Raw genomic sequence first — 72089 nt, forward strand, 5'->3', positions numbered from 1 at the left:
AGTCAGGGTTTGCATAATCTGCGACTAGTTTGTGAACTACTCAAACACATTCAGAATGAAAAACGCTTTCCCATCTCTACTACCCAGTTACCGTATTTTTCGCTCTATAAGACGCACCAGACCACAAGACGCACCTAGTTTTTGGAGGAGGAAAACAAGAAAAAAAATATTCTGAATCTCAGAAGCCAGAACAGCAAGAGGGATTGCTGCACAGTGAAAGCAGCAACCCCTCTTCTGTTCTGGCTTCTGGGATAGCTGTGCAGCCTGCATTCGCTCTATAGGATGCACACACATTTCCCCTTACTTTTTAGGAGGGAAAAAGTGAGTCTTATAGAGCAAAAAATATGGTAATTCAAAAATAAGGTTGGGAGGAAGGTCTAAGGGCCTTTCCAGAAACTGTATTTTCCTTGGACGGATTGCATAGCTGCCACTGAACCATTAAGATGACATCACCCCGCAAGTTTACTCAGGCTGCTAACTCAGAGCTAAACTAGTTCCTATCAGAAGCAGAAAGCTGCTGTTGCGCCATATATGTTCTCTCTATGTTCCCTCCCTTAGACATAAACACTGTGTGAAGTAATGTCATTGCCCCACCACCAACGATGCAAAGGGAACATAGGAAGCTGACTTAAACCAGCTCAAACGATGCCCATCTATTCCAGCTCTGTCAACTCTGGCAGTTATTGTCCAGGGTCTGAACCACTGTTTCCCATCGGCTGCTACTTTTAACTCAAGATGCTAGGCTAGAGACTGAACCTGTGCTATTACAGAATAGCTATAGCTCACAAGCTCAGCAATGTTTCCTGTCTTGACAGGTGGTTATGGGATGATGATGAAAGGGAAGCAAGTGAGCTGTAGAGCAGGGCTTCCTAAACTTGGGTCTCCAGCTGTTTTTGGACTACAATTCCCACCATCCCTGGCCAATGGGTGTTGTAGTCCAAAACATCTGGAGACTTAAGTTTGGGAAACACTGCTCTAGTGTAGTGGCCACACATCTTTTCCCCTAAGTCTTCTCCAAAGAGACAAAATAGGGGTAAAACAAGGACAGTGGTTTAGCCAGGGATGAAGGATCAGGAAATACAAGAAGCCAGCTCACCTTTTTCATGCGGATGGCATTGCAGGACGGAGAAGGCTTCATTGGGGCCCTGATGAGGGAATTCAAACTGGCTGTGCCAGGGTGGATTAGATTTAAAACAAATCAATTTAAATCACTAGTCAGTAAGACTTAAATCACTAGTCAGTAAGACTTGATTTAAATCTTTTTTTTTTTTTACAGAAAGACTCATTCTTGCTGGTATAATCTTAATATTTACAACCAGATGAAGGTTTCATTTTTGGAATAATAAATTTTCAGAGTAGTTTTTACAGTTATATAAAAAATAGCTGATTTGATTATACAATTAGAAATACATTGACAGATAATTATGAAATTATTGCAATGCTTAAGAAGTTAACTGTTTGTATTTGCACAACTTTTCTGCTGTACTTTATTGGAAGGAGAAAAATAATCATTTCCTTAATAATAATGTAAACAATTTATTTAAATAAAACAATAACATTATAGCAGATCTATCTGATGTGGTTAAACGTGTTGTTGTTTTTTTTAAAAAAAACACCCCAACAACCTTAAACTGAGTTTTAGCACACATGAAAAACTTAAAACAAATCCTTATTTCCTGATGAATAGCCTTTGGACTATACCGTAACCAAAATAGAAAACTATCTTTATTTTTCCTCCAAAAGCATTTTATTTTAAAAATCTGATTTATATGTTTTTAAAATCCGATTTAAATTTTAAAAATCCAATTTTTTATTTTAAAAATCATTATTTTTATCCACCCTGGGCTGTGCCCTTCCTGATTGGCCTATCAGGAACCATATCCTGGCCTGCTCCCTGCTTTGGCAAATGGGGGTGCAGGCCGGGGCTTGGGCTGTGCCAGGGGCGGAGCTGACGGTGGACTTCCCTCAGATTCACCCCTTGCCTATTTAAGCAGCCAGCACCTGGAGCCCAGCCTGTCAAGCATTTGCTCGGTTGGCGGCTGGGCATTGGGGTAATCCTTTGTTTTGGACGGAGGGAAGGTTGTAGTCTCCTCCTACCCCTCCAAATGCTGGGGTATCCCGTTAAAGGGATCCTGGGGGAGTGGCCATGTCCGCATGCCCAGGGGGGCCAGGGCCAAAGGCACTCCCGCAGACTGCGGTCCCTGCGGGGGTCTCCCTATTGGGTCTTAGGAACCCCCACCTGGATTGACCACGCGTCACTTCCCGCGGGCGGGAGTGCCCCATGCCCAAGCCAAACCTCTTTCATCTGTATTCAATAAAGTTGCGGCCTGTTTTGACCCAAAACCAGTCTCATTGGGTCTCTTGTTACAGTGGTACCTCTGGTTGCAAATGGGATCCGTTCCGGAGGCCCATTCACAACATGAAAAGAACACAACCCACAGTGGCGCGTCTGCGCATGCGCGGGTTGCGATTCTCCGCTTCTGCGCATGCGCGTGACATCATTTTGTGCGCCTGTGCATGCGTGACCCTTTCCTGTACTTCCGGGTCGCCACGGGACGTAACCTGAAAGAACGTAACCTGAAGTGGATGTACCATGAGGTATGACTGTATTTGGGTTGGGCTATGGAAAGTCCAATGCCTGGTCCTGCAAGGGGCAGTTGGAGCCTATGCTGTTATGGATTGGGTAGGAGTGTATTGATGAAGAAGCAGGAGCCAGCCAATCAACAGCATGCACTACCATTTTTTGTTGCTAACTTGCATACCTATCTTGGCTTTTTATCCATTTGCAAGGCATTTTGAACAGAGGGAAGCAAGGTAAAAAATATTTCTAATCTACCCATCACTGTAAAGTAACCCTTGCCCTCCCCACACCAATGTGAATGGTTCTGAAATGATAAGCTCTTTTGTCCTTCTTTTCCCCATAGATCTGCCAAGCTGGTGCCTTCCACATGTCAATGGACTACAATTCCTATCTTTCCTGACCATTTGCTATGCTGATTGGATTGGGGCTGATGGAAGTTGTAGTTCAACCATGTATGGAGGGCACCATATTGCCTAACCTTGTCTTATGCTCACCATAACCTGATGCCATCTACAATCTTGTAAAACATGAGGCTCTCCTCTAAAATATTCATCCTCCTCTGTTATGTAGGGAGAAAAGAATTCCATTATATGGTGCTATCAGTAAAATGAGAAAACATAATGATCTCTATAGAAAAATTATCTTTGTTTGGAAAGCCCCAAAGTTTGAACAATCGAGGGCAGTTTCCTACATGATATAGCAGCAAGTTTTTACAGAGAACTGCAATTAATTCTGGATCTCTGAAGAGTGCATTGTGTTTGCAAATATGAATGCACTGCATTCATATTTTAAATTTGTACAGTGGTGCCCCGCAAGACGAATGCCTCGCAAGACAAAAAACTCGCTAGACGAAAGGTTTTTCCGTTCGCGATTTGCCTCGCAAGACGAATTTCCCCTATGGGCTTGCTTCGCAAGACGAAAACGTCTCACGACTTTTTTTCTTTGACTAAAAACAAAGACATGTTTTGTTTATAAAGTTAATTTATTTTCCCTTAAATTTTCGAATTGCTCTTTACAGTATGTGTGACTTTAAAGAGCAGTTAATAAACTGTTGTTGTACCAAATTTGGCTTTGTTTGGACTTTTTTTGACCATAGGAACGCATTAATTGATTTTCAATGCATTCCTATGGGATTTCGTGCTTCGCAAGACGAAAAATTCGTTAGACGACAAAAATTGCGGAACGAATTAATTTCGTCTTGCGGGGCACCACTGTATATGGATCTGAAAACAAATACTCTAGTTCTCAGGCTCTTTCCTGCTTTCCAGTCTCTGAATCTTCACTGATCTAAGTGCTCTGCAAATGCAACACAAAATATAGTGGAATTACTTCTGCACATTATGTTTCCTGGCATTCAAACTTTTCTCTTAATGTGAACAGTTTTGATCGTTGGCAAATGCCTCTGTCTGGGGCCCTTCAAAGCAGGGAAGGTCACCCTGCCTTTTAAAAATTGCTGTCAACCTCTGCCTGCCACAAACACACACTTCATCACACTTACCACTAACAGACAATGTTTCATGTGTGAATGTGAATAGGGGCAAAGCGTTTGCATCCATCATGTTAGCTGCTACTGCTATTTTTCTTTTTATTTATGTATTTACCCAGAAGATGCCTTCAGTGTTTCCCACCCTCATTGTTGCATCTTCCATATAAAAATAAGGGGGGTGGGGGAATTAGCACCCAGTAGAAATGGGAAGTATGAGTGCCCCTACTGCCAGGAGGACAAAGATGGTGAAAGGGGGGGTCTTATCTCCCTCTCTCCCCTTTTGAACTAAAAACAAAATTAGCTAAGAAGACCAAAAGCACTCTTGAACTAGTTTGTGAATAAATTATAGTGAGCTAGCTGCTTTTAAGGATACTTTGTCTCCCTTTTCATTTTTGAAACAAATCAAATCAAATATCTTTAATACGGTCAATGGTCAACAAGCAATTTATAAATAAAATAAAATTGGCAATATGAGTACTATTGTACTACAGATAACAGTGGAGATATGGCCAAATCACAAAATTGGTACTTATGTTTATGACCAGGTTTCAACTTTTAAGGTTTTGAAAATTCAATTCAAATGTCATTACTGTTTATTATCGTTCCTTCGATGTTTGCAATTTGAACTCCGTTGCTGTCATCATTGCTCGTCTTATTCTTGTTGCAATGTAACAGTACTTCGCCACAGGCCTGTTGATTTCGGGGTCTTTGACAATTTTAGATAAGATGCAAATATACTAAATGAAGAAGAAGAAGAAGAAGAAGAAGAAGAAGAAGAAGAAGAAGAAGAAGAAAATGCTTGATGGATTTTGACTGTGTTCAGAAGGCTTGTAGACTGTATACACTAGGATGTTTAGGACTCAGGTACAACTGCTGAACCTCATTATTTTTGCTACTGCCAGGAGGTATAACGTTGCTACATTTTAGTCTTGAAATGTTGTGTGCTGTTACATTTTGAATATATTGCTGCTTATTACTGCTGTTACTATGAAATTATTCACGGTAGATTTTGTGATGTATCGGTCTCAGTGTTGTAAGCCACTTGAGCCGAATTTTTGTGTGTGTGGAAAAGGTAGCATATAAATAAAGTGATGCTGGTATTCACTGATGGAAAGAATTGCATTCTAGATGATTTACGAATTAATTCATCCTAGATAGGCAGAGGGGTGTGCTTTGCGTAGTGAAATACATTGGCTTGCTGGCTTGCTTGAGTTGGCAAGAACATAATGCCTTCTCGTGTCCCCCCCCCCCCACCTGAGATCTGGATTGCATGGATTCATCCATAAGGATTGGTGGTCAGGTGACCCTTCCTTGAGCCATGCAACAGGACAGGCCTAGAAGACGGCTATTTTATGAAGCAGTACGTCAGCTTGGTAACAACATGAGGCTCAAAGAGTGTTCTATTTTAAGACGTCTCTACCAGCTACAGATTGGCATCTGTCACAGTCACAAAAATGGTATGCAGTTCGACATGCAATTCGGATATATCAGTAAGTCGGTGGCTATTCCTGATATATCTGTGACACTGGCTTTAGATTTCCCATCAAGAGTGAACAAAGTTCCCCAGCCCAGAATTGTTTCTCCTCTCTTAAAAACATAAAAAGAGCCCTGCTGGATCGAGCCAGCATCGTGTTCTCATGATAGCCAACCAGATCCCCCCCCCCCCATTTTTAAAGTATATCTTTATTGATTTAAAATAAATACATTTATGGGGAAACTGACAAGCAAGCAAGCAAACAAACAAATAATGAAGTCAAACAAACAACCACAATATAAGAAACAACAAAATTAGTATGACTATATATAAAATACAGTGAGATTAATTGGAAGTCATTTTTAATTTCTTTCTTTATAAGTTTTATAATTGATTTCAGTATTGGGAGTATAAATGATGTTAGATAGCCAACCAGATCCCTATGGGAAGCCCCAAAGCATGACCTGAGTGCAACACCACCCTCCCCACTTGCCGTTTCCAGCATAGAATCATAGCATTGTAGAGTTGAAAGGGGTCACAAGGATCCCCTAGTCCAGCCCCCTGAAATGAAGGAATCTTTTTGCCCAGCCTGGGTCTCGAACCCATAACCCTGAGATTAAGAGTCTTGTGCTTTATTGTGCTTGCTGCCTCAGACAGTGGAAGTAGAACATAGCCATTGTGGCTTCACGAATATGTCTAATCTTCTTTTAAAGCGAATATTTCTTCACGAATATGTCTAATCTTCTTTTAAAGCCATCCATGTTGGTGGTCATTACTATGTCTTATAGGAGTGAATTGTTCAACTGTGAAACTTTGTGAAAAACTGCTTTGTTTTGTTTGTCCCGAATTTCGAGTATGATGGGAGAAGGAGAGAAACCTTTCCCTATCTGTTTTCTCTACACAGTGCATAGTTTTATATACCACTTCCACGTCCCCTCTTTCTTCCCTTTTCTCTAAACAAAAAGTCCCACATGTTGCAGCTATGGATTGTGGGCGGGGGGGGGGGGGAGAGATTTGATTCAGTTCACAACTAAAGGTCAGTCTACCCAATTCACACCTTCTGAAACAAATGCAAACCAAAACAACCATCGTTCAAAATTAGTAGTTTTCCAAATTCTGCAATACAGTTCTCCAGCCAATATGTACCAAAACATACTAAGGTAAAGTGTGCATAGAATGCATATATGTTAGTGAAAATCATGTGCAGAAATGCATTTTACTATGGGAAATGTAAATATTAGGGAAAATAAGCTGTGCAAAAATGTGTATATTGGGCAAAAATGCATACAATACCTTAGGAGGCACTTACACTGAAATCCTGGTTCATTTTTGTAAGGACTTTAAAAGAATCATACTGCTGTGGTAGTGTGGAGAACTGAACTTTTAAGATAGGAGAAACAAGAAACTGAGAGAAACTAAAAATAACAGAGTTGCCCATTCCTATTTGCAACCTTTCCTGATAGGTGAGTTGCTCCAGCCTGTTAATCATTTTGGTTGCCCCTTTTCTGAATTTTCTCTTGGCTTGTAGTTTTCTAATTTGCCTTTGTTTTGCTCTTTCCCCCCATCTATAATTGGAACTCTGCTTCCTCTTTCTACGCCAACTCCTTTTTCTGTTCTGGTGCTCCTCCTGCTTGCAACAGCCAATCTCTTATCTTTCAGACTTCCTCTCCCTTTTCATGTTCTTCCTCAAAATTATTGTCTTGATAAGGTGTTTTGTGAACCATCCTACCATCATTCTTCCTGCTCCTCCACAGTCATCATACTCAATCCTCAGAACTCACAATTCCCTGGCCCCTCCTTCTCCCATCTTTCTGATAATGCCATTTCCTTTTTAGAAATGGTCCCTGCAAAATTCCAAAGCTGCTGTCTAAATTTCTTGAGCTGAAAGTGGGAAGCAAATGGAAAAAAGCAGCACTGGAGTTCAGAGAAGGGGTTACAGTTTGAAACTGGAGATATATAGCTGCTTTGTACAAGGAAACTTCCCGCTTCTTACTACAGTATATTGTTAACAACAGCCATAGTAATGGTGGTGGAAGCATATACATAAAGGCTCCTGACTCCTTTGGAGGATGCAACAAGAATGGGATAGGACTTTCAGTCTTACTCTACTAACTCTACTAACTCAATGTGTTCCAGAAGCTGGCTGCTGTTGAATGAAACTTGTGTGGTTTTCTTCTCTTCTGTCCTTTTAGAAGCAAGCTATTGCCTAACGTGGGAGTCTGAAACTGATGATGTACTTCCTCTCTGTTTCAACCACAAAGGATATTTCAGACAAATTTTGATTTTGAAACGCAATGATAAGGAAACAGCTTGGGTTCAGCGGATTAAATCTAGACTTATTGTTATGCTTAGAATGACTAATTTATAGCGCAATCCTAGGCATGTCTGTGGAACTTTCTCTCTAGTGAGTGGGCTTAGGGTTTCAGTCTTAAGTTCCATTGATTTCAGTGGGTCTGCGCTAAGCATGACCAAGGAAGCGATTCTAACTCCCATTCTTGAAGGAAAAAACACTTCTCCATCCACTCGCCTGCTGCTCATGGCAGCCATGGCAAAAAAAGACAAGATGGCAGTAGGGTCAAACCCTATCTGGAAGCAATCACTGCACCAGTGGGCCTTCTGCCTGCATGTCTGGCAGCCAGCAGGAGATTGGCTAAGCTGGATGAAAGGACACCTAATCCACATACACCCCTCACAGCATGATGTATGGGGGAACTGAACCAGACAAGCCATTGACCAAAGCCAGCAGGCTTGTCTTAAGTTCACCAGGTTTATCTACCATCCTATCCCATTTGCCACATCTTTTGAAGAAGGAGTTCCAGAAAAGCATCTCACCCATATTAATCACTAAGCTTAAATGTGCCATTGCAACACCATGAGTTTTGCTACAGCAAACAATCCACTTTTTCTTTGTCGGAGGCTCTGCGCTGGAAAGGGTTCCCTTACAGAGGACATAATGAGGGATTTGCATGTGTGGTGTGGGGTTTCCTGCTTTAAAAACTACCCACCAACTCACCTTTCTGTCTGCCCCCTTCAAGACTTTTTACAGTGCTATATGAGGTTTCTCCTTTAATTGATTTGTGGGATTTCTCTTAATTTCTGGAATGGCACAGGTACTTTCTTTTGCTCTTTGCTCTCTTGCTACAACAGAGAGGGTTGTGTTACTACAGCCATCAAGAGAATGTGTTTGTGTGGGTATATATAAAATACATATGTGTGTGTGTATGGGCATGGCCAGGATTTTTATTAGGGAGGGCCAGGCTTTCTGTGTGTGGGGGGGGGGGGAGAACCTCAGATTTGTATTTGTATTGTTATGCTCATGTATGTGTCTATGTGTGTAAAATCAGGGAAAGGTTGGGCGCGGAGACATGACGCTGTGACGGACAGAAAGAAAAAACAAAAGTGCTTCCTTCCATAGGCTTTTGACCCCAAGTGCCCAGAAAAATCTGCCCAAATCTTTCCACAAGTATTTTTATTTATCTACTTGATTCAGGGGCGCGGCTGACCCCTCCCGACCCCGGGCTACTCCCATGAGTATGTGTGTGTGTGTCTACACACATACACACGTGTGCATGTACGTGTTTGTGTACAGATATATTAAAATGTGTGTGCATGTGTGTAAAATCTGGGAAAGGTGGGGCGGTGGAGACCTGGCACTGGGACGGACGGAAAGGACAAAAAAAAACCACAAGCCCAAAGCCCTTCCTGCTTGTCCTTCCCCTCCCGCGCGCGCCCCTCTCTCCTCCCCACGCCAGCGGGGCTGAATGCCGCCCAGTCCGGCTGCGGATGACATCACCGCCCCCTTTCCCGCCCACGGTGACTCACCCTCACTCACTCACTCTCTGTGGCCTTTCCCCGCCCCTCCCTGTGACGTGCCGGAGGGCGGGGCTTGCCTTGAAGCGGGCGGCGATGACGCCAGCATCGCCTGGGGAAGAGAAACTTAAACGGAGAGAGGGGTGAAAGGAAAGAAAGGGAGGGGAGGGGGCGTGGCTTCGGAGGCTGACAGCATCGGGGCGGGGCGAAGGGCGCGAGGCAAGTCCGTTTGGCTCAGCGGGGAGGCAGTCAGTTGCGCGCGGGAGCGAGCGGGCTGCAGCAGGAGCAGGAGTGTAGCAGTAGCGCTAAGCGGGAGGCGGCGGCGGCGGCGGGGCGAGAGCGAGCGAGCCCGAAGGGAGGGGGAGAGAGGAAGGGAGAAGCGGCCGCCGTCAGGGGAGGAAGCGGCCTGGCAGGCGAAGAAGCAGCAGCAGGAGGAGGAGCGGGGGAAAGGAGCGAGGCAGAGGGGGAAGGAGGCGGGTGGGCGTCCGCCTGAGGGGCTACGTGAGGGCAGCCGGCGAGTGGGAGGGGCCTCCTCGCTGCCGATTCTTCCGCTGCTCGTGTTGAGGAGGACCGACTCCCTCTCCTCCTTCCTCCTCCTCCTCCTCCCGCGTGTGGCCCACGGCGGGGATGGCGGTGCTGGATCTGGCCCTGGAGGGACTCGCCATCTTCGGGCTCATCCTCTTCCTGGTGCTGTGGCTCATGCACTTCATGTCCATCATCTACACGTAAGTGAGGCCTCCCTCCCCTGTGTGAGGGTCTCTCCTCCGTTTCCACAAAAGGTGGGAAGGAAGGAAGTGGGGAATTTGGGGTGGTGCCAAAATATTAAGGGTTGGGGGGGTCGCCCAGGTAAGTCCCGCCCTGCATAATCGATCACAAGGCCACACACCATTTGAATGGCAATGGTCATCCCCTTGTGTGTGTGGGGGGGAGGGCTCTCTGGCTCCTTCAAATATTTTATTTGGGGGGTGGGCGAAGGTGGAAATGTGCCCCCAGGCTCCTATGGAGGGGATTGAGGTTTCTAGATCTCGGTGTGCTTGCCCTCCCCCCTTCAGAAACCTCCATGCATTCTTCCTCCCTCTCTGGTTACATAGCTGAGGCACCTGCTTCGCCCTGCCCTGCCCAGCCCATAATACTGATAAAGGCATGAATGTTGCCCTGTAACCGCAGGCGTGTCCCCTTGCCTTGCCAGTCTATCGTGTTTTTGGCCATCGCCGAAAGTCACCCGCTCCTTTCATGTGGGTCCTGGGGTGCAGGGTGAATGAAATATCGGGGGGAGGTAAGCTCCGCCTGCATAACTGATGTGGCGCATGCACACCTTTTGAACGACAACACCCATCAACAATTTTATTGGGAGGTGGGCCAAAAAGACCTTGGGGCCCTAGGAGTTGGGTCCTATGGCTGTCCCCCTAAAGTGCCACATACCTCAAGCCGGCTTTCTCCTCCCACCTTCACACGCATGCTTTGCACACACCAATGAACCTCGCTTGTGTTCAGTGTATCTGTAGTCGCGCTGTCCCTTTGGATTAACATAGCCTGTGCTAAGCAAGAGGAACAAGTGGAGTGCCAGCTACAGAGTTGATGCTGATAGTCATAATCATAGTCCCTTTCAATTCGTCTTGTTTGCCAGCTCAGCTCATTCCTATATCACAATGTACAGTTATTTGAACCTGTTCCTTATGGCGTCTGTCCAGATGGCCACCTACACAGTTGCCTTTATTGCAGTGTAGGTGGTCTATGCATGTGAATTTCATAACGAACATTTTTATGATACTGTGTTTTTTTGTTGTTCACCTGTCTTACCTATTTAGAGGCAATGGCTATGGAGCAACCATGGCAGACTTTGATGATCAGTGCTCAACTGCAAGCCTACCTCTTAACTCCCATTTCAAAATACTTATGCTGTTCAGTGGAATTTTGTGTTGTCATTGTATCGGTAGCCTGTCTTTCCTCCTAGATCCTCAAGGCAGTGCCTGTATTCATCCCCCCTTTCAGTAAAGGCTATAGCTGACAACTTGTTTCTGGTTTCCTTGTTAGTACTAATATTGCAGGCATGTGTGTGTTTTTCACTAATCATTATAGTCATATAATGCTCTTAATGTTCACTGCAACCTTGCATGGATTCATTGTGCATACATACATTTAAGGGTATTCTGTGAAGACAGGTGTTCATTGTCCTTCTATGCTTACTTCAGCTTGTACAAGCAAAGTGTGAAATAGAACAAATGATTTCAAAGTAGGACATGTTCTGCTTCTCAGTGAGGAGCCAAAAAGATGTGACAGTGCAATGTTATACACTGTACATTACATTGGCTTATCACCGAAGAGATTGCTACTCATAGCTATGTTGCAGTGGAGGTGTAAGCAAATGTTGGAATATTGATATATTATGGAATTAATCTCATATTGAGAGAAAAAGTGGCTAGAATATTTTACGAGGTAAAATATGTTTTGTTCTTGAGAAACTGATTTGGTGGTGTGTTTGAGGAAGAAAATAGTATATAGGAAAAAGATTGAGAGATTACTATTTGTTAGTGTTGATTCTTACTTGAATGAAGCACTGGATTTCTCACGCCTGCCACTAATTACTACAGATGGATTCCTGACTTACACATGATGTATTGAATTGAATCCAGTGTCACTAAAGTTCTCTTGTTTGACCTTTTTGGGGATTCTATTGAAAAATTATATGGCTGTATGTGTGTGTTTACAGGACTGAAGTAGTAATGATTTGATAATAAAGCAATAATTAGTTTGGAACTGTAAGCCTATTTATGAGCCTTAATACTGTGATTGTGACAGATCTCTCTGGTTTTCCCAGGAAGCCTCCGGATGTAAATGCAATACACCACACTCCTCTGTACTCTGTCATAAACTTTAGCGTAAGGAGTGTCATCCTTCTTGTGCAACAGAATTCTGCCTGTGCAATAAAATTTCTTCTTCTGCAGCCTCCTGTGCCTCCCAAATTTGTTTTGCAGGGTTAGGGAGGCCGCCAGAGGTGATGGGGGGGGGAGGGAGGGATGTCTTGTTGCAGCCTATGGTGTGTTGTTGGCTATTGCCTTAAAAGTGCTGCCAAAGCTTTCTCTATTTTTTCCCTTTTGGTTTGCTAAAAACTGCTGTGAAAGGCAATAGGACTTAAGCTGCAAAATTACAACAGGGTGCCATTAAACAGATCTGCTAATTATGAACTTTTTTTTGGTGTGGTGTTTATAGGAAGGAAATATTCCTTTTCATTTGGTGTGTATGGCACACTAATAAAAGTTAATGCACTGTGAACAAAAATATCCATCATCATCAAACATCTTGGATGACGCCAATTATCGTGCAGTGTATATATGAGTACAGCTGCAGAAAGCAGTTGAGGAATTGCCATACAAGCAACTATGCCAGTGAATTTGTTACTCCCTCTTTAGCATGCTTGAAATTTCCTTGAGCAGCATGCATATAGCAACCTATGCATGGTGGTTATATGAGGGCAGGTAGCTGCTAGCATACTAGGTTTGTGTAATGCACAAAAATAAACTTGTGCATGAAAATGCATATGTCCCTGTATGTCTGAGTATTAGTACTGACCTTTTACTGTTAAATGATTTGCTTTCAAGGATTATTAGTTCTAAAGTCCTGTCAGTGACTTCTTCAGCAGTTTATCAATCAGTTTTAAAGTTAAAAACAAATCTGCTACTGCTCCTGAATTTTCTTTAAGTCTACAAGGAAGAAACATATGCACAATGTTTCCAGTAATAATGGTTGTTGCAATAATACAGCCAAGTACTGTAGCAAAAACTGTATCTTATTTGAACACCTTTAAGATAATTTGTAGCATAGCACTCTCATACTATAATAGCTAATGGTTCTATTATAAAATGGATAAATTTGTTGTTCAGGTGTAGGGCAATGGCCTAAAATGGGTATGTAATGCTCAGGGAATAAAAATATTGCCTTCTAATACTTGTTTTAAATGCTTTTCACATATTAAGTTATATAGTGGTTCTGTTCGAAATTGTGACTCTTTCTATACTGTATGTATTTAGATGTATTATCTACCCTTTTGATCCTGCATTTTCTAAATATCACCCCATTTTGGAATTCTTTTAATTTGATATTAATAGTGCATGGATTGTGTTGTCATTAAACAGCATACCGGTAATCGGGAGACCATGCTTGCAGACATCATAAACACAGCCCTTTAAGCTGCATTTAAAACCACCATCATACAGTTTTGTGCACTTTAAGCTACAGGATGTGTGCAAGTAAAAATAGGGTTGTCTTTATACAGAATTCCTTCCACGTAACACTATGATTCACTGATAATGGATTGGGGAAGTGCTTGGATTAAAACAAAATATGGGACAGGGATACTAAAAAGACAATTGAATACTAGAACACTCATCTGTAGTCCCTCTGTAGGAATGGATACACTCCTTTGCTCTGGGTCTCTACATGCATGCTGATCAGAACCACTTGCAGTACTGATCTGTTTGGGATATGAGGAGCATCCCACTTATCCCCCTTCATTGATGTCAGAGCTGACTATACATTGGGGTGATAGTAGCTCTAGTTCCAAATGAGCACACCCCACCTTTAAAAAATAATAGTGAAAAGTGGCTAGTAGTGATTACCGTCTACAGCAGAATAGTGTTAAGGGAAGGTGGTTTACTTAATCCTTTCTCTTAAGGCCATTTAAATGCTCAGTATTATCCCTCAGTTGCTTTTCCCTGTAGGAGAAAGATAACAGATCTTAGTGTATTTTGCCCTGTGGGGACTGGAGATAAGCAGCTTGAAAGGCATGCAATTTGTGCAGGGAAAAAATCACCTGGAGAGAAAGAGCCCCTAGCCCAAAGGTACTCTGTTCAGGATTGTATTCTCCTGCACCAGCTTCTCATTTAAGAAAAGTGGAGGGTTTATGCTTCACTATATGTATTTGGACAAAAAGCATTTGGATTGCTCTTGCAGTTTTCTTTTACAGTTAATATTTCTCTAGCATTATGAGGTAATTACTGATGGCAAATAAGTGGATGCTGATATAAATCTAGGGGGAAATCCGAATAAAAATGGTAACTCTCCTAGCATTAATAATGCTTGAGAATAGTTTTTAAGGAAGAATAGATTTTTTAAAAACCCAGAATGGTACTTATATTAATTTATCAGACTCAAAAGGCTGTTAATACAGACAGAAGATGCTTCTGAATAGTAAAGCTCTTGAAACATTAAATGAATGTCTAATGTATTGTAAGAAAGGAAAATGTGCTTCCCTACATAAAATACGTTGACTTCTGTAATATACTGCAACATCACATCTGAGCATAACATCTTGCTAAGGTGGGACTTGTGAACAGCCCTCTGATTTTTTTCTATAGCAAATACCCCCCCCCCCCATAAAGGTATTTATGTTCAGTCTAGAGTCTTAAAAGGGGGGATGGGAGTGGAGTGAATGGAAGTGAATGAATAACGTAGCAGAGTTTGGCTGCCTACCTTGCAGTGCTGGGGGTGCCTTACTGCTATCCTTTGAGCCGATCTGTTCCTCTGTAGCAGCATGTGTTGCTGCTAATAAAAGTTACATTTATTGCACACATACTATGCAAGGAGCTTTATTTGGTGCAGAGGAAGTAGAAGGTGGATAGAGTCTCAGAATAGCATCCAAAGGGCTGAGAGGAGCAGTCCTGCCCATCACCCTAAAAAGTATTGCTGAACAGTTTTGGCCACCAGTGATAAACTCTCCTTGAGCTGAATTCTTTCTTGTGTTGAGTAAGCAGTATTGTAGGCTTGCAAATAAGTGCCTAGTCCTCTGATCAGCATTAGAAATTAGCCAGGTGTGCTTTGTGACTAGTGTGGGTCCAGTTGCGACCATATGGAGATCTCTGGATGCCAGGTTGGTAACTGACATCTCCATCTGGCTGGCCTCTCCAGCTTTCTTAAGCAGGTAAGCAGAAGAGCTTATTTATTGCATTTATAGCCCACCTTTTTCTCCAATGAGTACATGGTTCACCCCTCCCCCTCTTCAGTTAATCCCTACAACAACTCTGTGAGATTGAGGCTGATCTTCCAGGTCCTAGCCTGACACGCTAACCACTCTCCCACAATGGCTTCCTAGGGTACTTCTGCTATGGGGCAGCTATATAAATTAAGCAGGTAAATAAATATCGAGAACGCAAAATGTCCCTTGGAGAAGGATCTGAAATACTTTTCTTGAAGCTTGAATTTGTTTTATTCTGGATTGCTTTATTTGGTGTTTTAATGTGTTGTAAACCAATTTGAGATTTTTTTCTTTAGAATATAAAGCAGTATAGAAACGAAATGAATAACAATAAAAATAAAAGGTGCCTAGACATTTCATTGTGACAACCACAAACTCTGTTTAGGGTGCCATTTGGTGATTAGCTTATATATCTAGTTTCTAATACTGCTTCTGAGGCTTCTGATAATTTTCTCTAGGTGGCCAAGTGGGATAGCTCTTGTGCAGTCCCAGCCCCCCTTGTAGAAATAAGGGAACTGCCTGGAAGATAGTCTTAGTCCTATTTAACACAGATATATCTTCTGGATTAGGTAGATGAGAATGTTTCCCTTCTTGCAAGTGTGAGAGAAATAACTAAGTGAGTTTTCTTTAGAGTCTCTCCTGAAGATTGCATAAAGGGCTTGCTCCCTCTGTCTATTCTGGGCTGTGGAAGATGGGGATGTTCTTACATGGTTCCTCCAGAATGGAGCTCCATTTTAAGTAGAATTCTGCATACAATATGCCAACTGGCAGGACTGTCTTCCTTTTCCATCCCTGCAATAGGAACAGAAAGAGGATGCAATTTCTGCCAGACCCACTTGTTCACCCAGTCAGACAGACACAGAGGAGCTGGCTGCTTTATTTCTTTCTGCCTCTCACCTCCTGCTAGAGTGAAAGAGACAAAAAGGCCTGGATGGCTATATTTTGCTTTCTGTCTCTTTCCCTGGTAGTAAGAATAGAAGGTTGTACACTCTCTCTATAGCAGGATTATGCACTTCTGGCATTTCCATTCCTTCCTGACTTCCCGTGTCTTATAGGATGCTGTGGCATAAGAGCGCAGCATATTTTCAGGTTTTATTGTACAGTTTCTATTTCCTTCTGAGACGGGATTATGGTTCTAGTTATTTCTGTTTTTCTGCTGCTCAGCTAATGGAAGTTTTGGAGTTTATTTACACCCATAAAAGAGCATCAGGGAAAGGTTGAACACTCTTGCTCAGCACTATTGCTCCAGTCAAATTCATACTCTTGTGGCTGCTTTCAAAGTTGTTTCTAAATGCAAAATTAGATAGCTGATTTTGCTCCCACAGATTGAGCAGTTTGGCTTTTAGTTCTCTCCTAGTGTATTTTGGTGTTTTCCTTTTAATGTCATTGTATAGTTTTTACTGTCTGCAAATCTATCCAAGATTAGGTGTTTTTTTAATTTTTTAAAAAGATAATCTTAGATATTTTACTTCATTTTCTAACTTTTACTCTGCAAGTCTGGCAAGCATACATTTAATTAATTCAACAAGTTATTGGCAAGGATACTGAATACCATTGAATCCTTAATATTCTCACATTCATCTTTCCCAGTTTGTTGTGTATTACATTCTGTACTTCCATCTTCACGTAATTTTGGTCAGCTCTGTAATTTCTCAAGCTTGCTTATGAGAATGATATCTGGAACTGCAATAAAAAAAACTTGCTGGGATCTATGCACATTGTAGGAACTGAATTGCATAATGGACCAATTATTTTTCCAAGTAAGGTAAATGGGCTAGTCTGCCAGATGAAATGGTATTGATCACAAATATTCAGTTTCATCCAGTGTTTGAATATTAATATTTCCCTGGTATCTTCTAAGTAAAATAAAATTACTAAGTCTGTAATTTTTGGCTTTTCTCTTTTTAAAACCCTTTTCCTGAGACCCTTTAAGGTACCATATATACATAATTGTGATTCCAATTTAAATGAATTCAGATTTTCCAGATGCAAATGTCCTTATCATTTCATGATCATCTGCTTCTCTCTTAGTGTTCTTTTGTAAAGGATGAACCAAAGTAGGTGAGAGTCCACTGTTCATTCTTTTCAGCATTTCAGCTCCCTACAGTTCACCTAACCATCCAGTATATTCTCTAGTCTCTTCCTTTGTTTCTAGCATATTTCTAAACACTTTAAACACATATTTTTAAACACTATTTTTAAACTTTGGCCTTTGGGTAGTGTAATACTTTTGGGGAAGGTATTTTCCCACTAGATAAATCCCATTATTGTACCATTCTTTCCACATTCTGTAACATTTCCCCCCTCTTAAGATAATTAAAAAGATTCCAGTCCTAACTGCATTAGTTTTATGCTGTAATTTTCCATGTGGATATAATTTAGCATGTGCAGCTTCAAATATAGATTTATTCAAAACCTAGCAGACCTTTTGGAAACAACTTGTACAATAACAGTATAATTTATATAGTGCTTTCAGACGTTCAGAATAGCTTCACAAGCATTACTAAAATCCCATAAGATACATTACTGTTACTATCCCCCATGCTGCAAATCTGGAGAGGAGGTTGAAAATAGTGGCTTGCCTAAGCTCCCTAGTGATTTCACTAGGGACTTCCTCATTTGCATGCACCAGCTCTATGGAAAATTATTATAATGAAGATGAGCTTGTTTTCTACAGAAATCCGCTGCTTAGGAAGTTTTTTAAAATGGAATTTGGCTTGCATATTTCACACACATGTACCCTAAGTATGATCTACTTACCAGAATATAAAGAAGCAGCATAGGGGCTTTAGAACAATATTTTGGAGTTTGCAAACCTCTGTAATACCATCCTAGGCCATCGGTGTTATGCAAGTGTAAAAATTTCAGGGGGCTCATTTTGGCTGACAGTGTGTTGAGATTCCAGATTCTATTATTCTACCACTTCTCATGTTTTATATCTATGCCATTCCTTTTATATCTTATATATGCACCAAAGTTGCATGAAATAGCTGTTGTCTTTAAATACCAGCTGGAGAGTTGCATTAGATCACATCAAAGGCTAACATGACCCCATAGGCACTTCTTCCCTTTTTGGAATGCTGTGTCCTCAGGCTGTAAAACAAATTGTTTCTGAAACACTCCTGGGTTCTTTTGAACCTGACTCTCTTTTCCGATATAGGTGCGGTTAAGAAAAGTGCACCTGTGTACACTTGTGTCTGTTTTGCTATTTATAAATATCTGGCAGCTTTGAGTACACAGTGAGGATCCTTGGGAAAACAGCATTGGTTAAGGGAGAAATTGCCCTTGGACGAAATTCACCTTTGATCAATGCTATCCACCTCACCTGTTGGTTAAAGGGGCACGCCCTGCTGTAGTTTACAGATTATGATGGACTGATCCCCTATGGCAAAACTTTATCTCCAATAATGCTCTTAACCTTTGAAGGGGATTGGTCCTTTACAGTTTAGAAAGCTTTGGGGAGCATTCGACAGGTGTCTTAAAAGATAATCCCTTTTCAGCTAAGCCTAAAATGTTTGCTTCCCTTTGTCCTCACTCCCAGTCCAGGCTGACTGTAGGGAGGAAAAAATGCCAGTTTTCTGAAAAATGCAAAGTTTGTGCTTTACTATTGAATCACAGCCCTTCCCCTATGATTTAATGGGCCTTACCTCTGAATAGAATTAAACATTGATTTTGGTGTCCTCCCTTTAATGTTTTGTATGGAATTACATTTGAATGGGGTGGTTGTTGCTGTTCTAATTATATTGTAACTTTATAAACTGTAACCTGCCCTGGGATTTTTCTAGTGAGGGGAGTGGCCAAGAAATATTGTTACTACTAATAAGCATTTGATTACACCCTTAGTTCCTCATGCAAAGGTTCTTAGTCAAGCTACAGAGCAGGGGTGGGGAGTTTGTGGTCCTCCAGATGTTATTGAATGATAACTCTTATCATCCCTGACAATTGGTCACAGTGGCTTAGACTGATGGGAAATGGGGTTAATATAATCTGGAAGGCTATAGATTTCCCACCCCTATATAGAACATTTTTTGGTTCCACCTCTCCTTGCTACTCAAGAGGTTACTTATGGGAATGGGTCATTTCCCACTGACTCTTCCAGCTGACCCTTAGGTAAAGTTAGTTGGAAACAGGGTTTTTTTTTTAAATTAAAAAAACCTTTCAAAATATAGGTCTTTTTTGTATGTATTGTCATCCAGACAGGGTTTGTTTTAAGTTTGTGTGGGTGAAAAGATGTGATAGTCACCTCCTTTGTACACTTTGCAACATCATCTTAGTACACAGGATTTCAGTTTAGTCATGCAAAGCCAAAGTTGCTAGCAAGAAAAATAAGCTGGACTAAAATTGTTTATATCTCTGTAGTGGGTGAAATATGGTGCAAGTGAGATGAGATCATAAATGCCTTCTCCATCTGCTCAGTGCATCTTGTTAAATCATTAACAGTAACATAATAAAAAGCAATCACAAACATAATGCTTAGAATTAAACATCATGAACCATACAAATCTTGGAAAAGCTGGCAGCTAAGTCTTGCACATCTTTCAATGAGAAAAGTGCATCCCTGCACTTTATCTTGGAGCCCATCTCAGATCCAAAGCCTATCGCAGAAAAGACCCTGATATTGTTTGCTAAAATAATTTTAATTGTGGGCTAACCTGCTTATCATAAAAGTGTGCACACACTCACAAAGTCACTTGACTTTGGACTGTGGTTATCACAATATGCAGAATGATGGCAAGTACTTGAGTGTCTCATTAAGCTGTTCTGAATATACCATAATAGGGTATAGGGTGGTGACTTGAACATTCCTTTATTTGTGAGTCTTTCAGTGCAATCCAAACCCAAGATCTGCCAGAATGAGCGAGTTTGTATTTGGGTCTTGGGCTTGCCTGGCTAAACTGGGGCTAAGATAGCATAAATCCCTCAATTTAGCTCATCCAATGGAACTGAGCACTGGCAGAACATGGCCTTAATTCCTGAAAGGGCATTCTATGGGTAGGTCCAGGAACGACTTGCACCTGTTTTTAAACCCTTTCAGCTCTGTGACGTGACTTAGCAATGCAGTGGAACTTAGCCAACACCAATGGTGGTATATTTCAAATTCCTCCTGAACAGAGTTTGGAACAGCAGTAACTAAGTGCTGCTTTCTGTAGTTAGGTTTGGTCTGTTGGTCACTCACCCCCAATGCAATGGCATGCACAGTAGGGACACAAGGGAAGAATTGCTCTATTAACTTTGGTGTTGAGGAGTTCTTCTGCATGCATCACATAATGGAAAATTGTCTTCTTCAGAACATGGCTGAACTGCTGATGTTTGGAAATTTAGATGATGCTTAAAATGCAGAATCTTGAGGTTACAAACCATGAATGGTTTTCATATAGGTTTTACTCAGAGGAGACCTGTTGGAATTAGTGGACACAGCTTGGCCATGTACATTCATTTTAGTGAATCTGCTCGAAGTAAACTTGGTGGAAATACTGCCCTCTTTGCATGGATAATATGTTTGTGCAAACAATGTGCCAAGCCTTAGAGAAATATGAGATGTTCTGTTGTTAGAACAGCCTGTCTAAACAAAACTTCGTTAGTAGCTATGCTTCTATTAGTGTTTTGTGTGGAACTGCTGCACCTCATGTTTATTAGGCATCCACATTACATCATCCAAGTATTAGCCAGTCTTCCTGTGCTTTCTCTCAGTTTCTTCCATCATTTCTCAAAATGATGTACAAATCTGACTTATTTGGAGAATTGGAACAGTAATGCAAACTCCATAGGTGTAAGTGATTTTTATTGCTATTTTCTGCTTCACCATAAGGTGTGCTTTCCATTTATATAATGTATCAGGAAGGTGAACCTCTAGCACCTTAACATGCCTGCACTCTAAACTTTGTGATGGGCCATTTGAGCACCATATTTATTTTCAATCTAAAAATAATTTCTTTATGGTCAGCTGACCACGAATAAAATAAAGTTGTAATGCGGCAGCGGGGGTGTGTGTCAAAAGGCAAAATCAAAAGGGAATATTTGATTATCCAAGTGAAGAGTCCTCCAGTACAGTATAAGAAAAGATAAACAGATTCTTCAGTATAAACTGCATTTAAAAAGATGTACACATAACTGACACACAACAAAGTGGCAGTTAAATTTCAGGCTGGCAGTTGGAAAGAATGGTAGATAGAGTCAGATAAAATGATTATTTTTCATAACTGATATTGTGAATGATGACAGTGAACTTGCGTCAAGAACAAAGAAAGTGGATTCTAAAGCAGCATATCTACTTTTGGGGCACCCTGTATTTAGGAGTAGATAGTCAGTTTAAATAAGGCACTCCATTCATAGAATTAATACATGGCAAACCTAGTAATGAGGGAGTTTTAGTTAATTCTAAAACTCCTTTCTGGCATTAATCTGTCACCTGGCCCTTGGAAAAGTGTGTTAATGTGTGTTTGAGATTGGCAAAAGGGACAAATGCTTCATTTCTTGTCACCAATATTTTAGCAACTTTTTTTTTCTTAATTAAACACTTCTGATCTACAATTCCACTCCAAAACATATTGAGCACATTGAATAAATGACCAGCCACTTAATGCTGACTTAAATGGACACGGATGTGGCTACTCTTTTCCTCTTGGATAGCCTTGTGGAAAGAGACACTCCTGGCAGGGATGTTGCTACAAAGGGTGCATGAAAGAGGGTTGATATTCCAACCACTGTATGGAAGGTTTTTAAATGCTGGGCTTGCTGGGTTTTGTGATTTGTGACGGAAGCTTTATGAAACTTAATTCTTTTCTTTTAGAGCATACAAATCCTTTAAGGCAGAAATATGTGGGAGGACTGCTAAAAATGTTTGTAACCTAAGCTTATTTGTGAACCTACTTGCAAGTCTACTAATTAAGCTCCATCAACTCTCTGCATCCCAAATTGCTGGAAGAGTTTTGCCTCAAATTTACTTATTTAAAGGCATTTCTAAACCACTTATTTAAAAATCTGTAAGTGGTATTCAAAAATAACGTAATATAAAATATCATAAAAATCATAAAACATTATCAGAAAGACCATAAAATACTTTTAAAAACAGACCATCTCATGAATCTGGCACAGAATTACCTTCTTTTGACCATGAGGGGGGAAATGGTACTCATATCTCAGTTTCAGATTCTGTTTTCCACATTTCAGCTGTTCTAAAAACCAAAATACATTAATAAATGTGTACATTATTGTGATAAAGCCATTTTTTTAGATGAGTTTCTATAAGCAGCTGGAAAATATTATTGGAAAGCTGACTTGGCTGTCAGCTTCAGGGAGAGTGTGTAAAAGGGGTGGGGGTAAATTAATGGTTGGGTTTGCGGGTCCTTTCATAGTTAACCTTCTGCTACATTATAAGGAAACCTCAACAGTTATTTTGCAGTATAAACTCTACAGACATCTAATTTATGGCAACTCCCCAAATGTTTTTGTGCTCTGTTCTAGAAAGTTACCAGCCTCTGTGCATGCAACTTAAAAACACAGGACTTACAAACATCTCCTTTTTTTAGTGTGAGCCTGTTTAAAGTACAGTGTAGATCTGGATTAATAACTCATGATTAATATAATCACTAGGATGATTTTGTACCAAACTAGATGCGACATAAAATGCCTCTTGGCATTTTATGTGCATTTTTAAAAAACAACAACCTGTCAGCTGGAGATGGCTGATAATTAATTATCAGAGCAGGTATGGAGAGGAAATTTAACACTTTTCTTCAATGCTTAAAGACTTGAGGGAAAACCCTTTTCTGAAACCAGTAGAAATTATTTTTGGGGAAATTTGTCACTGTATAGAGAGGAAATATCTGTTTCTGTAAAAAACTCAGAGGAGGGATTCAACATGGGAGCACGCTAATTGGTTTAAAATTCTTACCTCCTTGGACAACAACTGTGATCTGCAAAACACAGTTCTTATTTCTGCAAACACTTCCCGTTTCAGCTGTTGGGAATGAAGAGCAATGGTCCCATAGCACTGATTCACTCTATAGCTTGGTGGGCACTGAAAAAAGGGAGACCTCGACTGGTCCTGTGCATCCATTCTGCCCTTTGGGGTCCTAGTCAGATAAGTGGAGTCAGGTGTGTGTGCTGTACATAAACTTGTAGAATTGTTGGATGTGGTGTTTCCCTTGCGTCCTAACCTGCTATTTAGAGCACACCAGCATGCAGAAAGCTATTTTTGCAATCTCTACTACAAAAACTTAACTGTAATTAGCCTTACATCAAACTGTAAATGAACAGCAAAATACGAATGTTTAAATAACCAGTGTTCCTAACCAGCATTTTTCTTTTTTTAGGCACTTACACCTAAACAAGAAAGCGACAGACAAACAGCCATATAGCAAGCTTCCTGGTGTTTCACTTCTGAAGCCTTTAAAGGGTGTTGATCCAAACCTTATCAACAACTTGGAAACCTTCTTTGAATTGGATTATCCCAAAGTATGTATCAACAGTCTTCTTTTTTTAAAAGCTATCCTCTTGGTCTTCTCTCTTGCCTAATGGAATATTAATATGCATAATACTTCAAAGCAGCCTTCTCCAACCTGGTGCCCTCCAATGGTGGTTGGTCTCCAGCTCGCAACCAGTGTGGCCAATGGGCTGGGCTGGTGCAAACTGTAGTCTAGCAACATCTAGAGGGCACCACACTAGGTAGGGATGGCTGCTTCAGAGATTGTGTGTGTCTGTGTGTCCTGTAACCCTTGTGGATTACTGTCAGAAGTCTTGCATCTGTAACAATAACCAAAATAGGTTGTAGCACGCATCTAATTCCATACCGATAAATGGACTGAACAATTTGTTTTCTATGCCCCCGCTGGGTAACAGGCCTTTGGGGTCAGAGTGCATAACAAGTTTACACTTGTTCCTGCATGGTTTGTTGGACTTGAGCTACTTTCATTTCAGTATTCTCCTCCAGTACAGAATACTGTGTTTCTTAGAAAGATCTTTTGCAGAAGCACTAGGAATAGAGTTTTTGCTAGCTCAGCTCCAGTTCATTTCAGTGGGTCTGGCAAAAGTGATCAGTGAATTTTAATGACTTTATGCACCAGTAATCCATGTTTTACTTTTATTTGTGCTTGATAAGATAGCTAATGTTGTAGATGAATAAATTCCATATAAGTACAGTATTATGTAAGCTCACAGATGTTGACAGCGTCTTCCCAGAACTTGTGATGTGAGTACGGGGTCAGTTGTTTCCCTTACTACATAAAACTTGTTCAGACCTGCCTACTATATGCTTTGAACTGTAATTTGCTGGCCAAGTGCTCTTACTCACATCTGTCTTAGCGGATACTGACCTATATGAACTGAAGGAATTCCCCTGGATGAGCTAAGCACTGTAGCATATAAAGTTACAATGTGCTACCCGGAATCTTGGCAATATCTGACAATCCCTCAATTCATTTTCTGGGATACAGTTTCTTGTAATTTTTTTTTTTTGTTTTGTTTTCTCTAGTGCTTAAAATTGCGGTAGCAGTGATTGGCTTGTTTCCTAAGAGAAGGGGAAAAGCCCTAATATCAGGAAGAGCTAATTTGAATAAGTGCAGTATGAGAAGAGCCATACTTTATTTCTTTTTAGATATTGTATTATATTTGGCCCAGATTCTAAACTTTTATTTACTGCAGCTTTGTATAACATCACAAGTTTCATAGAATTGTAGATAATCCCAAGGGTCATCTACTCCAGCCCCCTGCAATGTAAGAAAATCAACATTCTTAGAACAACATTCTTCAGGGTTGTTGTTTTTTAAATGGAAATATTTATATAATGCCCTCTAGGTAAAAAAACATTTAAAAGAACACTAAAAGCAATGGAGAACAATAATTAAAACGATTGGCTACTCAAAACAGCTATATTTGCCTGTTAGCATAAAGTCTTCTAACGATGCTTGAAAGTCAAATGCACGGTTTCTCCTAAATCTGGAAAAGTGTTCCACAGTATGGGACTGTTGACTTTAAATTCCTGTCTTCTGGCTGAGGCTAATTGGGCCTTTGTAACATTGGGAAGGGGGGGGGGGCGGTGGGACTAACAGCCCTCCTCCAAATAATCTCAGTGATTGAGCTAAGATAGAAGGGCCCAAGCAGTCTTTAAGGTATTTTAGACCTAAGTTCAAATCCAAGTGATGGTGACATTTATTGTAATGGTAGAATTTTAGAAAGGTGTGTCAGTTAAACATTATTGTCTGCTATCAAAATTGCTGATTCAGAATGTTAAGATCAACCTTCCCCATCCCCATTCACATTTATGCAAAATCAATACTTAAGAATAATTTGCAGTATATACTTTATGTAGAATATATCTAGCCTCGTTAGCTTACCCATCTTAGGTATGATTATTATTTTTTCAGAAGCTTTTTGGCTAAGCAGAAACTGTATAGTGACATTTATGTTAAAATCTTACTCACCTCAGCTCTCTTCTGGGAAAGTAGTTGAATTACCGGTATATCCTGAGTAAAATTAAGTCTGCACTATTACTCTATGTCTCTTGATTATTTTTCCTAATTGGAACAAAAGATACAGTCACATCCTGAAATGAATGAATGCATTTCATTGGTTTCTGGAGGGCAAGGGGAAAGGGCTTGATGGCTGAATTTGTGAAACCATCAAATGAAATATTATCAAGAAGAAAAGGGAAGCACTGGCACATTCTGTTTTATAGAATGGATGTTTTCTATCAACTTATCTGAATGCTGCTGCTCTAGGATTTCTGTGGCATAGGACTCATGGAAAACAGATTTATTTATTTTTATTCAACTAGGGAAACTGTTGGGCAAATTATGGCAGCAGCACACGTAGAACTCCTGTCAGAAATGTAAACCTTCTGTGAAGTTCCATTTCTGTTTATAGAAAAGCTCGTGTCTAAGGTTTTCTAGAGGAAACAAATGTTATCTTCTCATGGGGAAAGCTTAAGAATATTGCTTTTACAAACAAGATAGTGTAATATCTAATATCTTACATCTTACACCCTTCTCCTTTTTTATTTTTGTCATTAAACATTAAACTGTTTTCTCATATATGTGTGTGTGTGTGTGTATCTCAATTTGCACTGTATCTCTTTTCACAGTTTGAAGTGCTTCTTTGTGTACAAGATCATGATGATCCTGCCATCGATGTGTGTAAAAAGCTCCTTGGCAAATATCCCAATGTTGATGCGAGGCTATTTATAGGTGAGTGAGGAAAGAGTTCTGTCATGCTGTTGCCTTTGAATAGATTGGACCAGTTGGCACAGAACCCAAAAGATTTTTTTAAAAAAGCTTAATATGTTAATATGCAAGTACTGTTGGTCAAGAAGTATGTAAAGCATTCTTGCTGCAGAGTTGAAGATCAGTAAATCAAATTCAAACAGCGCTGAAAATAACTTTTCTGTGCAGGTGACTCCTTCCATATAAATCTAGAATTAAAAGATTCCTACCATTTTGAAATGTATCTCTGTCATACACTGTTCCAAATGGAAATAGCTTGAATGCCCTATTTATCCATCCATTCTTGTATGTGTATACTGTCCTTCCTTCAATATATCCCAGGACATTTCACAGTGAGATTTAACAATAAAGTACAATTATATAATTAAAATAGTACAAAACAATTTTTAAGAGAAATTGAGTTTTCAGGAAAGCATCCATGTAGCAGTAACAATTCTGGATCTCCATTGACAATGGCTGCTTTCTTCACATTTTAAATTTTCTTTAAGTTTTGTATCAGCAAGTTCTCTGTTGTAAAGGGAAAGGGAGGGAACCTGATCTGCAGTTTCTCTTCTCTAACCACTCCTTTTGTAAAATGTCTTGCAAGTATATGTGGAAATCAGCTGTGGAAATGCAGCAAAGGTGTTTGCAAACATGTTTGCTATAAAGGATGATATTATTCTCAGCTTTCCAACAAAATACACTTATAGTGGCAAAATAGAGAAGTTGACCGTGCCCCTTATTGCTTATTGTAGTATCAGCTGAGCTGTTTAGTAAATAGAAGATGATGGGCTTGATTTGTACAGCAGCACCATTTAAGAGATGTGGATGCACTTCGCAAGATGCTATCTTATCTTATGTTTTTGTGCTGCTTGCTGCAGGCATCCATAGACGTCTGCAGATTATGCAGAAACATCTATCACTGATTCCCAATCCCAGTCTTACTCAACCCATCTTTACGCTGATGTTAGGAATCGGCCGACTATTGTCTCCTCAGCTAGATCAAAATGTAACATTAAGGTTGAGAACCTGGTCAGATAGTAGAGCGATGAGCTGAGAAGTATCCTTTCATCTCCATTTTTGTTTGCAGAGTAATATCACTGGTGCAACTGGGGAATTTTAAACCAGGACTTAATGGCTTTGTTGGGTGGTGGTGGTTATTATTAATTAGTTTGGTTGTGAAGCGGAATTTTAACATTTCTGTTCTCACCCTGTCCCCCACATCATATATTAGAGGAAAGAGAGAAATGTAAAACAGTTTGCTAACCCTGTAAAAGAGAAAGAAAAAGTTTCACATTTTAAATCATAGCACCGTCTTGATTACAGAATAATAATAATAATAATAATAATACCCCTCCCACCTGGGCGGCTCCCAACAGAATTAAAAGCACAATAAACCATCAAACATGTAAAACTTCGCTAAACAGGGCTGCCTCCAGATGTCTTCTAAAAGTCAGATACTTGTTTATTTCCTTGACATCTGATAGGAGGGCATTCCACAGGGCAGGCGCCACTACCGAGAAGGCCCTTTGCTTGATTCCCTGGAACTTGCTCCTGGTGCCCTGATGCCAGTGCTTTATTTCGGGGGGGGGATGCAGGGGTATGCATACCCCTAAACATTTTTGTGAAACTAAGTTGGGCCTCATTGAGGGGCAGTAGGAAAATGAGAGCACCTCTAAACATTTATTTTTAGAAAAAACGCCCTGCCTGGTGCTAAATATGCTTACCTGAGAATAAGCACCATTTTGTTGCAGAAAAGGGTGGTATGTTTTAAAGCAAAAAGAATGAAACGAGCACCTGTAATTCTGTACATAGTTGACCAGCTGCCTCTGACTATGCAAGAACAAAAGGATGCTGTAGTCCTGGTGGGCCCTAGTGTCAGCTGAGCTGCTGATGCAGCGCCTGTTTGCTGCTGTCCCCACATGCCAAACTCCAGGTGGTAGTTTAGGAGAGCTCCCAACCTCAGCAGTAGTTTTCAGCCCTCACCTCACTACTGAGCAGTATATTCTGAAAACATATGCATGATTTGTGCAAATAACTAAAATTTTGTATTTTTCAGGTGGGAAGAAGGTTGGAATAAACCCAAAGATCAACAATTTAATGCCAGCATATGAAGTTGCCAAGTATGATCTCATATGGATCTGTGATAGTGGTATAAGAGGTAAGTGTGTACCATCAGCATGAGTAGGTTATTAAAAAATGTTTCCTCATTACGTGCTCTTAAAGATATTGCTGCTGTTTGAACACTATCCATGTGCATAGCACTTGACAGAGTAAAGTAAGACAGGTAAAAAAGACAGGAGAATTTAGATTTCAGATTTCAGAGTAACTAGTCAATAGTAGGGCATAGACAGAAAGGGGTAGGGAAAAGCAAGAATAGCGTGGTTCTAACGTGAACAAGCGAAGTTGTGTTAAGATTAGAGTATTTTGTCTTTAGGGATGCGGGTGGCAGTGTGGTCTAAACCACAGAGCCTAGGGCTTGCCGATTGGAAGGTCGGCAGTTCGAATCCCCGCGACGGGGTGAGCTCCCGTTGTTTGGTCCCAGCTCCTGCCCACTTAGCAGTTCAAAAGCATGTCAAGTGCAAGTAGATAAATAGTACCGCTCTGGCAGGAAGGTAAACGGCGTTTCCGTGCACTGCTCTGGTTCGCCAGAAGAGTCGTCCGCAACTGGTATTATAAGGAATGGCATGTAAATGGAAAATAAGTTCTCTCAATTTACAGCACGGATTAGTTCTGCTGCCAGCTTTGCTTTATGTATTACACTTGGATGAAGCTTGAGTAATAAACCTGTATTTTCTTGAATCAGCATTAGAGTAGAACATCTTGCACCTTTTGCTTGCTGTATCTAGTGTAGCGGGTGCATCTTGTGAAATGTTTTTTATGGCCCAGTGTTTTGCTGTAGCTACTGGGATACTGAAATCCACCTCAGAAATAAACAGCAAGCTTCCTCCTTTCTTACTATTGCTGTTTCAATCAAGATTTCATTATGGTAGGTGTCAGCAGGCTGGCCAGAGCTTTGGAAGACACATTACTTAACCAACTAACTATCTGACAAAGTCTTCTAGATCCAACACTTCCAGGCCTGAGCAACACTTTAAGCAGTTGAATTTGAATTTTAGAGTTTGCCTCTTACTCTTAAAATTGAAGCGTCTGTAATGGTTGTCTTTATCTTCTACTGCAGTGGGGGACAGACCTCCAGCCCACATGCCTCCTCATTTGCCCTGCACCTGATGTCATATTGGATTTGAGGTGTGGGCAGATAGAGACATGGAAACATGGGCTAAAGCGGTGCTGATCAGTGATTGGCAGTGCTTACAAAAAGCAGAGCAGGGCTTTGTAAGTTCCACAGATCAGTTCATCATCAGTGCTTGCCTTAAAGTCCATTTGCAACTGTAATTTGGATTCAAACCATGCCTGCAAACAGAGGAAAATGTCTGTCTGCAGATGCAGTTTGAATCCAAACTGTGCCTGAGGATGGACTTCAAAGAGGGCCTTTAAGTGTGCACTGTCAGTCAGCTGATTGGTGCTGACAGCATACCTGTGAAGCAGCATGCTGTCAGCACTGATCAGTAGTTGATGCCAAGAGTGATCCCTTTTGAAGCTGTTGCCTGACTTATTATGTCAGGTGATTGACAGGTGGGTGGGGGGAGGTAAGGATCCAGGCCCCAACCCTGATTCTAGTATTCCCCCCCACCCTGTGATTTCAACCTAATACTCATATTCAGAATATTGTCACCAACTATAAACAAAGAGTAAAGGATTTCTTGGAATTATCACTCTTTCCTGTTACTATTTTGCAAACAATATGTAATAATCTACTGCTGTTTGAAAACTTGGATATTATTGAGAAGACCAATATTTCACCAATAAGGATTGTATCTAGTGGTGTTGCTCAATGGATGGTAAATCTTCCATCAGCAGAATGGGAGGGAAGCCAATTTAAGCAATTCCCTTCTCCCCTGAGCTCCCCACCCCCATAAATCTTCTGCAGAGGGTTGGATGCCCTTCAGAGCAAATTTAGGGATGGGGAGTAGCTGAAAATGGCTTCCTTTACCATTCTGTGGACAGAAGCTTTCTGCCAGTTAAGAGACACAATTGGGATGTAAATCCATAAGCTTTTAAAAACATTAATCCATGGATGTAAACCACAGTCACATTTCATTTTTAGTAACGCCAGATACACTAACTGATATGGCCAATCAAATGACTGAAAAAGTTGGACTGGTCCATGGCCTGCCCTATGTTGCAGATAGACAGGGCTTTGCTGCCACTCTAGAACAGGTGAGTTTCTTTTTGTCCTCTTCATTTCTTTCCAAATTGTTCCACTCCTCCTATTTTATATACTTAATTTCCATGAGTTAGTCACATTTTCAAGCTCAAAAAGTATAGAAGAAGCACTGCTATTTGAGTAGGAAAAATGTGCATGACTAATAACAGGTTTTTGGTCTTTCACTTCTATTGCAATCCAAATTCCAACAAATTCCAGATTACTTGTTATCGTTGAAGAATAAACACATTGAAATGTTTTATTGCTTACAATTCCATATAGAAAAGGATAATAGCAGCAGCCCTTTCATCTGGGCTTTCAAATGACATTTAAGTGAGAAATCCATTAGAATTTGTCTTTTTTCTCTTGTCCACATGTCTTTTGTTTAGTTCTTCTGCGCCATGTATTTTTGTGTAAGCAATATATGGGGTGAGAGACCATTAGTCTACACTCTTGAATTCTGATCTACTGGTAGTTAGTACAACAAAGCCTGTAACATTTCCTTTAGGTGAATTGTTATATTTGCGGACATGACTGAGATTTTGCTCAGGGGCAAATACACTAGATTTAATTTATGTGCAGTGGCATGCAGCAGTAAAGGAACAAAAGTTTCTTTAGCGGCTGCTGGTCTAATCACAGGGCATTTGTTGCTTGCTTGATTTGATGTTTCATTGCTTTTTGTGTTGCTGTTCTAACTTTTATGTCTTAACACTTTTTGCCATGGAAAGCCTGTTTCAGACCTGACACTTTATGTCAAACAATGTATTGTTTAGTGTAATTTCAGATGAATGTTACTAAGTGAAAAGAAACATTTTGAGGCATTTCTTTCCTTGTCTACATCCAACTCTTATCTGTCATACCTCTTTTCCTCATCTTATCCCTTGTCATCCTTCTCCATTTTTTCTACTAGAAAACTCTTGTTCTAGAAATTTTGCTCAGGCTACTGTAGCAGGTGCTACAGCTTCTATCCTGTCTGAATAATGTTGACCTTCATAGATCTATACCTGCGATTTTAGCATGTGATAGATCTTTGATGCTCTAGCTTTATGGATCATAGAAGGAAATTTCCTGAGTAAGGAAAGTTGCATTTGGGATTCCTGCAGTGCTTGCAGCAGATGTTACTATAGCTATAAATGGTTGCATAAGGGTAAGATGTTTCTTTTCAGAACAAAACTTTACAAACAGTTGCAGAATTTCAAGATGACTAATTATGCATCTGTCTCTGATTAGAATTCATAATGATTGGTAAGCAAAGAATGCAAGTCTTACTGCCATGATAGGAGAGAACCATAGATGATTACTTAGCCCTGCCTTTTTCTTTTAACAGGTATATTTTGGCACTTCCCATCCAAGGACATATATTTCTGCCCATATAACTGGTTTCAAATGTGTAACAGGAATGTCTTGCTTGATGAGAAAAGATGTCTTGGACCAGGCTGGAGGACTCATAGCTTTTGCGCAGTACATTGCTGAGGATTACTTTATGGCCAAAGCGATAGCTGACAGGTAAGATGATATTCAGATAAAGTTCTCCTTGGAGTACATTATTTCAAGCTGACTGCATCCTTTGCTTAAATTTCTTTGCATACGTAGTCAAGCCCAGCCATAACCCACAGCCTTCATGTTATTGGTTCATGCCTATTGGATTGTATCCATTCTCAAGAGTAGACCCATTAAAATGAATAGCTGTGATTAACTTGGCCATTGATTTCAGCAGGTCTACTGTTGAATATGATTTGTTTGAATACAACCCAGTGACTTCTGAAGCCTAAGTAGTACAATGGAGCACAGTTACCAGTGTTAAAGGGAGTGAATGAGTAATAATTGACTCACATCAATATAATGCTAAACTGATTAAACTAATCTGTAAGCTATTTAAATAAAGATTCTGTGTTCGGTGAAGCTAGTGAACCATTCTTCTAAACCTATTTATAAGAAAGAGTTCACCCTCTGGCCATCTGTCCTGGATGCTTTAGCTGAGTTTCCTGCATTGCAGGCGGTTGGACTAGACAACCCTTGGGTCTCTTCCAACTCTACAATTCTATAATTCTATGAACTTCTTGACTAGTGTAGCAAATGGTCTGGTTGGTTCATATAAAAATAATTTAAACATATCAACAGTTTCAAAACCAGCAGCAATTAAGACCTTCAAGACAAACAAGCAAATGCGTTTTTAAAGCCCATTTAAACAGTTGTATAGAAGAGGTCACATAATTTGGCAGGGAGGGAGTTCTGTAACCAAGGAACAAGAGCTGAAAAGACTTTCTCTCTTCTGCCTGCCAGCTTAAATTGATGTTGCTGTCAGCCCTATAATCGGAGCCTCCAAAGCTAATATTGACCTATGGGCTAGTTTACATAGGTGAAGGTACTCTTTCTTCTAACTTAGTTCAAAATATATAGTCGTACCTTGGATCCCAAACACTCTGGAACTTGGACGTTTTGGCTCCTGAACGCTGCAAACCTGGAAGTGATTGTTCTGGTTCGCTAATGTTCTTTTGGAAACCAAACATCCAACGGGGCTTCCAGGGCTTCTGATTGGCTGTAGGAGCTTCCTGCAGCCAATCAGAAGCCGCACTTTGGTTTCTGAACGTTTTGGAAGTTGAATGGACTTCTGGAATGGATTCTGTTTGATTTCCACGGTATGACTGTATGTCTTTAAAGTAGAGGTGGGAAACCTCTGGCCTGCAGGCCTTATTTGGCCCACCAGGCCATGTGCAAAGTGCCCATGTGAAAGGCGCTACAATCAGATGATTGGTTTTGCAGAATGCTTTGAAACTAGTTTCACAACATTCAACAATCAGCTGAAATAAAAAAATTCCTTCCAGTAGCACCTTAAAGACCAACTAAGTTAGTTCTTGGTATGAGCTTTCGTGTGCATGCACAGTTCTTCAGATGCACATGTATCTGAAGAAGTGTGCATGCACACGAAAGCTCATAGCAAGAACTAACTTAGTTGGTCTTTAAGGTGCTACTGGAAGGAATTTTTTTATTTTGACTATGGCAGACCAACACGGCTACCTACCTGTAACTGGAACAATCAGCTGAATAGCACATCTTGATAAAGACTTCCACAATGGAGTCTTGCAGAGCACTTTGCTGGGTCTTGCGAAACCTACTGCAATCAGCTAATTATTGGGTCTTGCGGAGACGATTGCAAACTTGCAGAGTGCTTTGAAAAGCAGTTTGTGAGGCTGTGCATTTACCAACACTGTTTGATTTCAAAATAGTCAGGTGACTGGCAAGTGAGTGGCTTCACCCACCTATCAAGTTTGGCCCACAGGGTGGGGGAGGAGAATCATCTGGTTCCCTGGCCAAACCCAATTCCATCACCAGCACTTTGAACTGAGCTCACCAGAAAACTCTTGGGTGTATCTGCTTACAACTTTGTAGATTAAATCTGCTTTGGAGAGGCTGCTACACTTGCAAACTATATCTGCTTCTGTGAAAAGAAAAGTTATAGTTGTTTTATAAATTCTCCATTATAGTGAATGGGAAGGAGAACAAATTCATCTTTAACAGATCTAATTCTGTCCCAAATAATAAGTTGAATTGAAAAGACAGATAGCAACTGCAAAACAAATTGGACAGCTTCCCCAAACTAGAGATACAAGTAGAATCTTCTGATCTTTGCATACCCCTAGTAGTAGAGTAATAAGCTACATTCAGAAGCACTGTTAACAGCTGTAATAAACATTTAAGAGACGTATTCAGTAAACGAATTTAGTGTTTGTCCTTGACAAGTGTACAGAAGTAAAATGGTCACAAGAACTGTTGCCTGTTATCTTGGTTACATTCTTGGTGTGCATTTATTTTCAGGGGCTGGAAATTTGGAATGGCCACACAAGTTGCAATGCAGAACTCTGGTTCCTATTCAATTTCCCAGTTTCAATCCAGAATGATCAGGTAAAAATTTGAACTTTTTATTATTTCGTTTTCTGGTATCTTCAATTGTAGATCATAGTTTTGATCCAATCTGCAACAGTGCTAAATACCAGTTTACTATTTCACACAAAGTTTTATGCAGGAATTAGCATTAAAAGCAATATAGAACAAGAGATTGCTTGAAACATTAACGCAAAGTAATTACAAACTTGGCCCTGCAGCAACTGTTGCAGCATGGAGTGCTTCACTTCGAGGTTGTAGCCCCTTCCTTGTCCCCGCCCCACATTCCTGCTTCTCCTCCTAAACAAGGTAGCATTCTGTGCTCCCTGAGCAATCTCAGTCATCGTTGAGTCATCATTTTTAAAATCCATTTTGGATGTGTGTTTATGTGGAAAGACTTGTGTCTGATCTTGGCTATGTTTATTTAATTCTTCCATTGATGCCCCTCCCAGCCACCCAGTTGTCACCCCACCAAAAAAACCACACACATAAGAACTCTGCTGGTTCAGGTCAAAAGCCTGACATAATCCTTTTCTCACAGTGGTCCCCCAGATGGCTATGGGAAGGCCCACAAACAGGATCTGAGTGCAACAGTGCTCTCTACACTTGTGATTCCCAACAACTTGTATTGGGGCATGGGGCTAGTCTTGGAGATTCCCCTCAGCTTTTTCCTGGCAGATTTTTCTATACTTGGGCATAGGTCAGAGTTACCTTGAGTCTGTTAGTACTTTTCTATTATGTATTAGTGGTGGTATGGCTACATGAGTATGGGAAGGCTTGGTATTGGCATATAAATACGATCAGTTTTCAATTTCTGACTGCCAACCTGCTGGTTTTTCTACCTTTTCCAATATAGTGTGATTAAAATTGTAGCAGTCATTAAACTAATGATAAATCAATTCAGTTTCATTAATGAGCCCTTGTTTAGTTTATTTTGTAAACAATTCTCAAGAATTAGAACAGAGGAAATCACTTATTTCTTGATGAGGTAACTCTGCCTTCTTCAACTAAGTGCATTGATAGATGGTGGTGTCATCTATTCTAAATAGTTTATCCTGCCTGATCTATTACAATGATTCACAGAGTGGTAGTAACCTTGTTTTTGTTCCACACTCTTAATATTGACATTGTCAAAGTGATCAGTTTTCTTAGTTTACTAGATCTTGGGTAAATACATTTGATGTCTTGTAAAGAGAACCTGCACAAGCAACGCTGACACAAAACCCCACACATACATTAAGTAAAATAGAAACACCACCACCCGACCCCACCCCCACTCACCATTCCCCCCCCCGCCTCTTTCTCCCTTTATTTCCTAATGTAACACTAATGAATCTATCTTAATCCATTTTAACCTGATTTGTAGATAGTTATGCTGTATCATAATGACCATTTCCTCTTTTACCACTGATTAAAAGACAGTGCCAGTCCTTATATAGCCAGAATGGTATTTTCACTTGAAAAACGTGGATATATACCTATGCCATCTTGCAAAATGTCACTGTATAGAAATGAATCAGGTTAAACCAGAGAGAGAGAAATAAGTTAAAGGACACTCTTCTCAATCCTCTTATTTTTTCAAAAGAGATGAGGCTTTTCAAAGACAAAATGGGGAAAGCATCTGTTTTATAAATGTCTACCTTGAGAAAGTGTTTGGGTCATGCAGCTGCTTAGGAGTAAAACACATCTTAATAATGATGCTTTCACCCATGATACATTAAGGGCTTCCCACTCAGCATGAGTGGGATTCAACCTCTTCTGGAGGAGTCGCACCCTCTCTGAAATATCCATCATTGTCATTAGAGGCTCAAGTATCCTCATTTTTAGGCTAGTATCCTGGCTTGAAGCCTATTTAGGGATGGATACCTGTCACCATGCATGATTTGGTAATGGCTTGGATTGTTGTAATGTATTATATGAAACTTCGGCTGGTGCAAAATATGGCAGTGAGCATGTTACCTGTGAGCAGGCACGATGAATGCAACTCACTGGTCCTTTCTTTCCTGCGCTTGCTTCAGATTCGTTTATGGGCCTAGTTTATGTGCCGGTTTGGACCTATAAAGCCCTGCACTGTGTGGGAACTTAGTACTTCCTGTATGTACCTACCTGTAGTGCATACAGGAAGTACGCACTTCCTGTATGTGCCTACCTGTAGAGGATACCCTTCTGTATCCTCTCTCAATCTGAAGCTCAGAGGATGGACACAAAAAAGAAGGCATTTTGATGATGGCCTTACAACTCTGAAATGCTCTCTCTAGAGAAGCTTGGCTGGTACCCGCATTAACGTCTTTTTGATGCTGTGTTAAATCCTGTGGAGAGCCGTTTTATCTTTGTACTTTCTATATAGTATTGTTTGCTGGCTTTATTGTGCCAGTTTTACATTCGGGTATTTATGTTGACTGTGCTTTTATTATAGTGGGTTTTTATGCTCCTCCTGGATAAATTATTTTATGAGAAGTCTTCGAAATAGAATAAATAAACTTGAAAGCAAGTCCCACTGAGTTCGGTGGGAATTTTTCTCAAGAAAGTGTGTGCATAATTGCAGCCTAAGTCCTTTTTAACAGTTATTAAACAAAACAAAACTAGGGCATTTGTCTCCTGTTGGTTCTTCAATTATTATTCTCACTTCCTCCTAGGTAACATTGGCATTCAAAAAGACAATGTTCATTCTTTTTGAGTAACTCTCCTTCCATATTGATTCCTTTGTATGCTCAAAGTGGTAGAATTCCAGCTGTTTTTCCTTCACTTGTTTAGCAGTCTGTACCAGCATTTTCCCTGGCTTGTCTCTACATCCCAGATTTTTTGTGTGTTGTGCATGCCAAATACTAGGTTAGCTATTGCCTTCAGTCCCCAAACACAGAAATGCAATGGGGAAATAAGGTGCAGGTGTTCTGCTGGCTGGTAAAAACCTAACTCCTCACGCAGACATTTCCGGGCACTGATCATTCATACCAACACTACTGAACTTTGGATATGTTTGTATATCGCTGCATTGTGTTGATTTTATTTTGTTAACAACCTTGGTATTTGCAATGGAAACACATTCTATAAATGATCTTAAATAAAATAGCATCTTGTTAATATAACTTGACAAGTATTGTCAGGTTTAAAATACATTTCCCCCTTTTTAATTATAGATGGGCCAAGCTACGGATCAACATGGTTCCAGCCACAATAATCTGTGAGCCGATATCGGAGTGCTTTGTTGCAAGCTTGATAATTGGATGGGCAGTTCACCATGTGTTCAGATGGGATATAATGGTGTTTTTTATGTGTCACTGTTTGGCATGGTTTATATTTGACTACATTCAACTCAGGGGTGTCCAGGTAGGTTGTATTGATCAGAGCATTATATTTAACATGTGTACTGTTCTAAATTAACTAAAATCATTGACGTAACTTTTAAAAAATGTGTTAGAACTTTTTCATCCTGGTTAGAAGACGTATTGTAAATAGCTGTGTATAGAGGTAATGAGAGCTGTAGTCTGACATCACTTGGAGGAAACTGCACTGACAGCCTCTTATGTAATTAATGCTTTCACTGAATGAATTGGCTGGCTGACCAAACGGTATGCTCATTAGACAGGCAAGAGTATATTTAAACTTCAAGAGTGATAAATTAATTTGCTGGCAGGCCTCACTGAAACAATGTTGAAAGCATAATACCTGCTTCAACTATGCCAATACCCCTCTGGGATGTTAGTTCTGACACAATTTTGTGAAGCTTCATGTCTTCTTCAGCTACTTTCTCTCTGCTTTATATATTACTTGACTAGAAAAACTGCACAGGCACCTGTTGTCTTCACCTTCAGCTAACAATAGAAGGATTAGCTGCTCCTGAGTAGCCATAGTCCTGCTACTTCTGAATACATGCAGAAGGTCCCAAATCCAGTTGTTTTTATCACCAGTTGAGAGGAATCTCTGGTAGCAGGATTGAAAGACTAGTATTTAGCATTTTGAAGACCTTCTCAACTCAGAGTGAACAGTTCTGAACTAGAAAAACCAATAGTTTATTCCTAAGGAGAATCAGTAAGCATCAATTATGAAATGCATGTATGCCCTTGGAAAGATTCCTTATCAAATTGAGTTTAGCCTGATTTGCATGTCATGCTCAGTCAAACCATAGCTTACTGCAAACATGTCAGTGTGTGGGATCTGGGAGAGAAGATTGCGGCTGCTATCCTCCGCTGCCGTTGTGTTGCTGTGCTGATGCCGTTGTGTGTCATCCAAATTTAAGCTCATGGTTTACTGTTCTCCAGAGTAACAATATGTAGCCAAAATTTATCGTATGGGTTACGACATATAGTTTGTCTGGCAGACAAGTTCAGACAGCATAATAAGCCATGCCATAGCAGTGTGGCAGTAGAATGGCCAGGGAAGACAGTGTGTCCAATATAGGATGGGGGGGACGGACACCTGGCTTGCTAGTAGTAAATGTGAAAAGAATCTAGCAGGCTTAACATGAGTCAACGGTATAATGCAGAAAAAAGCTACTGCTATTCTAGGCTTCATCAACAGAAGTCTAGTGTTTAGTGTGGTGTTAAGGGAATTAATAGTACCACTCTATTTTCACTTGGTCAGACCACACCTGGAGCACTGTGTCCAATTTTGGGCACCACAATTTAAGAAGGATATTGACAAGCTGGAATGTGTGCAGAGGAGGACAAGCAAGATAATCAAGGGTCTGGAAACCTTATGAGGAATGGTTGAGGGAGTTTGGTATGTTTGGCCTGGGAAAGTGGAATCTGAGAAGAGAGATGATAGCATCTTCAGATATCTCAAGGGCTGTCACATGGAAGATGGAGCAAACTTGTTTTCTCCACCCTGGAGGCTAGGACCCGATCCAATGGATTCCAGTTAAAAGAAAGGAGATTCTGACTAAACATCAGGAAGAACCTTCTCATAGTAATAGCTATTTGACAGCGGAATGGTCTCCCTCGGGAGGTGGTGGTCTCTGATTTTTAAGCAGAGGTTGGATGCCCATCTGTCATGGATGCTTTAGTTGAGATTCTTACATTGCACTAGATGACCCTCTGGGTCCCTTCCAACTCTACAGTTCTGTGATTCTATTATTGTAGTCTCCTCTTCCAGAGCCCATGTGTTCACACTGTGCCGTGGTTTGGCTTAGTGTGATGTGTGAACTAGCCTATGTTTCTCAAGTGTTAGCTTGGGTTTTGCATGGAATAGTGGCACCATAGTGTTGCAGAGCTAAAGAGCAATTGCTTAAGTTTTTCTATGTTAAAGTAATGTTATTTTTGATTAAGTTATGTTCATTAAATAATTATTTATTTTAGTTGTTGGCATCATCACTAAATGTGAACATCTGTTTTGTCTATTCCCCAGGGTGGTGCTCTGTGTTTTTCAAAACTTGACTATGCAGTAGCATGGTTCATCAGAGAGTCTATGACGATATACATTTTCCTATCGGCCTTGTGGGATCCTACTATTAGCTGGAGGACAGGACGCTACAGATTACGCTGTGGGGGCACAGCAGAGGAAATTCTGGATGTATAGCCACAGCTTTATGACTGTGTATTTCGAGAAAAGAAAAAGGAGAAAAAAAGAAAGTATTATAAATTATGTTTATATAAAATGCTTTTAAAAAATCTACCTTCAATAGTTTTATTACCTGTATGTTTTCATATCTGTTCTTTAATTTATTTTGCATGGCACTTGCATCTGTGAAAAAGTACATCTGTAGTCTTGGCCAAATGGTATCTTGTTTTTATGTACAAAATCAAATCAAGAGAATTGGTTTCAGGATTCATTTTTCTTGGGAATGTTCTGCAGCAAGTTCTAAAGACAGTATCCTTCAGTATAGTAAAAGCTACTCTTTGTTAATCAAAGGACATAATCCACTGGGAATAAGTTCTACACTAGTCCCCTGGAAATGAAAGGGAGTTGTGCAAGAGCGCAGCTATGACTCTGTCCCCAAGGGCCTTCTGGCCACTGGATTTTATCCACTGAAAGGCTAGCAGCATTTTTATTTAAGTGCAGTTAGCTTTGGGAAGCACAAGTGGCGGGGCACAAGGAGAGAAGCCTTTTAGATGATCTATGCCTACCTCTTGTAGTTGCTGCGGAGCAAGTATAAATAGGTAACTAGGCCTTACAAGTTGAAGCTGGAAATTTGTATCTATGTGTGTGTATGTATATAGATATATATATTAAACAACTTTGGTCTCGCCGCAATGAGCCAAAAGTGGACAGAGTTTGATGTTGTGGGTGGGATGAATTAATGGTTAGCTATGCCTAGAGGGCATTTTTTGGCCAACTCTAATCGGTTCTGTCTTGAACCATTTTAAATCACTGTGCTGTAATTAGCCAAGCTAATCTCCTTCATTCCCATTTTGACTTTTTTAAAAGGGTGGGGTTTTTTGTGTTTTTTGTGTGTGTGAGTGAACGTTTGATAGTTATGGGGAGAGGGGGAATGCATTTCAGAAACATTTCACATACGAGCTATTTTCTTACACACTGTGTCTTCTTAAGAATGTAATTTCATGATGCAGGTATTTAGTGTCTTTTTTTAAGTGGGCATAGGTCTCTCTCTTACACTAGTCATCCTTAAATCTCTGATTGCAATAGATACTTGTCAGTATATTAAAATGCAAGATGAGTTTGCTGTTACTGATATGGAATGGTAAGCTTTAACTATCAAACTAGGTCCGCTCTAGGCTTTTTTTCTTCCTTTAGTTAATCTGGTCTCTCAATTGGGTTTTTTATATTCAAGTTGTAACAACTGAAAAGACTAGGTTATAAGCAAGTTGTAAATGCATGCTGTCTCTTACCCTCTTTCCTCCTGTTGGCTTGTTTTTCATTGTGGGGTAGCTGTTAATGTGGTGAACTGGACTTGTTTAAAACAGACTCTGGTTGCAAAGCAAAATGGAGAGGGGCACAACATAAGCCTTTGTTTTCTTTTTATAACCGTATTTATGTTGCTTTTTCCTCCAAATGGGCATGGCATGCTGTCACCATAAAAGTACGTGTATTCCAGTATGGCAGCTTTAAATCCTAAGTTTTGGTACTTCTGTGACAAAGAGCTTACTCTGTAGCATATTAGCAATAACTCTGAGCATTTATAGAAGTACATTTTTTCCAGTTTACTGAGCCAGTCCATTTAATTGTCCTGTACACACACCGTGTAATATAATAATGTGCGTGTGTGAACGCGCATGTTTGTGTGTAGACAGATCCTATGAAACATTCCCTAGACCAAAACCTTTCATCCTGCATTCTCTTTATTTGCCTTATGACATTACAGAATATGTTTTGAAGGGCATCTTATTTCCACAAACAGAGGCTTTTTAATGTGTGTTCCATTATTTACATGTGAATTGGGAAGAAATTCCCGAGGAAGGCTGCACACAGCAAACTAGTCTGGTTATGACCCACTCAAGTTGCGTTTTTGTCATCTTCATTGTTTTATCACTGTTGTCTTGATTAATTTTGCTTATAATGTTTGTGTGGGGTTATTTTGTGTGAAGTTTGGTTGATGCCATCCATTATACTGCTAAAGTGAAGCTTAGCTGGTCTAGCTTGATGCTAATCACCATGTCAGCAGTGTAACAGAAAAACCAAAAAGGCCTGACAGACTTCAGTGTGTGTGTGTGTGCGCGTGTGTGTTGTCACTATGAAGAATTGTGTCAAATAGGTGTGTGTGTGTATATGTGTGTTTGCATTAGTGAAACCTTTATAATTAAAGGAAACTGATGCTTCACTCAGATGAACAACTTGATTTCTTATATAAGAAATCCGGGTTGATTATGAAATGGAAATACTTTGAAAATATTGTAGTATGGCACTGTGACAGAACAGAGCAACGGTTCACAATGGCTAATTTAAACTGTCTGTCAACATGTTAAGAATACCATGTTTATTTAAAATCATTGTCTTGTTTTTTGTTTAAAAATAAATTTTGAATACAATCAAATGTTTTGAGAAAGTAAATCTATTTATCGCCTTTCTCTCTCTCCATTACATCCTTTTAAATGCATTTCATATACAACATGTGTGTGACTGTTTCATTAGAAGACCAAAACCTAGTGTCTCTCTCCCCCCCCCCTGCCAATCTTGTATCATTTACATTGTTCTGTAAAATGCACTCCGGATAATTACATTTTCTGATATCAAATTAGGGTTTTTAATATCCATTCACAAGGAGTTTGTCTCTAAAACTTCAAAGTTCCTTAGAAGCCCAACAAGCTGGAAACCTGTAAATACGTCACTACAAGCACCTTGCACTCTGGGAGTTTCACTGAATACACTTGTTTCCCATCTCAGCTGCAGAATGGGTGGACCCCTGTAGCTTTGCTACAGAAACATGATTTATTGTTCTTACACCATGTTGTTCAGTTGTTTAGTTGTGTCCGACTCTTCATGACCCCATGGACCAGAGCACGCCAGGCACTCCTGTCTTCCACTGCCTCCCGCAGCTTGGTCAAACTCATGCTGGTAGTTTCGAGAACACTGTCCAACCATCTCGTCCTCTGTCATCCCCTTCTCCTTGTGCCCTCCATCTTTCCCAATATCAGGGTCTTCTCCAGGGAGTCTTCTCTTCTCATGAGGTGGCCAAAGTATTGGAGCCTCAGCTTCAGGATCTGTCCTTCCAGTGAGCACTCAGGGCTGATTTCCTTACGAATGGATAGGTTTGATCATCTTACACCATACTAACACTTGAATACCTTGTCTGGGAGATGTATTTCAATGGGCAAACCTTCAATTATTTAATTTAATTTGTTATATTTAAATATATATCTGCACTTAATTGGGATTCATAGTGGATATTTTTCACGATTGTACCTTTTTCAATTGCTTGTTTGCGTTTGTGCAAGCTCCTGTTCTAATTCTGTGCCCTTCCTTAGTTTGGCATTTATCTACGTTCTGATTTAAGCATCAGGTGAAATGCTGTGGGGTTTTATGTTGTTGCATCTCAAGGAAGTAGCAGCATAACTGAGGTTTCAAAGGAGCAAACATGTATTATCTTTACAAGTCCATGATGCAGAGATAAGGGCTGAAGAACATATGGTTATCTTTAAAGGGTGGTGGTGGTTTGAGGAGGGTGCAGAACATTCTACTAAGATTTGCCACAAAGAGAAGAGTGTAAGCCTGCCGGCAGGGCCCTGTAGTTTTTGTTAATTTTTGGTTGTACACAGCACCTAGAGACCTGTTAGGTAATTTCTAAATAAAGTACGATGACACCTTGCTTAAAGCCACTCAATGACTGCTGTGGTTGAATTGGTATTTGAATATCCAGTCATCTTCCTTTTATGGAGCTATGCTAGGGAGAAAGGTGACTGGGAAAGATATAAAATGAACGACAGTTCACTAGCTTTTGAAAAAGAAATGAAATATAATTCAGTAGCTTTTCACTCTCAGATCAATTTTGGCTTTAGTCACACCATTGTATTTTAACATTTGAAATTGCTATTGCAGTTGAGAAGGGTTGTTTATTTTAAAACTCCTCATAGAGGCTGATGGGGCTGAGCCTAGAAGGCCTGATCCGTGTTGAAAGGGCACACACAGTTTTAACAAAAGGCATGCTCTGTTCCATCAGCCTGGACTTACATTCGCACATCAGCACAGAGGATGGAATTTCCTTCAGCTAAGTGGCTTGTCTTCCTTAACAGTTGCTTCATGCTGACTAGTCAGCATTGTGTTTGTGAAAGACATCAAATGCCGCGTTGCAACATATTGGATAGACATGCTTCTGGTGCAGATGCTGGAAATGGTGTTGCCTGCTGCAACTCATGGCAGCAAAGCAAATCTATTAAAGTGCATTATACCTAGCACTGCACTCATAAGAGTTGCACCCAAGCAACGGGACTTCCCCTTTCTCTCTCTTCCCTGTGCACCCTCAAAATCTGTTCTGTTGGAATCCTCCAACCCTTTGGAGCAAATTGAGGGTAGGGGAGAGTACCAGGGAGGAAGACAGGGAATGGTGATGATGATGCTGATAAGAATAAGAATACCCCACCCACCTGGCTGGATTTCCCTAGCCACTATGGGTCTCATTCAGCACATATAAAAACATAATAAAACGTCAGACATTAAAAACTTCCCCATACAGGGCTGACTTCAGATGTCTTCTAAAAGTTGTGTACAGTGGTACCTTGGGTTACAGATACTTCAGGTTACGCGTTTTCGGGTTGCGCACTGCACTGAACCCAGAAGTATCGGAACGGGTTACTTCCAGGTTTTGGCCAATAAAGTGAGATGAGCGCCGCAACCCCAGAGTCAGCCACAACTGGACTTAATGGTCAGGGGTCCCTTTACCTTTACTATATTGTAAAGCCTGGTACATCAAGGACCCTTGTCTTCAATCTGCAGCCGTAAAAAGCCATGCTGCAGTTGGGACAACTTCATGCTATCCCAGCATCAAAAGCCCACCTAATTAAAAGTTTGCACTTGTTTCTGGGAGGATGCCAAGGAGAGGCAACGCTGGGATCCAGTAATATAGTTGGGATACAACCTTGATGTGCCTGAGTGGAAAGTGCTTCCTTATGAGGACCCTTTTGCGTCTTGCAGGGCTGCTCCAGAGGGTTGGCTGGCCTTCAATGTAAATTGGCAGGTCAAGGCTGAGAGCAGAACACTCTTGGTTTGGATCTGAGCCCAGTGTCTCTATGAAGCACATAGAGGGCTTTGCAACTTAAAGCTGGTGACCAGTAATGAAACCAGATAATGTATGAAAGCGATAAAACAAATTACAAACAATAGGGAACAGTAACAAAATTCAAACCGACATAGGACAATAGTTGTTTTGGAGGGCTTATGGAATAGGTAAAGAAAACGTCGTATCTTTGGTATTTCCTTTCAATTTGAAACAGGGTGAAGACTGACCAGAACCCTGGCCATAAAGCCGGACGCAACTTGGAGAAATCCACATCCATGGCCTGAAAGCATACAAAATCATTTCACCTGTTAGTGAAAGAAAAACAGGGAACCTGTGCACCTATTATCATATGACTGGTGCCATGAAAAAGAGAGATCTTAAGCACTTCTGGATATTGGCTGTCTGTCTCTTTGCAAAACTCCCCTGCTAAAAGCTTTGTCCCACCTTACTTGCTTTTTCATGACTCTAGTCCATAATACAATTTGCTAGTCTCTTAAAGTACTGTAGGGCTTTTCGTTTACACAATAGCCCTCCTAACATCTGTCCAAGTTACATTCTGCCTATAACAATGAGGCCTTCTGTGTCCGTTCTTAGATCTAGCTAGTGAACGGCTGCATTATAGAAGTCAGACTGTCATTATTTTGGGCATTCAGCAAGCCAGCTACGCTTTATTGGAAACATGCAGTAAGAGCTGTCGGGATAATTTTTTCCTTCAAGTTTTAAAGGGAAACAAGATACTGTTCTGGATACTGGAAGCTTTCAGTTGTGTTTAAAACATTCTTCTTAATGGCTTTTAAATGATAACGAATTCTGAGGCGACTTAAATGACTTCTGGGGAAAGTTTAACCCTTCCTGGTTTTTCCTCTTTCTAGAGAATGTGAGTTTATGCATCACATCTGGCTCTTATGACTGCCAGCTGTTGAGACGCATTATTTTCTTTCTCTGAAAGCTTTCAGTGACATTCTCTCCCCGTCCACCCTGCCCCGAGCTAAGGAAGCTATGAACTATTGGGTGAGCAGGGACCTGTAAGGGAGAGTAACCACTGTGTAAACAAAATTTTGTTTAAAAGTTCCTGGCTTTGCACAGTTGTTTCCCCCGACATTGCCTCTTTTTAATGCTATAAATCGAGAGAGAAAACCCCTCAGAAGATGCAGACCATTAAAAGATCTCTGCTTGATCAGACCAAAGGCTCGTCTAGTCCACAGTGGCTGGCCTATGGGAAGCCAGAAGAAGAAGAAGAAGAAGAAGAAGAAGAAGAAGAAGAAGAAGAAGAAGAAGAAGAAGAAGAGGAGGAGGAGTTTGGATTTGATATCCCACTTTATCACTACCCTAAGGAGTCACAAAGCGGCTAACATTCTCCTTTCCCTTCCTCCCTCACAACAAACACTCTGTGAGGTGAGTGGGGCTGAGAGACTTCAAAGTGTGACTAGCCCAAGGTCACCTAGCAGCTGCATGTGGAGGAGCGGAGACGCGAACCCGGTTCCCCAGATTACGGGACTACCGCTCTTAACCACTACACCACACTGGCTCTCCAGTGCACTCTTGCTTCTGATCATGCTAGCTATGATGCTGGAGGGGTATAGGCTCCCCTTTCTTTCGTCTCCAGTGAAAGAGAGCCTACCAACCCTCTAGGCAATTGGTTCCATTGCCAAACACAAACATCTCCTATTTAACTGGAATCTAACCTCCAGTGACTTAAACCCATGGAGAGCTAACCCCATACCTTTGAGGCAGCAACAAGCCAGTCTCTGCCCTCTGCTACATGGCAGCTCTCAGGTATTTGAAAGAATGCTATCCCCTCCTTGCCCAGTCTTCCCAAAGCTGAACATGCCCAGTTCCTCCAGCCTTTCCTTGTTTTCCATATTGCTGGCCATCTCTGTTGCCCTCCTCTGAACCCATTCCAGTTAGATGAGAACCTTCTTAAACCTGTGATGCCTGAAGGGCCATTTATACAGTCTTTCCATGCCTGTTTCTTTAAAGAAGAGGCAGGACCAAAGGTGAAGAACGTGTGTATTGATTGTAGCCAGAAAAGAACAAATTGAACTACAAAAGCACGACCATCGTATGTGCACCATTATCCCTCCCCCCCCACACCATTTTTCCATGTACCTTTTTATCATTTCTCCATGTGATACAGGCAATCCTGCTAGCCAGGCTTTAGAGATGACTGATAACTAGCAAGTACAGTATGTGAAGCAAAGTGATCCATGGGAAGGCGATTGAAGGGTTACCAGCAGTTGCATTTACAGCTCCTGCACCTTAAGGCTCCAGCTTTCAGTGCATGAAACGAAAAGGAATTGAGAGCCTGAATATTAATCGTTCACTTCCAATATGCCTTTGTTGTAGCCACAAAAAGAATCTTAGGTAACTGAGAACACAGACTTCAGAAACGATGCTATCTGAAAGGGCTCGCTCATAATGGCAAGCCACAATAGGCTCTTTGACTAAAGGGAGCCTGAGCTGCAGGGAGGATGGAGCTAGAAAGCTTGACATTCCTGGGAAAATGTTGAGTGTTCGTTTTAACTGTTAGATGACATACCTAGGTTATAGAGTCCTGCGCATGCTTTTCTGGGCAAAAGCCCAATTGAACAGAGTGGGACTGGCTTCTGAGTGGTGATGACAGATGTGCAGGTTGCCTTATTGCCAGCAGTTTGCCCTGTAAAAAGTCTAATGCTGCAATAATAACCTCTGGCCAGCAGCAGGGAGACTTGACAGAGCAGCACACCCAGCACTGTATCTGTAACCCAAATGTCCTGATCAAGGCGGAAGATTAAGGGGGCAGGTAGGGGGAAATGCCCCTTTGCTGTGCAGCAAAGAAGTCTGGGTTGGCCATATCCCTTCCCCAAATTCCGTGTTTTTTGCTTCCCCTCACAAAGCTACAATGATCAGAGTTCCCTGGGAAGATCCACTGTAGACAAGTGGAGCAGAGGGGACTTAACTTTTCTGATTGCAGTCTCTTTAGGAGACATACCTGATGTGTTGTTGTTAATACATTTATTACTCCCCTCTCTTCTCTTGAGTGTGGTTTCCTTCATACCTCAGGGGGGAACTGCTGGGAACCTTAGTCTTGCCTGGTTAGCAAGTTCTAGCTGCTAGGCTCAGTTGCCTTTCCGTTGTTCATAAATAAATACAACTTCCCGAGATTAGGGCAAATCCATTGTAAGGTTTTCCTCACAAAGTGAGGAATTCCCATGGGATACTACAGGGATGGCCAACTTAGCCAGCATTTTTAGAACACTACAAGGGAAGGTATGATTTGACTGAAATTGGAGAGGGGGAGTTGGGTAAGTAGGGCTTGTGGCTTTCATTAAAGGTAAAGGTAAAAGGCCCCTGACCATTAGGTCCAGTCATGGCCGACTCTGGGGTTGCGGCACTCATCTTGCTTTATTGGCCAAGGGAGCCGGTGTACAGCTTCCGGGTCATGTGGCCAGTATGACTAAGCCGCTTCTGGCGAACCAGAGCAGTGCACAGAAATGCTGTTTACCTTCCCACCGGAGCGGTACCTATTTATCTACTTGCACTTTGACGTGCTTTCGAACTGCTAGGTTGGCAGGAGCAGGGACTGAGCAATGGGAGCTCACCCCATCGCGGGGATTCAAACCGCCGACCTTCTGATCAGCAAGTCCTAGGCTCTGTAGTTTAGACCACAGCGCCACCCGTGTCCCGTGGCTTTCATTAAGAGCCCCCTAATGTTCTCTCCTATAATGTAAATACTGAAATGGCTTCTGCCTCATACCTTGATGATTTGTGTGGTGTGGAAGCCTGCGCCCCAAATTTAGTAGCATCACCTGACCCATAAACACACACACACTCTTTTATTTCCTGACAAACTCATGTGTGGGTAGGCCGTCACCCATATAACATCGCAAGCAGATCTTTCATGTTCTCTTAATGGTACTATTTGATTCTGCTGATACTCTTCTCGCTCTTTTTTTTTTTAACCTGCTCCTGTGACTATATACATTTTTAGAGGTGCAGTGCTTTTTTCTGGGGGTACTCAAGAGTATGTAGTATTGTCACCTTCCCCACCCCACCCCCCAACGTTAAAAGTGTGGCACTTACCGTAACAACTTCATAGTGAATATGGGCACCTTTTTGCTTTCTTTCTTTTTTTAAAAGGACTGTATAAGTGCATATTTTTAAGTCTGTGCTTTTTTATGATTTAAAGTTTGTTATAGACTGTGTTTAAATATGTGAGCTGCCTTGAGAGGGGTTGATCCTGAAAGACAATCCAGAAACATCTCAATAAGTAAGTAAATAAAACACATTGTGCACGGTTTTCCAGTTGCATCTGTCCACACATGCAGAGGTTAGCGATCCAAATATTAATTATAGGTAAAAAAGGTAAAGGACCCCTGGATGGTTAAGTCCAGTCAAAGGTAACTATGGGGTTGCGATGCTCATCTGAGGCCGAGGGAGCCGGCGTTTGTCCACGGACAGCTTTCCGGGTCACGTGGCCAGCATGACTAAACCGTTTCTGGTGCAACGGGACACTGTGACAGAAACCCAAAGCACATGGAAATGCCGTTTAGCTTCCTGCCACAGCGGTACCTGTTTATCCACTTGCACTGGCGTGCTTTCAAACTGCTAGGTTGGCAGGAGCTGGGACAGAGCAACGGGAGCTCACCCCGTTGTGGGGATTCGAACTGCCGACCTTCTGATCAGGAAGCCCAAGAGGCTCTGTGGTTTAGACCACAGCGCCACCCGCATCCCTTTTGTTAATTATACCAATTACATGTAGATGTGCATGCACCTGCAATCAAGTGATGTGCATACATGAGCCCATCCATAGGTTTGAAAGACTCCAACCCATCGTGTTAGCCCTTTTTCCTGCTGTGTTCTTTGTTTCTCCAGACACTTACCCGCCTTGCCCCTTCTGACTCCTCATTCTGCATTTCCTTCCTTTCCTGGTTTCCACAGCTGAGCTAGCAGCTGAAGCAGAAATCTGCTTTTGCTGTGAAATCTGTGTTGCCTTGGGGAGGCAGCTGGGAAAAGGCAGGCAGCAGAGCCAATGCCACCGTTCCCCTTTGCAGCTGATGCCTCTGGCGATGCCCTTCAGATCTGGAGTTGTAACAATTTAACTTTGGATCCTGTGGCGACGGCAGCAGCCACTGCTGCTCTACTTATTCTTGGAGGCGGAAGTGTGAAGGCTCCTGGCAAGTTAAGGGATTTAATCGGTAGGCTGGAACATTATTAATGTCTTATTTCCTCTGGGAGACCACAGGACCAAATGGAGCTGTCCGCTTTTAAGAAAGACTCTCGGAAAAGTTCACTGGCAATCTCATAGGCCAGATGTTGTTACCTTTTTGTGGAACTTTGCTTAGCTGGCCATGTGCAGAAATAAAGCTGCTGCCATAGCTAGGACAAGACAGGCGACTTCAGTGACACTTCAGTCTCATTTTGTAAATTTTCTCCCATAGAGATAGTAAAATTTCTCCCATAGAGATAGAAAGGGAAATGGACAAGCAGAATCTGTTCTCCAGAACCACTGAGTAAAAAAAGACACCCCAACACAGTTATGCTTTGAAATTCACACTTTTCTGAATTTTGCAGCACACTTCTCCTGCCAAGAAATGTGCCTATTAGGGGAAAGTGAACAGAAAACACACTTATTAATGGAAATAACATAAACAAGCTCAGATACAAATAGCAGAGTTGCAGTTGTCAGGATCTCTGTAGTTGGGTGAGATTCATGAAGTAAGGCAGACAGAAGTGAGGAGGGTGGCGTTCTCTCTTTACCTGGCCCGAGGAAGGAGGAACAGAGACAAGAAGTTAAGTTTAGGTGTCCACCGTGACCTAAAGGTGCATTGTCACTGTTGGGTTGCTGGCTGGCTGTTTCTTTGGGTGGTGGTATTCCTGACACTGAAGCAGAGATGGCTTAATATCTCTCTGCTTACTGCTCAGAACATCCAGGCAGCCTTCAGACTTCGCTTGCTCACTTAGGGTTATACAAGCCAAGCCTAACTTCCTTGGGTTTCTAGACACCCTCCTAATACGGTTAAGACTAAGTTGGGGGTGATATTCTCTAGTTAGACTGGCTTGCGCTTCCCACAAAGATCCCACAACAGGCATGATTTAGAGGTAGGGGGACAGGGAAGAGGGGCAAGATTAGCTCCCACAACTGTCTTTGGCTGTGAAGCATCTTGGAAAAAAGGTGTGTGGAGCAATCTCCTGGGCAGAAGGCTTGAGGGACTGGGTGGGAACAGCCTTGGTGGTGAAATAGCTGAGCAATGAGGGGTTGTGAAATTTCTAGTTAATGAAGAGCAAGTTCTTGAAGGGTGTGGGCTCAGAAACAATGGGATGATCTGGTTCAGGATGGGTAGAAGGGTCATAGTGATAAGAGGCAGGCAGAAGAAGAAGAGTTTGAATTTGATATCCCGCTTTGTCACTACCCAAAGGAGTCTCAAAGCGGCTAACATTCTCCTTTCCCTTCCTCCCGCACAATAAACACTCTGTGAGGTGAGTGGGACTAAGAGACTTCAGAGAAATGTGACTAGCCCAAGGTCACCCATGTGGAGGAGCTGCATGTGGAGAAGTGGAGACGTGAACCCGGTTCACCAGATTACAAGTCCACCGCTCTTAACCACTACACCACACTGGCTCTCACTGGTAGTGAGCTGCTGTGTGTTATCACGCAACGGAGAGTGTCAAGGAGGTTGCAAGAAGTCTCTGGGCTAATCGCAGCATGCAGTTAGGATATAACTCTTTTTTTCCATTGGGGAGATGCAAATTTAGGCTATCCAGCTTTCAGGTGAAAGTGCTTGCTAGATGATGTTATTTGATAACTTCTCAGAATTAATTTAATGCTGAATGAAGGGTGTTTACTTGCATTACATGATGCAGAAGTTCCAGGAACAATTTAGGCATGCATTTACATGTCCAATTATGTGTTTTTGTCACTGTGGGAAATTCACCGGTCTAGGGTAGGGTTGCCATATTACAAGTGAAAAGCCAGACAGAAAAGTTGTTGAGCAAACATGTATCCTGGTTGGAGGGTGTGATAAACAGACTTAAACTAGTTTAGCAGCGGATGATGACAGCAATGCCATTTTGATGTACATCCGCTGCCTTCTAGAGGGACAACACAGTTCTGTACATTTCCAGCTTATTGGAAGTCAACTGTGGCGTGTGCCCATTGAGAAGCACCTGAAATGTCACAAACAAGCCCTGCAATACCTGGAACAATTTTGCAACTGTCTTTGAAGTGCACCTTGTGTCTTTTTTAAAAAAAGAAATGATGAGGAATTTGCATATAAATGAACAAATGCGCATCTGCCACTGTGTGTGGAGGTGTGTATGTGTGTTAAAGGGCAGACATTCTGTATGAAGCCCAGGGAGGAAAGAATCTCTCTCTTTGGCGATCACTCGTAGAAGAAGGGGCAAGGTTGATCCAGCATTTGACCTGGGAGACTTGTATGTGAGCAAAGGAAAGGGCAAAATGACAGGTTCACCCATTCACACTATGAGAAGTGAGGTTACAGGGAACCAGGCAGAGGGCCTTCTCAGCAGTGGCTCCCTCTCTGTGGAACACCCTCCCAGCAGATGTCAAGGAAAGGAACAACCATCTAACTTTTAGAAAACATCTGAAGGCAACCCTGTTTAGGGAAGATTTTAATGTTTGATGTTTTAGCATGTTTTTAATATTCTGTTGGGAGCCGCCTAGAGTGGCTATGGAAACCCAGCAGAATGGGAGGGGCATTAATAATAATAATAATAATAATAATAATAAGAAGAAGAAGAAGAAGAAGAAGAATAATAAATTATTTATACCCCACCCATCTGGCTGGGTTTCCCCAGCCACTCTGGGCGGCTTCCAACTGAATATTAAAAACAGTACAGCTGCAAACATTAAAAACTTCCCTAAAGAGGGCTGCCTTCAGATGACTTTTAAAAGTAAAATAGTTGTTTATTGCTTTGACATCTGCTGGGAGGGCGTTCCACAAGGCAGGCGCCACTACCGAGAAGGCCCTCTGCCTGGTTCCCTGTAACCTTACTTCTCGCAATGAGGGAACCGCCAGAAGGCCCTCGGTGCTGGATCTCAGTGTCCGGGCTGAACGATGGGGATGGAGACGCTCCTTCAGGTATACTGGACCGAGGCCATTTAGGGCTTTAAAGGTCAGCACCAACACTTTGAATTGTGCCCGGAAACGTACTGGGAGCCAATGCAGATCTCTCAGAACCGGTGTTATGTGGTCCCGGCGGCCACTCCCAGTCACCAGTCTAGCTGCTGCATTCTGGATTAATTGCAGTTTCCGGGTCACCTTCAAAGGTAGCCCCACGTAGAGCGCGTTGCAGTAGTCCAAGCGGGAGATAACCAGAGCATGCACCACTCTGGCAAGACAGTCCGCGGGCAGGTAGGGTTTTAGCCTGCGTACCAGGTGGAGCTGGTAAACAGCTGCCCTGGACAGAGAATTAACCTGTGCCTCCATGGACAGCTATGAGTCCAAAATGACTCCCAGGCTGCGCACCTGTTCCTTCAGGGGCACAGTTACCCCATTCAGGACCAGGGAATCCCCCACACCCGCCCGCCCCCTGTTCCCCAAAAACAGTACTTCTGTCTTGTCAGGATTCAACCTCAATCTGTTAGCCACCATCCATCCTCCAACAGCCTCCAGGCACTCACACAGGACCTTCACCGCCTTGATATTTTACTTAAATAGTAAATTATTATTATTATTATTATTATTATTATTATTATTATTATTATTATCTTAAGATGTGAGAGCCAGGCTTGAATCTCCTATCATTAAAAATGAGGAGGTTATGGGGTGATATGATAGCCATGTTCAAATATATAAAAGGATGTCACATAGAAGAGGGAGAAAGGTTGTTTTCTGCTGCTCCAGAGAAGCGGACACGGAGCAATGGATCCAAACTACAAGAAAGAAGATTCCACCTAAACATTAGGAAGAACTTTCTGACAGTAAGAGCTGTTCGACAGTGGAATTTGCTGCCAAGGAGTGTGGTGGAGTCTCCTCCTTTGGAGGTCTTTAAGCAGAGGCTTGACAACCATATGTTAGGAGTGCTCTGATGGTGTTTCCTGCTTGGCAGGGGGTTGGACTCGATGGCCCTTGTGGTCTCTTCCAACTCTATGATTCTATGATTCTATGAAAAACAACAGCACCAAACCCTGAATCAGATTGAGGCTGGGTCTTCCCCTTTCCTGCATGCTCTTCGTGATAAAAATGATACCTTGTGCATTGGGCTACAAAGCTGAGCACCATACATGCATCTCCCCACACATCACCCCCGCAGAGGTAAATTGCAGCTTCTGGGGCAAATTCAACCAGGAAAACAATGCAAAGGGGAAAGATTAAGTGCCTATCATACATATGTATGCTACAACAGCAGCAAGAATACTCATCGCAAAGTATTGGAAGACACAAGATCTACCCACTCTGGAAGAATGGCAGATGAAGGTGACAGACTACATGCGACTGGCTGAAATGACTGGCAGAATCCGAGATCAGGGGAAAGAGACGGCGGAAGAAGATTGGAAGAAATTTAAGATCTATCTTAAGAGACATTGTAAAACTAATGAGTGTTAAACTGTTGCAGCTATAGAAGTAAGCGGATTACAGATGTAAAGATTAGGTTAAAGGAAAAGAAAGGATTATAATTAGATTAAATTAAGGGTGAGGATTTGTGGAACTAAATATTTGAAATTGGAATGCAGAAAGGGGAGGTATGAGGAGGTCGGTGAAGTAAGTTTTAAGAGAATAAGGATTTGAAATTATATTTGTTTGTCTTTGTGTGTGTTTGTTTGTATTGTGTGTGATTTTATAATTTGTGAAAACTTAATAAATATCTTAAAAAAAAAAAGAATAAGTGCCTATCCTGCAGTGCTACATCTCCTTGCCATACAAGGTGGGGAGTCTGTGACTGCTTTTGAGTTTCAAAACAAGTCAAGCGATCCAACTGCAGATTTCCCGTACTGAGTGGAGTTTGGTCTGAAGAGTGATGCAAGCCTCCAGTTTGAAATCGGGGAGAAACATCACACTCACTTCCAGGTTAGGAAACAATGTTATGAACTTTCCTCAGATGAAAATTCAGTGCTCTGTTGTCTGTTTCAAGGGTGGCTGTTGGATCAAAGCTCAGCTGTATGCATTTTAATAATGTCTCTAAAACAGTTGATGTCAAGAATTGTGTGCATGAATAGTTTCTTGCGAGGATGCCAAAATCTAAATTAATAATAATAATAATAATAATAATAATGTGCCAAAGCAACACCATCAGTTCAAAAATTGGACCTTTTCAGGCCTTTCCTCGCCACTCCCCATATAATCATTTTACTTAGTATGGGTAACATAAGATTCTCAAGTGTGAATTAAGAATGGAAATAGATTTTTTATTTGGGTTGATTGCTTTGCCCTCCTGGAAGCATTATGTTAGACCAAATTTGTTTGTCTTGTTTTCTACTGTCTGAAAAACTCCTATATTGGAGAAAGCTCCAGAGCCAAGAAAAGGGCGCTCAGAGATGGAGCTTTAAGACATGGGCAGTGTCGCAAAGAGAATATAAGGCTGGCCTTTTTGTTTACGCAACAAAGTTAGCTTGGCTACACTGGCAGATTTGTGCAGCTTTCTAGCAGCATGTCCTTTGAATTTTAATTCTCTGTCTTTATCTCAGGAGTCATAAATCAACAAATTGCTCAGCTGGGCAATTGCAGTTGACATTTATTATCCACGACTGCAATGAGTGAAACTGCTTGCGCCACTAGTTTTGAACATGAGTGCAATGCTTTCCCCAGCCACTATTTCCAGTGTGCAGCATGGGAACATTGATATTCTAATGGCACCTGCTTTCATTATGCACGGAGGCCGTCAAAGTCTCACCAAATACCTCCAGCGAGCTAAGCATGCAATACGTGGCAGGCTGGCATGGGAAACGACGTAAAGAACAAAATTGTGTTCCGCAATGACAGCATAAAAAAGAGATAAATGCAATGGAAGGATCCTTTAATTGCCAGCAGAGGTGTCATAGGTCGGTGGCACCATGCATGCTTTGCTTTAGAAAGCCTCAGGTTCAATTCATGTCATGTCAGGCAAATCACAAGTAGAGGAAGGGCTGAGAAGACCTCCATCTCAAGTCATGGGGTAGAAGCCAACTAACTTGCTCCACCAGCCTAAGGATTTCTGCTTGTGCAACAGAAACTCCCCTCTCCTTCCTGCACCCAATGCCCCCTAAATTTGTTGTGGGGGGATCTTCTGCTGCCCAAGTGAAAATCTTTGCACTGATGGAATGAGCTAGCAGGATAGCACCCTTGAAGAGTAGCCACAGTCAGAATAGATACTTCCAGTTGAGGGCCTTATATGAAAGTCCTTAGCAAAATTCACCAGCATTTTAGTGCAGATTTATTCTAGTCTGCACCTTTTTTATGTCATTTATGACACACACACACACACACACACACTATATATATATATATATATATATATATATATATATATATATATATATAAAATTTTTATTAATATTTATACAAAATGTATATACATAAATAAATACTTTACAAAGCATTGTTCTCTAATATTTATATTTCCCACAATATATTGCATTTCTGCTTGTTAATGTCGCTAACACACCCATTTCTATTCATACTTTATCTTAGTGTACAGAATTTTGTTCTGCATTGCAAGATTTGGAGAAGTACAAATTTCGAGGGATAACAGAGTTTCAGTTCATGTACTGTTTTGGAAAGTACAAATTAGGCAGAATTGCCTTTAAGAAAGCACCAAATCATATTTCTCCCCCATCCCATGTTGTAAGTGGATGTCAGTCCTGAAGTTATCATGCCAAAGATTTGTCAGCCACCAGTTCCAATGAAGTGGATTTGTTCACTATGAATTCTTGGGGTTCACTTTACATAAAATAAGTGCAAATCCTGCCAAGTGTTAGAGGTCAAGTGGCGGCAAAGTTTTGTTTAGCCCCTGCTATCTCTCATCTCCCCCTCCATTCCTGTTTACCAAGCCCTCCGATAACTCTCGCCATGACTCATCCCCATCCAAAATGTTGGTAGAAAACCTCTGTGGTGTTTCAGCTGTTGCTGACCAGCTGAGAAAACCAGAGAGAGAGAGAGAGTGCATAGCAATGCCATTACTCCTGCTCTTACTGTATTCCAATAATTGCCTGTGGCCAATAAGTCAGCAGTACTGGAAAGAACACTCTTGAATTCCCCCTCACAGCAACGTGGAAATGCATTGCAGCCCTGAGAAAGGGTCATTTTACAGTGTCGGTTGCATTTTCCAGTAATTGAAAAGTGAGCAGAAAGAATGTCATGTTCCTCCTCTTCTTGTGCTGTCCATTGCATCATGGAACAACGCAACAATCACATTCTTCTTCACAGACGCAAGATCGTCACAACAGTTGCATTACGCTTCAGAATCTACCACCAGTTCACTGTATGAGCTGAGGGAGGTTTAACCATGAAGGAGTGTTTAAACATGGGACAATCCCCCCTCCATCCATTAAATGGTACTGCCCAGGAAAACCTACCCCTAATGGCTTGGTTCTGCTGAACGTATTGTTATAGGTGTGTGTGTGGCTAAACCCTAGAAATTAATAAATGGTAGGCTTTTGGTTATTAGGGCTGCAGAGGACTTCCTGGGCTAGCCTATGCAAAGCAACCTGGCCAAGCTAGAGCCATTAAGAAACAATAGAGGGCCATTGAGGGCCACTTGCAAGGCAAGAGAACTGTCCTCCTCCATTGCCCTGGGTGTGAACAGAGCCTGGGCATTTGGAAGGTTGTCAGGTAACTGGGTGAGAAGAAATTCCTTCACAGGCACAACAGCAACGCTACCACGGAGGCCAGTACTCTCAGCCCTAGCTTTCATGGTTTGGGCAGGGCGCAAGGCAGCAGTGCCTTGTGCTATAAGATTAAGGGCTTCTCCGCGATTCTGCTTCTGTGCCTGGAAAGCATGGGTCCAATCAGTTTTGCATTCGCCCCATGACTTTCCACTGGAAAAATCTACTGCTTAGTGCGAAATTAGAATGCATCCGTGGAAAACCCAATTGTCGTCGTTTCCAATCCAGTGCTAAACCATGGGGGTTCCTGGGAGAAAGCAATGGGCCAAACGGAAGTGTGGATCACGCTGAGGTCCAGCGCTGAGGGCCTTCTGGCGGTTCCCTCATTGCGAGAAGCAAAGCTACAGGGAACCAGGCAGAGGGCCTTTTCGGTAGTGGCGCCTGCCCTGTGGAACGCCCTCCCATCAGATGTCAAAATGATAAACAACTACCTGACATTCAGAAGACATCTTAAGGCAGCCCTGTTCAGGGAAGTTTTTAATGTATGATATTTTAGTGTTTTTTGGTTTCTATGGAAGCCGCCCAGAGTGGCTGGGGAAACCCAGCCAGATGGGCGGGGTACAAATAATAAATTATTATTATTATTATTATTATTATTATTATTATTATTATTAACTCCGTATTTAGTCAGTTGGAGGCCGAGTTGTAGCCCCTCCACTGCACCAGGTGTTCAGCCACATTCCCAGCCCTGGTAACCAAACTCTCGTGCCTCAAATTCTCTCTGTAATTTCAGTCAGGTAGGCTGATCTTCATTTCCTGCACATTGAACAGCTGTCACGTTCTAGGAGGGAACTGATACTTGCATATGGAGAGCCATTTGGTACGCCAGGCTCTCTTGACCACGGTTATTTTTTTGTGAAAGCCTGTCCCACAGCCTGACAGAAGAGTAAATAACAGGGCTCAGGAAGAAAATATGTATGCAAACACAGATTCTCACATCACTAGTTATTGGCTTGGACTAATTTTCCAGGCACAGGCAAAGTACAGCATCTATTCAGGTGAAATGGCCTTTTCGATAATAGCTTTCCTAAAAGGGCTTTCTGTATATACCTGCATGCAAAGTGACAGGGTCACCCAAGAATGACTGATGACATGAATGAAATAGAGGCCTGCATGCTAAAAGAGAAATATAACAGTGCCCAAAGACATTAATTTCTTTTAAAAAAATTATTTTAAAATTGGATCATCAATCATTTTGACTGATTGTTCAAAATAAATATGTTTCAGCATCAAGATGGAAGACCAACATATATTATGAATTTTCTATAATTGTTTTAGCAACAGCAACAACCAAAAGGTGGTTATACATTATCTTGTAATTTGCTTCTGTTTAGTACAGAGAGCACCTCCCCACATTGACACTGGCAGAAACTTGTAAAAGCTTTGTAGAGAGTCAACTCCCCATTTTTCAAACAATAGCTTCCTATGTCTATTTCCATATAAATATTAAGTTGTGACCATCAAAGCCAGAAAGCAAATGGTGATAACATCTTAGCAGTAAAATAAATTAACACTGAGTATTTAATATTTCCAGTCAAGTGAAATAAAGGGAAATGGTCTATTACTAAAAGTTTAAATTTGGCATTTAGGTTAACTAAAAACAATGCACAGCACATGGGAAGGGGGAAGCTTTTGTTCACTCAAATGAAATTTAAAGAGGCCTTCAAAATGTTTTCCATCCCTGCCAGAAGGCTGGACACACACAATACCTTTAGAGCACTTTTGAAGCACCTTTCCCCCCTCAACGACTTCTGGGAACTGTAGTTCCTTAAGGGCTGCTGGCAATTGTAACTCGGTGAGGGACAAACTACAGTGCCCAGAATTCTTTGAGTGAAATAATTTGCTCCAAATGTGTCAGAGGACAAGACAATACCGTAAGTGTGAGAGGAGCCAGAGAAATACACCTGTGACCTAAAGACCCTGGAGATTGACCACCTGACCGTCTGTGCGCCTCTGCGTTCCCTAGTACAATGTGCACCCAAGTATTTTCTTTCTTTTTTGGCTGTTTTATTCAAGTGTGATTCGAGTTATTAAATACACATTTTCACAGCTGTAAGGCATCTTGTCAAAGGTGTTTAATGACATATATTGAGCAAGCCATGAGTAAATTCCAGGGAACAGTGACAAAACCAGCATGTGTACAAACATTTACCTTTACACACTGAAACGGCCTCTTCACTTCCCTGTGTTGCAAGTAGGCTGCTTGATTATACAAAATGGCTCCCCCTTGTTAAGATATTTTTTCCCCATAGCATGATATTGAGGTGGTCTGGATGAGCAGATCATCCTGATTTATGACCTTGGCTAGCTAGTGGCTACTCCCAGCTTCTAGGATTTGTATCGTACTTTGCCTATGTCGGCAGATGTTGAAAGAACAATCTTTTGCAGTTTGAATGCAGGCGGAATCATAGAACTGTAGAGTTGGAATGGACCATGCAGCCATCTTTTGCCCAACGTGGGGCTCAAACCCATAACCCTGAGATTCAGAGTCTCACATTCTGCCAACTGAGCTATTCCAGACAAAGGGTCTTGAGTTTGAAACTCCCTGGGCAAAGTTGCTACAAGGCATCTGGCTGGCAGAAGCAGTTTCTAGATCCTAAGTTATCAGGGTTTGTCCTTAGTTGTGAGCCTGCTCCCTCCCCATCTGCTCAACCTATGCATTTTTAAACAGTTTGTTACAAAAGGCATAGTAAAGTCTTCTCTTTTTGTTCCTTGTAAAGGAAGGTGATTCTGTAAAATGCTGCCCTGCAATCTCTCAGAGGAATGTGTCCAATGTTGATGTGTGAACAGAAGATGAGCAAAGTTGGAAGCGATTGTCCCTATATCAGCCAAGCTAGAATGTTAAAAGAGAACTGTTGCTACACAAAAGAGGGCTATAACAGAAAAAAATGTGCTAGTACTCATCATTAAGTTGTTACAGTTATGCCACACTTTTCATAGCACAATTCAAAGTGTTGGTGCTGACCTTTAAAGCCCTAAACAGCCTCGGCCCAGTATACCCGAAGGAGTGTCTCCACTCCCATCGCTCAGCCCGGACACTGAGATCCAGCTCCGAGGGCCTTCTGGCGGTTCCCTCACTGTGAGAATTGAGGTTACAGGGAACCAGGCAGAGGGCCTTCTCGGTAGTGGCGTCTGTCCTGTGGAACGCCCTCCCATCAGATGTCAAGGAAATAAGCAACTATTGGACTTTTAGAAGACAACTGAAGGCGGTTCTGTATACGTTTTTAATTGATGTTTTACTGTGTTTGATGCTAGAAGCTGCCCAGAGTGGCTGGGGTAAACAAGTTTGATGAGTAGCACAACAACAACAACAACAACAACACGGGGGGGGGAGCTGCTGGTACAGTGGTACCTCGGGTTAAGTACTTAATACGTTCCGGAGGTCCGTTCTTAACCTGAAACTGTTCTTAATCTGAAGCACCACTTTAGCTAATGGGGCCTCCTGCTGCTGCCACTCCACCGGAGCACAATTTCTGTTCTCATCCTGAAACAAAGTTCTTAACGAGGTACTATTTCTGGGTTAGTGGAGTCTGTAACCTGAAGCATATGTAACCTGAAGCGTATGTAACCCGAGGTACCACTGTACTGAGTATCTTCTTCCAGTTTTGGAAACAGTTCTTAAATAGAACAAAATCTCTCCCCCCCCCCTCTCTCTCTCTGTGTGTGTAAATCTTTCCTTACAGGGTTGTTGTCAGCATGCATTGGGGAGGGAGTCCCATGTTCCACCCTGAGGTCGTTGGGAGGGGAAACTGGTTGGAAACATAGCAGCAGCAGCAACATTTTTTAAACAGCAAAACAAGCACATCGCATCCTCGTGTTTGCAACTGTGACTTTTCTTTTCCCCCTGCTCCAGAACACAAACTTGTTTTTCGAGAGTTTCCCCACCTGCCTTCCACTAAGGTGTTTCTATTATATGCTAAGGAAACAGCCCACAACACAGCCAAGCGTGTAACAAAAGCCTTGTTTTGTGGCGAGAGGGAGGTCCCCAGCTCCAAGAAGCCACCTGCTTCCTGAGTGACAGAGCAGCAGGGAGCCTGGTGGCCTGATGTGTCCAATTACATCTGTGGGAACATCTCATTTCCTGTAATGGGGCCACAGCTTATGCCAGAGCAGCCAATCAGTACTGATGAGGTTACCTGCGGGGCGAGCTGCCTTGCCACTGTTTGACAAGAAATCTAATTACACACCAAAGCGCCCAGTCTGGCTTGGACCTTCTCCCGCCCCCACAACTTGCTCATTGAACAGCTACCAGTGTGAAATTAGCCGCTGGCTCTTGTGATGAGCCTGACTAACAATGGAAGTAGACTTGATGATGGGCAGCGGGAGGGTGGGGGAGGGGGGTAGACCCGTGACTTCAAACTCAAACTTCAAAGCTCAGCAGCTGTAAAATGAGAACACAAAGGGGGAGAGTTTGAGGTGGAAAAATGGAGGGGAAGGATCGGGGTGGGCAAATTTCTTGGTTTCTCTCGGTTTCTCATTATTCCAGTTTTCAAATTCTTAACAGTTCAACATCATTTTGTTATTTTCAGGGTGGGGGTGGGACCATGAAAATTCACCAGCATTTTTAATGCAATTCTCTCCTAATGTTGTACAGTGGTACCTTGGTTTAAGAACAGCTTAGTTTATGAACAACTTGGATGAAGAACGCTGCAAACCTGGAAGTAGTTGTTTTGGTTTGTGGACTTTGCCTTGGAAGCAGAACACGTTCCACTTCCTGTTGAGTGTGTTCCATTTGTAAATTGAGTCCTCCGCTGCTATGGGAAAGCATGCCTAGGTTTAAGAACGCTTTGGTTTAAGAACGGACTTCTGGAACGGATTAAGTTCGTAAACTAAGGTACCATTGTACACAGGTTTGCCTAAAATACAGTTCTTTGCAAAGCATTTTCCCCTAATGCACTTTTGTTCGTTATTTTCAGAAATTATCATCATCATCATCATTATTATTATTATACACTTGACCCCTAGTATATGCATTGCTGGCTGCAGAAATGGCCACTCAGGGGGTGAAGGTTGCAGCCCCTTAACTCCACCTTCATCCCCGGAGGCCAGAGCATGCTCGCCCACCCGCCATTGTTGAGGAATTCCCCTCGGCCTGTGGTATTAAGGGGTAGCCTTCCCGCCAAAGAGTGCTAATTTGAATGGGCCAGTCGGAGGCCCCGCTTGGAGGGCAGTGCACCGCAAAATCCAGAGGAGTGCAGATTTCAAAGGAAGGCTGTGTTTAGGTTCCCATCTCTGCTTTGTGAATGGAGAGTTAGATAGGTCTATCTATAAATGTGTACTGAATCATTTCTCTCTCCCATTCCTACTGCAGATGATGCTAAAACATCTTCCATTTCCAGCTTTCCCCTCTACATCCCATCCTCTTCCGGCTTGGTTTTCTTCTGACTGGGTTTTGTTCTGGTCTTGGAGCTCAGCGAAGAGAAAAGCAACTGAGGGGAGGGATTGAAGCAGGGGGAGATTTGAAGATCCTGCCACTACACCAACTCCTATTGCCATCCGTTCTTTCAGCAAACTATTCGCTTAATGTCAATTTATTTCTCCAGCATACATGGCCATGCCCTTAGTTCATCCCATCAGCCCACGTTGTATATACTGATGGACTACAACTCCCATCATCCCCAATTATTGGCTATGCTGACTGAGGCTGGTGGGAGAACAACTGGAAGGCCACATGTTCTGCCATTACTGTCCGAAGAGGAAGGTGATGGGAGTTTTACCACAGCTGCAGCAAATGGAGCATCACAAGGAGAGAGAAGGAAAAGAAGAAAAGTAAAGAAAGAAAGAAAGAAAGAAAGAAAGAAAGAAAGAAAGAAAGAAAGAAAGAAAGGAAAGAAACAAGAGGTAGAAAACAAAAGAGGTAGGCAGGGCACACTGAAGATCCACAGAGGAAAATATAGCCAACAAGCTGGCAAATCAGTGCTGGTACAAGCTATTGCACCAAGCTCCTACAAATAAGTCTGGAATATATGCTCCAATGATAATGGAGTCCTTGTCGAAGCCACCTAGAGCCTCAATGTACTGTGGAGGTGGGAAATAGGAACTGAGAAGAGAATAACACAAGAACTGCAGCACCTGTGATGCATCTTGGCAGAACAGATGCCCCACACCTAATCTGAAAATAAATGCAGGAGAACCTATCTGTGTATGCTGGATCCTGTGGTCATCTGGAGACCACAACTTTCCATACCGTCACCCTTGAACACAGCTGCTTCTACATGTGGCACAATGGCCAAAGCAAGCGCAAGCAACTACTGCCATGCCAGGCCTGGTCGTAAGAAGGGCTCATCGATCAGAGCAAAAGCATTCCAAACTGACTCCAAACACCTTGTTAAAATCCATTACAATTTTAAACTGAAACGGATGACTGGAGTAACCAGATGTCGATTTACACCACCAGATTGGCACATTCAGTGTTTGGATTCCATTGGATACCCATAAGCAGTTGGGTATGTGGTGAAGCATATGCGTGATTGTGTGGTAACTATGGGGCTTGAGTCAGTGGGCACCTAATGGGAAGATGACAGAACTGCTGGCAGAAAACTCACTCTAAATTGGACCAGACACGGGTTAGAGCTCAATGTCGAGCCTACCAAGCGGCGATAGCGACGGTGAAGAGGGCCTTCTTCGCCGCCTCCATTGCATCTGCCGAAAACAGCAGCAGAAGACTCTTTTAGCTGGTTCGCAATCTATCAGAACCACCTTCATCATCGGGACCTGGTAGGATCCCCAAGATCTCCTGCAAAGCTTTTGCAAAGTTTTTTTGCAGATAAAGTCTCTCAGATTCGGAAGGAGGTAGACACCACCGTGGGAGCAGGGCCGGGGCGTGAGAGTGTCGGAGTCCTGTCTAGTCATGTTATATGGGATCAATTTCAATCTGTTACCTCCAAGGATGTGGACAGGCTGCTTGGGCGACTGAAACCAACCACCTGTCTTCTTGATCCTTGTCCATCTTGGCTGATAAAAGCAAACTGGGAAGGGCTGGGTGATGGGCTCTGTGGGGTGGTGAATGCTTCCCTCTGTGAGGGAGCCTTCCCAGACCCACTGAAAGAGGCGGTCATTAAACCACTTCTTAAAAAAAATCTTTAGACCCGGCCAATATGGCCAACTATCGCCCAGTCTCAAATCTTCCATTCTTGGGCAAGGTGATTGAGCGAGTGGTTGCTGAACAACTCCAAGCACACCTGGAGGATGCAGACCATGTGGATCCTTTCCAATCGGTATTCAGACCTCACCACGGGACTGAAACTGCCTTGGTCGTGCTGGTTGATGATTTCCGGTGGGCTAGGGACAAAGGTGAGAGCTGTTTCCTAGTTCTGCTCGATCTCTCAGCGGCTTTTGATACTATAGACCATAACATCCTTATTGGACCGTCTTGAGGGGCTGGGAGCTAGAGGCTGATAAAAGTGGTTCCACTCCTTTCCCCTGGGCCATGTCCAGAAAGTGGTGGGGGGGATGAGTGTTCAGACTCCTGGGCTCTCACTTGTGGGGTACCTCAGGGTTCTGTCCTCTCCCCCATGCTTGAAGCCGCTGGGAGAGATCATCAGGGGGTTTGGGTTGGGTGTTCATCAATATGCGGATGATACCCAGGTCTACCTCTCTTTTAGATCAGAACCAGTGAAGGTCCTGTGTGAGTGTCTGGAGGTGGTTAGAGGATGGATCGTGGCTAACGGACTGAGGTTGAATCCTGACAAGACAGAAGTACTGTTCTTGGGGGACAGGGGATGGGCTGGTGTGGAGGATTCCCTGATCCTGAATGGGGTAACTGTGCCCCTGAAGGACCAGGTGCGCAGCCTGGGAGTCATTTTAGACTCACAGCTGTCCATGGAGACACAGGTTAATTATGTGTCCAGGGCAGCTGTCAACCAGCTCCACCTGGTACACAGGCTGAGACCCGACCTGGCCGAAGACTGTCTTGCCAGAGTGGTGCATGCTCTAGTTATCTCCCGCTTGGACTACTGCAACGCGCTCTACGTGGGGCTACCTTTGAAGGTGACTTGGAAACTGCAACTAATCCAGAATGCAGCAGCTAGACGGGTGACTGGGAGTGGCTGCCGAGACCATATAACACCGGTCCTGAAAGATCTTCATTGGCTCCCAGTACGTATCTGAGCACAATTCAAAGTGTTGGTGCTGACCTTTAAAGCTCTAAAAGGCCTCAGTCCTGTATACCTGAAGGAGCATCTCCACCCCCATCGTCCAGCCCAGACACTGAGGTCCAGCGCCAAGGGCCTTCTGGCGGTTCCCTCACTATGAGAAGTGAGGATACAGGGAACCAGGCAGAGGGCCTTCTCGGTAGTGGCGCCTGCCCTGTGGAACACCCTCCCAGCAGATGTCAAGGCAATAAGCAACTATTTTACTTTTAAAAGACAACTGAATCGTTTAGAATCATTTTTAATGTTTGATGCTGTATTGTTTTTAATATTAGGTTGGAAGCCACCCAGAGTGGCTGGGGAGGCCCAGCCAGATGGGCGGGGTATAAATAATAAATTATTATATAAATTATTATTATATTTCCCACAGGGCAAGCAGCTGCACTGGTGTGTTGACCAAGAGGGAAGCGAAACCAGACAATCAAACCATAGGCACCTATATCAGATGGCAAACATAGATTAGCAGCAGGAACCACATGCTTCCCATTACACACACACACACACACACACACACACACACACTTCTAATGACGAGGCCTCTTTAGTCCCAAAGACCTTACTGTATGCAAATATGGTAGCTGGCAGTCTTCCACGCACTGAACACAAAGGATAGATTGATTGGCTAGTAAGCAGGGCTTTTTTCAGCCAGACTAACTGGAACTCAGTTTCAGCACCTCTCAGGTTGGCGCCATTGCCATTCCAAGAGAACAAAGGAGGTGTTCATGGTGAGTTTCTGCCAACATAGCAGTTCTAAAGCACACCAGTGCAAGTAGATAAATAGGTAAATAGGCAGGAAGGTAAATGGCATTTCCATGTGCTCTGGTTTCCGTCATGGTGTTCTATTGTGCCAGAAGTGGTTTAGTCATGCTGGCCACATGACCTGGAAAGCTGTCTGTGGACAAACGCTGGCTCCCTTGGCCTAAAAGTAAGATGAGAACCGCAATCCCATAGTCACTTTTGACTGGACTGAACCACCTAGGGATCCTTTACCTTTACCTTTATACCTCATGGTGAGTTCCAGCACCTCTTTTTCTAGAAAAAATAGCACTGCTAGTATCCTGACTGGAGAATAGAGAAGGGTGTGTGGAAACCAGCCTACGGAACGAAGGTAAAATTCCCATTTGTTGTTCTGTCCACTTTTGCTTCTGTTATGTGCCCCTTCTGAAGATTGCCCAGAAAGGAGCATAGCCTTCAGGCTGAAAAAGCTTCCCTATCCCTGGTCTGTACGCGAGTGGTGCTGTGGGTTAAACCACTGAGCCTAGGACTTGCCGATCTGAAGGTCGGCGGTTCAAATCCCCGCGACGGGGTGAGCTCCCATTGCTCAGTCCCTGCTCCTGCCAACCTAGCAGTTCGAAAGCACGTCAAAGTGCAAGTAGATAAATAGGTACCACTCTGGCAGGAAGGTAAACGGCATTTCCATGCGCTGCTCTGGTTTGCCAGAAGTGGCTTAGTCATGCTGGCCACATAACCCGGAAGCTGTACGCCAGCTCTCTAGGCCGATAAAGCAAGATGAGCGCCGCAACCCCAGAGTCAGCCACGACTGGACCTAATGGTCAGGGGTCCCTTTACCTTTTATCCCTGGTCTTCACTGACAAGCTATCCTGGGTCTTAGGCTGGAGTCTTTCCTACACCTACCTGCAGATGCCGAGGACTGAACCTGGAACCTTCTGCATGCAAAGCATGCATAGCCCATGTGTCGTCTCTGTGTTGTGAGGGGCTGTTCCCGGGAGAGAAGTGAGGCTGCCCACGGCTCTCACTCAAAAATCCAAAGGTGGTCATGGATCAGCACATCTCAAAGATTAGCACAGCCATTGTTAGTGTCAGCTAAACAAAACAATGAGCCGCAAATGGACTCACGATGGGTCTTTTTGGAGTGTGGGGGATCCGGCCCTTGCACCAATTAGGAACGTACTGTAAATGAGCATGAATAGGGCCAAGGTAAGAAGGATTCCTAAGACTCTACCCTGCCATGTTTACCTGCCTGTCTAGAGCTGCTTGTTCAGCTGAGATTGACAGAGCAGCTGTTTACAAAGGCAAGAAGACGCCCACCAGCACCACCAAACCGCCCAGTTGTGCTTCATCACGATTATATCTTGTGTATCTTTTGCCACTGATGTGTTGATGTGAGTGACTTGTCACAACCCCATTAAAAGAAGGAAGGGAATATTTGCGGGTCAACATTTGTGCTCAGGGCGGAACAATCTGTACAGTTTCACACTGCTCAGTTTCTATTCTGATTCTCAGTTTGATATGTACCAGGAGAGATGTCTCCAGGTGCTACCAGAACCTGCAGGAAACAGCAGTTTTATTTCTCCCCCGCCCCCACTGCTTCCAAAACAGATCTGAATCTCCTTAATGGACAGAGGGACAGCTTAGGATAGGGAGGGGAAATGTGACTTCTCTTAAGAGAAACGCATTCCATGCGCACCTTAAGATCTGGCACAAGCCATTTATGAATGGTGAAGGTGGCAGAGTCGGTGTACTTTCTACCCAATGTAGGCCTTGCATTTAAGGCTATGGACATGGGAAACGCAAAGAGCTGATTTATGCAGTGCCTGTGAAGTCAACCGTAGCTTGGTTACAATGCAGGCGTTGACAGCGATGACGTAACAGAAGAAATCTTAGCTGTGTGTTATAGCAGTCAGAGTGCCGGACAAGGATCAGGGAGACCCAGGGGCGTAGGAAGGGGGGCAGGCCGCCCCGGGTGCCCTCACTGAGAGGGGTGACATTCAGCGCACCGCCTGCCCACGAAGCCCAAGCCTACCCCAAGCCATCGTGGTAAGGGGGGGGCTGTGCTGCTTTGCTGGTGGCATTCCCACCTTCCCTCTTCATTTTGACAGCTTGGGGGAGGCTTAGGAGTTGCTGGTGGGCAGCACGCCAAATGTCCACCATGGGCGGCTCGCTCCGCCCCCGACTGCTCTTGGCACCCAAGTGGCTATCCTGTGCCTGGGAGGGCACCCTCTGTGCCACGCTGTCCTCAGGAGTGTGCCCACCCTGGGCAGCATGGGCATATGCTCTGCCGTTGGGGAGACCCGGGTTCAAATTCCTACACAGCCATGAAGTTATCACTGGGTTCTTTCTCAGTATAACCTACCTAGGGTTGCCACCTTTGTTCTGGCTAAATATAGGGCAGGGCAGGGTGGTTGGAAGGTGATTCCCCCCCCCCCCCCAAAAAAAAAAAAATCTTGTGCTGAAGTGACTTCAAAGCAATCCATTACAATCTCTTGCAGCCAACAGGATGGCCTCTCTGGAATTTGTCACACATGCATATGAATTTGTAAATCTGTCTGTGCTTGGTCACTGAGAGCTTAAATACGTGACCTTTCAAACACATGCATTTGGGGAGGATTCCTAACTTGGCAGAGAGAGAGAGAGAGAGAGAGAGAGAGAGAGAGAGAGAGAGAGAGAAAGAAGACCTGGAATACAGGTCTGTATCAAAACTGTATCAATACAGGGTGTATCACTTTACACTGAAATACGGGACAATCCTGTATTATACAGGACAGGTGGGAACCCTAAGCCTACCTTACAGGGTGGTTGTGAGATAAAGTGCAGGGTGAGGGAAACCTGCAACTAAACTGACAATATACTGGAAGCATGGGAGGGGTGGCTAACACCCCAGAGGACAGGATCACACTTCAAAACGACCATGACAGATTAGAGAACTGGGCCAAAACAAACAAGATGAATTTTAACAGGGAGAAATGTAAAGTATTGCACTTGGGCAAAAAAAATGAGAGGCACAAATACAAGATGGGTGACACCTGGCTTGAGAGCAGTACATGTGAAAAGGATCTAGGAGTCTTGGTTGACCACAAACTTTAATATCTGAAGAAGTGTATCTGAAGAAGTGTATCTGAAGAAGTGTGCATGCACACGAAAGCTCATACCAAGAACTAACTTAGTTGGTCTTTAAGGTGCTACTGGAAGGAATTTTTTTACACAAACTTGACATAAGCCAACAGTGTGACGTGGCAGCTAAAAAAGCCAATGCAATTCTGGGCTGCATCAATAGGAGCATAGCATCTAGATCAAGGGAAGTAATAGTGCCACTGTATTCTGCTCTGGTCAGACCTCACCTGGAGTACTGTGTCCAGTTCTGGGCACCACAGTTCAAGAAGGACACTGACAAACTGGAACGTGTCCAGAGGAGGGCAACCAAAATGGTCAAAGGCCTGGAAACGATGCCTTATGAGGAACGGCTAAGGGAGCTGGGCATGTTTAGCCTGGAGAAGAGGAGGTTAAGGGGTGATATGATAGCCATGTTCAAATATATAAAAGGATGTCACATAGAGGAGAGAGAAAGGTTGTTTTCTGCTGCTCCAGACAAGCGTACACGGAGCAATTGATCCAAACTACAAGAAAGAAGATTCCACCTAAACATTAGGAAGAACTTCCTGACAGTAAGAGCTGTTCGACAGTGGAATTTGCTGCCAAGGAGTGTGGTGGATTCTCCTTCTTTGGAGGTCTTTAAGCAGAGGCTTGACAAACATATGTCAGGAGTGCTCTGATGGTGTTTCCTGCTTGGCAGGGGGTTGGACTCGATGGCCCTTGTGGTCTCTTCCAACTCTATGATTCTATGATTCTATATCCTGAGTCAAGGATCATATTTAACCCTAACTTGAAATGTATATAGTGCACAGGTGGAAGACTGATCTAAGACCCGTATAAGCCACTCTGAACTTCCTAAAGCAAGCTTATATAAATATATTTCTACCTATCCAGATCTCATCTCTCTTCATTCTGTGTCTTTTCTTGTTTCCTCTCTTGTTTCGTCTCCTTGTTACGGTTCTGTTGGTGCAGCTCACCTTGAGCTATCGCAAGTCCCTCGTGTGGGTCATAACCGACCATCATAAAACCAGAAGCTTAAACTCATGATAAAAGAAAGAGGGATTAAGCCAGCTGACGGAACCTGCAGGAAACATCCGGACAGCATTTTCCATTATCTTCCCAGTTGCTTGTTCAGCTGAAATTGCAAACAGATCTCAAGCTCAGCGGCTCTGCGATAAGCTTTCCCTCTAATTGAAAGCTCCCAGATGAAGGTGCACGATGGTCTTCCCACGTTGTTTGCTTCTTTTTGTAAACAAGGGCTCGAAACCGAGGGCAGTGGCAAGGCGGCAATGCCAATGAAGGGGTGTTTTGCAGATTTAAGTGGGAAATCAAGGTTCCAAATAAAGAGATAAACACAGGTTGGGCACAAATTGCCACTTCTCTGCTGGCATTCATAAAATGATGCCAATGTACACTCCCTGTAAGCTGACCTATATAGCCATTTTATGGGCTTGTGTTCAGTCCTTGGTGTGACTTTCATTTCTTGGCTTCTGCTGAATGGGGACATGGTGAAACAGTGGACATCTGTGCAGAGCTGTCTTAAGCATATGCGGCACCGGGGTGCAAAGATCCGCCCGGCACCTCCGCCCAGTTTGCCCAGTCACAGGTGCGCAGGAGGGCGGAGCCTGTCGGATTCTCAAGCCGCAGTCAGAGGTAACTGGCCACTTTCCAGGCATTTGGCTTGAGATCCTTGTTGACCTCCCCGTCTGCGTCTCCCGGCAGGATACAGGCAAGGTCACATTCGGCGATCCCACTCAGCATGAGAGGGACACACCATTCCTCCCTCCTCCCTGCTTCCCTCAGGGAGGGGAAAGAGACAGACAGAAATCTATTTACATGTCTTTATTTCTGTCATTGCAGCAGTACAGAGAAACACGTCTGCACTCTCCAGTCTCCAACAGTAGAGAGTATAACTCCACCCCTGTACTTCCAGTACAGGTCAGATGACACTCTGAGCTAACATCCGGTGCTCAGTGCAGTGAATAGACTGCCCCTTTGTTCCAATAGTACAGTCCCAAACATCAACATCCT

General features: G+C 42.4%; 1 protein-coding gene and 1 long non-coding RNA gene across 2 annotated transcripts; one reads left to right on the plus strand and one right to left on the minus strand.

The window, feature by feature from the left end:
• The first annotated feature begins 9539 nt into the window (after positions 1-9539).
• UGCG (UDP-glucose ceramide glucosyltransferase) lies at positions 9540-42596 on the plus strand. The gene is made up of 9 exons (XM_083481548.1): positions 9540-10076; positions 23638-23779; positions 26403-26505; positions 28580-28681; positions 30689-30801; positions 32115-32293; positions 34604-34690; positions 37807-37996; positions 40013-42596. The coding sequence occupies exons 1-9, from the start codon at positions 9979-9981 to the stop codon at positions 40181-40183; spliced, it is 1185 nt and encodes a 394-aa protein (XP_083337674.1). The 5' UTR covers positions 9540-9978; the 3' UTR covers positions 40184-42596.
• Positions 41032-46477, minus strand: LOC310696302. Its single transcript, XR_014520541.1, has 2 exons — positions 45630-46477; positions 41032-44207 (listed from the first exon to the last, which is right to left on the minus strand). It is a non-coding gene; the product is annotated as an uncharacterized lncRNA (long non-coding RNA).
• Positions 46478-72089: the final 25612 nt, after the last annotated feature.

The sequence above is a fragment of the Podarcis liolepis genome, assembly GCF_965112155.1.
Source record: "Podarcis liolepis genome assembly, chromosome: 17".
NCBI lineage: Eukaryota > Metazoa > Chordata > Lepidosauria > Squamata > Lacertidae > Podarcis > Podarcis liolepis.

Excerpts from the sequence above, each read along its gene's own strand:
- UGCG (XM_083481548.1), top strand. The coding sequence starts at position 9,979 with ATGGCGGTGCTGGATCTGGCCCTGGAGGGACTCGCCATCTTCGGGCTC. Across the intron at positions 10,077-23,637 it reads TTCATGTCCATCATCTACAC|GCACTTACACCTAAACAAGA; the intron begins GTAAGTGAGGCC and ends TTCTTTTTTTAG. Across the intron at positions 32,294-34,603 it reads GCCAAAGCGATAGCTGACAG|GGGCTGGAAATTTGGAATGG; the intron begins GTAAGATGATAT and ends ATTTATTTTCAG.